The sequence below is a fragment of the Anabrus simplex genome, chromosome 1, assembly GCF_040414725.1.
Source record: "Anabrus simplex isolate iqAnaSimp1 chromosome 1, ASM4041472v1, whole genome shotgun sequence".
Lineage (NCBI taxonomy): Eukaryota > Metazoa > Arthropoda > Insecta > Orthoptera > Tettigoniidae > Anabrus > Anabrus simplex.
This window is the reverse complement of record NC_090265.1, coordinates 1,269,052,832-1,269,124,920: the sequence shown is the minus strand read 5'-3', so window position 1 is coordinate 1,269,124,920 and position 72,089 is coordinate 1,269,052,832.

The window sequence follows — 72,089 nt, the reverse complement described above, 5'->3', positions numbered from 1 at the left end:
GGTTGGAACCCACTCTCTCCCGCATGCAAACTCACAGCAGTGTGCCCGTAACCGCACGTACAACTCGCCCGGTGGGCTGCAAGTGTACACTTCAGGTACATTACTAGAGACTTCATTAGGAAGACCTTTATCATACTAATAAAGCTCAATAGGCTTTTGCAATCGCTACCCTTATTCAAATAAGTAAGCCACATACAAAGACGGATCGACAGATCCAGAACGTTACAAGAGCCGAAGACCATAGTTCACGGCCCAGAAAACGTAAAAATATACGGTTAATGGAAAAGCCGAGAACAAAATAAAAGGGAGGCTGAACCCATTCAAGTACCGCCAGGATATGACATGTCAAAATAGATAGAGAGAGGTAAGGTGCGGTGAGAAAGGGGATAAGCCATACTACTTGGTGACCAAGATAATAAAAGTATAAGTCCGAAAAACAAGGTACCAAAAATTTAGAGCTAAAAACTTAGTCACTGGAAAACAAAGTTAATAATGGAAACGAGGGTACACACTCGTGCGTCCTTACATTTTTGCATAGTCCCCGTGGGTTTTACATATGTCCGTATACTGCTTAGAAAAATCTACATTTAATATCCTAACAGGAAGAAGGAAGCGCTACATTAACATTTTTAAGGAAAACGCAGTGTGACCCAACAGTTACATGCTAAAGGAAACGTTGTAATCTCCCCTTTGACAAACGTGGAAAAAGTAAATAGCTCTGTCTTATATTACACTGCCATTACTATGCCGTAGCAAGCTCCAGCTCCATAATCAGGGCCCTGATGGAGACCTCAGTCAGTGTTGCTCGCTCAAAGTCACTATCAGAATTGACACGTAAGGCTAAAACTCACAACTATACACAGGGACAAGTTGGGTACAGAATAAGACACTGACGTAATAAGACTTTTGATTGGAGGAATATGACATCATAAGCAGGAGAGATGGTTGGTTGACCATTACGTATTAGGCAATAGTGACAACACAGACACAGCTGAAGGTAATCCAGGTTAGCTCACCTCAAAACAGCAATTCCCGACCAAGTGACCAAGTTAATTACAGTTTTATACACTATGTGACATTTAGAATCAACAGTGGTGACAGGTTGTGAATATACATAACCATTAATTTTTGTAAATCTCGTTAATAATCTTTAATTTCCTTAAATTACCGTTATAACCGTTGATACGTTTGAATACAGCAGTCATCGTTAGCTTACACTGCTGACACTTCATGAAGTGGGAATTCAAGATCACACTTCTCACATTGAATATAATAATAATAGTAATAATGAAAAAATAATAAAAGAAAATTCGCTATTCGATACAACAGCTAATGTGACGGCGAAAGACGAAAATGTAAGGTTCGAAGACAAATCTACATTAAAAACCAAGCCCATTATCTCGAAGGATATGAGGAAACAAAGATCAGGATGAATGAAGCTGGGCACCTCGAAAAGAACAACACACAATGAAATGATTGATTCAACGTACCCCAAACAGGGTGAAATGAAAGAAATAATAATAATAATAATAATAATAATAATAATAATAATAATAATAATAAATCTAGAGGGAACATTCTCATCATCATCATCATCAAAGTTATCACGTCACATATCTTGGACATAAAAGCTATCATAGGCCATTCTTTATAATTGGTCCGAGTTTTTATTCTTGCCTCTGTTGCGCATTTAACACATTCGAGTGTCTGCACTAAGCTTCAGAAACAAAACTGACGTCATAATTTGGTTAAATTGATGTTGTCGATCACCCAATCAGTATTAATTGACTTCACTATTTCAGAGGTGACAGCACATTCATGTACACTGCAGTTTATTACTTCTTAAATCTCCACCCAATGATTTACAAATTTCACATCGGTACAGATGCCACAATTACAGTGGTTATCCGATTGAAACGTCGTAAGCATGCTGATGTGATTACTATTTTGTCCATTAGCATGAGGTAACAACATCTTGTCTCATTTTGCTGTTTAAAATTTTACTTTACTTCGCAGATACAGATAGGTCTTATGGCGACGATGGAATAGGAAAGGGATTGGGGTGAGAAGGAAGCTACCATGGTCTCAATTAGAGTACAGCCCAATCATTTGCCTGTTGTGAAAATGGAAATTCACGGAAAACCGTCTTCGGAGTTACCGACATTGAGGTTCGAACCCCCTGTCTCTCGAGTGCAAGCTGATAGCTTGCAGCCACCTACTCAGTTTAATTTGATTCTTTTGTACTTGTTTGTGTAATATATATTAAATTTTCTACCATGAGTTTTGTTCTGTTTGATATAATTTATTTTGCAGTAGATTTTTTCTTTTTTAACTTTGAACACTTGGCGTGCTCACATTCTGCTGTTCCGGAATTAGAAGGCTTCACAGTAACCTACCTGTTGCAACGACTGAACATTCCCCACTGCCTTTAGGCAGGACATTTTTGTGAATAGCATCAGAGAAAATTTCAAATGGCCACTAATATTACGAAGTTTTTCCATAGTAGGAATTAGTTTCGTGAAATTTCGCCTTTCTGCACAGCCTTCGAGAACAGATATCCAGTCCGTTTGCTGTTATGAAGCATTCCATTGGAATTGGATTAGTTTTCTATCGATTATGTTTTTTATTTATTGCTGAGATGCTTTGCTTTATTTCATTATTTATGATGATTTTAAAGGTAGAAATATCCCTCGTATATGTTACATGCGAATGCCTTACAGGCTGGTGCAAGTATACTCATTGCTATATGTTATAATTTGACATTAAAATATATACACCTTACTGAAAAGTCGCTTGTGTATCAGTATACGTATTGTACCGGGAACAATAAGGCATGAGGTTTATCAAAGGGGTTTCGGGTTATTTGGAGGGTACAGAGACGGTTTGCGAAATGGCAGTGTATTATTCTTTAATAACATTTATTCTTTCATTGAACTCGAAAGGAAGATTCCTTATCATATTATGTGATGACGATATATATACAGAAACCGGCTAGCTTTAGTTGAAGCTATTGAAAGTACATTTATCCTGCACATAGGCTTGTCAAAATGATATCGTCTCTGTTCAGAATAAGTTCATTTAGTGAACGGAAATTAAAAAAATATATCACTCGTGACATAAATTCTGATTTTATGTTTATAGCACTCGAGACTCAAATTTATGCTTTATTTTACGTAAATTTAAAACTGAGATTCGCAAAATTATGAAACTGAAAAATAAAGTGCGTCCTGTAAAGTTTAATCTTGGTCGTTAAATAATTGCGATAGACCCAAATGAATCTAGTTCATAATGTTCGTTGAGCTACCCACCCCAAAATAACTGATTTTACTGTTCCACTAATGAAAAGTTAGTATGGTGGAACTCCAAGGTTTGTAAAGCAGTTATATCACCTGTATTACTGAAACACTGGACTGGATTGAAGAACATGTAGTTGAGCTCCCTGTTGTGGAAAGTCGTGATGTCCACCATGGTACCACGCTAGAATCCCTCGTCGATTCACGATATTCTTTTCCCTCGTCGACAGGTGTAGATAAGCATCATAGGCACTCGTGAGGATTTATCGTATTCAGAATATACTGGTAGAACAGGAAAAAGTCTAACAGACTATCTTTAACTTCGGAAGTATCCCATTTTAATATAACACAGTTCTAATAAGGTGCACACGGATGGAGTTTCTTTTCACTGGTAGCATATTTCGAGATTTTTGCACTAGAAATCATAGTCTGTAATACATCTGGGTCTATCATCCGTAATCAGTACCACTCAGATCTCACAATCTAGCACAGTTCAATGGTTCCTAAATTGTGTCACTCGAAAATTGTAGTCTATTGAAAGCATAATTCACTAAGAATAATTAGGAATATCCTTACTTCAAATCAAATTTAAGAGTAGTGTCCCATGGAATAGAGTTTGTTAACGAAATTACATTCCAGTAATGTCGTTGCAAAAATCAAATTTCACTTCACGCAATTTTATAAGTGACTATACGCGATGATAGAGTCTATTCATGAAGAATGTAAGTCTCGTAATATTTAAGAGTATTAAAACTTGAAAACATGGTGCTTTCATGACTACAGTGGTCTATAAAATTCAGATTTCGAATGTGGAAGGAAAAAAAAGAATGTAATTCAATATTGCACACTTGCCATGAATGTGTTATCATGCCATAGTCTTTGAACGTACACGTCAAAGTATGATTATTAACAGTCTATTTTAGTGAGCTCAATAGTCTATAAAATCATAAGAATAGTTCTTAATTCACACGCAATAATTAGTATTGGAAAGCTCAAAGTAATTTCTTGTCACTGGCGTGTTAAACTGTAGTTAGAAACACGAAATTGGTAACTACCACCATCATAAATCACTGTGTTGTCCAAACGTTTCTACGTGTTGTAGCACTCGCCAAATTTACAAGTGCGTACGCGAGCGAACATTTTGTAAGTGTCACATCATTCACTGAATTCACAAGTCTGTTTCGACAATCCTTCGCATACCGTACTAAGTTCGAATACCGAGTATAGATTCATTCTCACCAGCCTGAATACGCTACAGCTGTGAGTAAGCTGGAATTACTCTGAACTTGTCAACGCGGCTCTCCTTTTATATCCACGAGCCGGGCGATCGTCGAGCCTCGTGGAAAACTGCATTTCTTTCTCCTCGAATATCTCCCAATTCTACGGATCGATTTTCGCCAAATTTGCATATGTTTACGTTTAAACCATGGGCTATAAGTTGGTGTAGCTTTCAAATAAAAACTTTAATAGGTTTGGAAACTTCCACATTGTCACGTCTTGTTCACGAGTTGTTGCGTCATCGGTGACGTGGAACAGATGATGTGGACTGCAAGCTGAGTGCCGGGCCGTTGAGAACCTAAATCTAGCCGTCCCGTAACAAACCTCGGACTTTATATTTCATGTTTCCGGTGACCAACGGTTCCTGGTACAGTATTATACCTGTGCGTATGATGCCTAATCCCATCCGTTTAAGGGTAGAGACACACTAATAAAATCCTCCGCGTGGTTCTCATTTTCACACCGGGCTAATACTGGTACCTTAATTAAGGCTAAGGTCGTTCCTTCCCGATCATAGCCCTTTCCTCTCCCATCGTGACCATAGGATCTATCTGTGTCGGTGCGATTTAAAGCAAATCGAACAAAAATTCCATCTCCACACCGGCCATGAAGGCCCTTGGAAAGGAAAGACTTCCACTTTTCGTAACCTAAACACGAAGTGGTATAGAAGAGTTAACTTAGTTAACTGTATGCCCGGCCGCCTTTGGTGTCAAGAATTAGCTTGGCACAAAACTTTTGTGCAGGATGAGTGTACCTCAGGATGATATACTGCTCCAGAACTGGACATCTAGTTTCTCAAATGTTCAACTTCCTGACGGGGAATCTGTGTTCTTCCGAGTGAATCGAGCATGGCTTAGACACCCCAAGCGTCCCATTAACTGTAAAGAAAAAGCAACGACAGGCGCAAAACAAACACTATTCTTTGGTAAGACGTATCCGCCTATCGAACAGTGGAATCTGATTCTGCCTCTCAGTATAGTGTTACTCCACCCCGAGCAGTGATGCAGTATCGGAGCTGTCGTGACATGCTGTCTACAAGGCAGTTGAGGCCGTCCTGGTCGTTCTTGTACTCTTCGCTAGCAGCCGAACACTGTCTAGTAATATATCATGTTTATAGTTGTCTCACTGCTACTAACCCGCTCTCTATCAAACAAGTCCATTTTCTAAATTACTAGGAAATGTTCCCATTATTGTAAATTATTTTTTTCCTGTTATCGGTTAACCTCCCTTCCCCCCCCCCCGCAAACCCCGTGGCGCAACAGCCTCGAAGGGCCATGGTTTACTAGGCGACCGCTGCTCAGCCCAAAGGCTTGCAGATTACGGGATGTCGTGTGGTCAGCACGACGGATCCTCTCGGACATTTTTCTCGGCTTTCTAGACCGGGGCTGCAATCTCACAATCTGATAGCTCCTCAATTGTAACCATGTAGGCTGAGTGTACCTCGAACCAGTCCTGAGATACAGGTAAAATTCCCTGGCCTGGCCAGGAATTGAACCCGGGGTCTCCAGATAAGAGGCAGGTACGTTACTCCTACACCGCGGGGCCGGCTGCGTTATCGGTTAACACCTATTTCGAAAATTTGACAAAAGTTCTATAAAGAACATAGTGCCTGTTCTTTATTTGCGGTGTCTATTTAATTAATTATACCTACATTTTGAGCTGATAAACTTCCTGCATATGGTAATTTCCTTCTTCATGATGTCAGCTCCGATAACTATACATTTAACTGACACTCAATCATGCTTTGAATAGCCGAGGTCCATGTAGGTGTTATCGGCCGAGCAGATCACGCACGTACACTTCGCCAAAACTGGGGAAGCCACAGCCCATCGCCGGCCGTGTTTGTAATCAGAGTACAACTTCTGTGAACCTAATTCAATTACAGATTAATCAGCACACCCTAGAAACCTTTCATGCGTACCACTACCTGATTTATCTCTTGAAGTGGTGTAATTTCTGCAGCTTTTAATTGAAAGGAATCACGATAATATGTTATCCCGATCTAGTTTGTGGCCAAACATTTACATTCAGGTATATGATGGGAGTGATTATGGGCTGAAAGTGAAATAGGAGCTACTTTTTATTCTTTAAATTTCCTTATTTCTGTTGATTATTCGGGTGTGCCAATTCACCCTCGTTATCTAAATATAATATATACCATTTGATAGAATAGTTCCAGTTCCCGATCGTCGGGAGCGTTATGGACATAGAAGAAGAAGAGCTTCTGGGAAGACATAACTTGACCTGCTAAAATATTTGGGATTTCAGTTTGAATTCCATGAAGGGCAATGCAAGACAAGAAAGAGCCATCCCAGGTCTTAGCTATCCTACAATATCGTGATCGGACGAGGATTAAGTGTGTGTGTGGGGGGGGAGGGGGGATGAGCATGGTGAGAGTATAATAAATGTGACTTGACTATTTTTTTCTTATTTTTTTTTTTTGCTAGTTGCTTTACGTCGCACCGACACAGATAGGTCTTATGGTGACGATGGGACAAGGAAGGGCTAGGAGTAGGAAGGAAGCGGCCGTGGCCTTAATTAAGGTACAGCCCCAGCATTTGCCTGGTGTGAAAATGGGAAACCACGGAAAACCATTTTCAGAGCTGCCGACAGTGGGATTCGAACCTACTATCTCCCGAATACTGGATACTGACCGCACTTAAGCGACTGCAGCTATCGAGCTCGGTGACTTGACTATTGAATTGAAACAATACCAGACTCGATAAGGATCTCCCGTCCCCAATCTTCTCAGTTATGGTTCGTAAGTTATTATTATTATTATTATTATTATTATTATTATTATTATTATTATTATCTTGCCGTGTATGTCATCATCTGAGGAAAAACCCTTCTCTAAGATGTTGTAATAATAATATATTCTAGATGAATGTATTAAAATCACCAAATGTTTCTGAATTATAACCTGTTGGTGCCTTATGGAGTTCAAAAAAGAACTTACTTCCTTTTGTTCCGCTAATCACTGCGATAATCCTCACCTTTGTCTATCGCCGGGCTGAGTGGCTCAGACGGTTGAGGCGCTGGCCTTCTAAATCCAACCTGGCAGGTTCGATCCTGGTCCAGTCCGGTGGTATTAGAAGATACTCAATTACGTCAGCCTCGTGTCGGTAGATTTACTGACATTTAAACGAACTACTGAGGGTCTAAATTCCGGCACATAGGTGTCCCAGAAAACCGTAAAGTAGTTAGTGGGACGTAAAGCCAATATTATTATTATTATTATTATTATTATTATTATTATTATTATTATTATTATTATTATTATTATTATTACATTGTCTATCGTTTGTCTATCACCATGGTTCCCTACTTTCTTTATCCTCCAATTCAATGAATCCTCTTACAGATTTTCTTATATTTTCTTGACAGGGACACACCAGCTATGCTAATTCTTGCTGAAAGTTTGGTATTCGACTCCAGCTTCATCACAATGGCCTTTATTAAAAGAAATAACCGACTCCTTGAAGTTTGGAAGTTATCCATTACTAAGACATAAGATTTTCACATACTGATATTAGGAAACCTCCCACAGCACTTCTTAGGCCACGTTGTATTATAAGGAATGACATTTCACACTTGTAAATATGTTTTTGAAATACATTCATCGTCCTCTCCTCTCTTTACCCACTCGCGTACTTTCATAGCAGTCCATAGTGATAAATTCTCTGTAGATGTTTTAAGAAATTCATGGTTGAATAATTGCGTTAGTTAGAGTGACAACTATGCGATTATACTTAACGTGCTTTCTTCGAAATTTATTTCACTGTGTACATTGTTAAATGTTGGTTGAATACCAATAACCTGCAGTACTTCTCAATTCAAACTCTAAACACTTTAGATTACCACACTTATTCAGATACTAAAAGTTACCATACCATACCATGTACCATATAACAGTTAATACATCGTCTTGATGATCGTATTAAGTACAGGCAGGTGTTGACTATAATATCAATACGTTTTCAAAGAAAAAACTTACTCTTATTCACTCAAAATAACTGAGTTATTAATTCAGTCACTCCGTATCATTAGTCATTTTGTTGTTCAGTAATATGATATGATCCGGTACCGAGCCGCAAGGTCTGAGGTTATTTCTGACCAAATCTTTGACCATCCATAATGGATTAAGTAGATTATGTAGAGGATGGATGTTATAATTGCTACATTTATCTTACAAATGTCGTTGTAAAATTGGTAAGTGGTCATTTCAATGCATTCAAATAAAATATTAAACCGGGAGAGTTGACCGTGCGGTTAGGAACGCGCAGCTCTGAACTCGCGTCCGGGAGATAATGGGTTCGAACCCCATTGTTGGCAGCCCTAAAGATGGTTTTCCGTGGTTTCCCAGGCCACGGCCGTTTCCTTCCCATTCCTAGGTCTTTCCTGTCCCGTCGTCGCCGTAACAAGTATCTGTTTCGGCGCGACGTAAAGCAACTGGCAAAATTAGATAACCATCAGAAATTTTCAGCAAGATTTCCAAATTTCTTCTATTCGGTATATGCTCTAGATACAGCATGATGTGTATTGTCCAAAAATCCACGTGTTAATGTAAACTGCTTACGCATTATTTCTATAACTATAAAAGAGGTTGAAATTGCGATGAAGAAACTTAAACCGAAGTCATACGCGGGGCCAGATCAGAAGGAACCGTATGTAATTAAATGTTACGTGGACCATTTTAAGTACCAAATTTTTTCAATTACAATTTAAATTTTAAAACTTTTCAATTTCCAGCCTTACGGAAAATATCGGGAGTGTACCCGATATTTAAATCTGGAAACTTTACGCTAATTAATAATTATGGGCCGGTATCCATATATTCAACAATGGCAAAGATATTCGAATTTTTAAACGAACTATCATATCAGAAAATCAGCATGTATTTCTTTCTAAACGGTCTTCAGTTACAAATTTGAATAACTTCGCGCAGTCGGTATCAACAGCACTAGACAGTGGTGATAACATGGATGTTAAATTCACAGATTTTGAGAAAGATTTCGACAAAATAAATCGTGATTTACTTTTAAATAAATTAAATGGGTGACGGTTCTCTTCTTCAATGTTATGTTTCTACTATTCCTATCTGAGTGCAAGTAAACATTATGTGTCGTATGGAATATATATTTCTGTCCGACTCGTTGGCTGAATGGTCAGCGTACTGGCCTTCGGTTCAGAGGGTCCCGGGTTCGATTCCCGGCCGGGTCGGGGATTTTAAACGCTTCTGATTAATTCTTCTGACTCGGGGACTGGGTGTCTGTGTCCGTCCCAACACTCTCCTCTTCAATTTCAGACACCATACCACACTACAAACCACCACAAAAACACGCAATAGTGATTACATCCCTTCATATATGGTTGGCGACAGGAAGGGCATCCGGCCGTAAAACAGGGCCAAATCCACATGTGCGACCCAGTTCGCACCCGCGACCCCACAGGTGTGGGAAAAAGCGGTAGGAAAAGAAAGAAAGATGGAATATATATTTCTAACGAATACGCGGTAAAATCAGGAGTACTTCAATGGTCTAATTTGGGTCCGTTAATCTTTGTCGTATTTATCAAAAATGTACCTGATCGAGTGAATTAATCTGATTGCCTACTATATGCTGATGACTTCAAAGTATTCAAAGCCATTTTAATCTTAAGCGACTATTAATATCTTCAATTAGATCTGAATAACATAACGGGCTGGAGGATAGAAAATAAATTATACCTAAACATTCCAAAGTGCGTGTCCATACCATTCACCGTAAGTAAAGCCAGAACCCTCTTCACTTACAAGTTAGGTTGTGATGACCTGAGGGATTTAATACACAGGAAAGATCTCAGACTATTATTACAGCAGAGCTGACCTTCACACCTTAGGTACTTGAGGTAGTTGCTGAAACGTGTAGAACTTTAGAATTTTTGATAAGAAATATGAAGATATTAAAATCATAAAATAGTGTATCAAGTTGTACAACACCGTGCCAGGCTAAAACTGGATACTCGAGCATGGTGTCAAGACCTACGTGTAAAATGCATGTGTGTCAACCTGAAAGGGTGCAAAGGAGTACTTGAAATATTTACGTTCTAAAACAACATGTCAGCTTCCACAAATGGTTTCGTACAACGGGGTTTTATTAAATTTAGAAGCTCGATGGAAGAAAGATGTGGTTTTATTTAGTCTATGGTTAGTACGCACTTTTCATAACAACAAATACATAATTCAAATATATACATATTTGCAATAGAGAAACAATGAGCTGAGAAATGTTTCATATGCTCCACAACTGAACGACCAGTCCCTCAATCTACAGCACAACCTATGGAGTTGCCAGGAGGAAATCCTCTTCACTACAATGATAGGCCTATATCATGCAGAAGCTGGTTATGTGGAGAATGGTTTGGCATGGAGCTCCGTTGTCACAGTCTGGAATTGTTACATTTGTGTAGTGCATTTTTGCACCTGACATGGCCGGTCCTCATTCTGTTTAGGGCGGTCAAGTTCTTGCGCGATATATGAAATTCACTTGCAAGTTTAGCTCCCGAGAAGACGTTATGCAGGTGTACGTCTGCTGCTTCTTCCCATCGATCTTTACACTCTTGAAGAGGTTTAAAACCCTTGGCAATCATATCAGCAGCAACACGCAAGGTTGGAATACGTGATTGTACCCTCTTTAACTTAAAAGTGGCAGATCACTGTGTACGGGTAGATTAGGATTCTCGGAGACCTTGTGGAATTTTCTGATAAGGACAGATACGGTGGCATTATACCCATCATAAATGGAAGACGGTTAACTGGAGTAGATTTGATTTCATGAGATGTAATGCACTTGGTAGTTTTCAGTTGGGTGTGAACAAGCCTTGTATGATGACTGTTCATCCAAATAGGTGTACATTATTCCTCACCTAATTACACCAAGCCCAAGGCCGAAGATCGCGGAGATTCCCAGGTAGTCCCACATAATTTATGCAGAATGTTGTTACGAGTCCTCAGTTTATGAGCTAAGTTCATAAGGTGTTGCTTGAAGGACAGTGTTCGGTCCAATATGACACCAAGATATTATGGGTCCCAATTATGATGAAGAACTCTGCCGTTGAAACTGATGTTCAGTTTCGCGATCGCCAGTTTATTATTTAAATGAAAGCAAGACTCCTCTGTTTTGTTCAGAATGGATTGAAGTCACATATTTTGAAGTAAGTCTCCAGCATAGACAAGTGTTTGATCAGCATCTCTTCTGTCTTTCTAGTTCCATGCGTTGTAAGGCTAGAGCTAGATCGTCAGTAGATGAGAATTTGGTGGATGCTGTGTCAGGAAGATCAGATATGTACAAGTTGAACAGCAATGGTGAAAGACCTGATACTTGGGGCAACCCATTGTCAATCTTCCTATTGTTGCTTATCTTGGTACCAATGATAACGTGGAACTTCCGATCGCTGAGCTTGTTAAAAAGTCGTGCCATTGTTATGCGTTGTATCATTATTTTTTATTTTTTATTCCTGACTTACATTTGTATCCAAGTTAGGGCTCACGGCCCTCTCTTACACTTAACCACTTTAAATGATACAATTTAAAAAAGTAAAAAGAAGTAAGATACAGTAATTCTACAAAGAAATAATACTACGGACAGACAAACTAACATTAGGTTACAAATCAGTACGACAATTAGTGTGAGAATAGTAATAAGAGAAACATAATAATAATAATAATAATAATAATAATAATAATAATAATAATAATAATATTTGAAGTACAAAATAGAGAAAACCCATTCACACAACAACATACACACAATGACTCACACAATTGAGTTACATGTTCCCTGGAAACATTTTCAGGAGGCAGATTTGAAGTTTTGAGTGGAAGCAACTTGCCGAATGTCCATTGAGAGTGTATTCCAGAGTCTCGATGCAGTAATAAAAAAAGGATGGTTTTAGGAATTCGTTTGATTCAGTGGTATTTCAAGTAGGGAACGAGACCAGTACTAATTTCATAGAATGAGGAAATGAAACGAAAATTAGAAGATAGGTAAGTAGGAGTGTTCGTCGAGAGTGCTTGGGAACAAGTGTCATTAGGTGAAAACTCCTTCGTTGATTTATGCGTAGCTATTCAAATATTTAGAAATATGGTGTAACATGGGTGTCATATCACAGTGGGAATGCATATCGTATGAATGAGATTAGTAGATGTTTGTAGATTAGGTCTTCCATCCAAACAGTAACGCAGCAGTAAAGTCAACAAACGTCATAGCTGTTTCCAACTTCAATTGGTACCCTGCCTCTATGAAAGATGTAAGAGATAACACTTGGTCACTGCAGAAATGTCCCGGTTTGAAACCTGCCTGATAAACTGAAATTTGCGCCAGGGTAGTGCTACGTTTGATGTCATAGACCAGCCTTCCAAAGGGCTTGTAGCAGCAGCTACGAAGAGCTATGGGGCGATAGCTTTCTAACTTGTTACTTGATTTGCCAGGTTTCAAAATTGACATGATTTTCACCTTCTTAAACTCCAATGGGTGGTGGCCAGTCACCAGGATGTTGGTGAATAATTCTGTCAGTCATTTCGTAGATTTTCCTCCTACATGAATCAGAAATTCCGGATGAATCCATCGAAATCCGCAACTTTAAAAGTTTGAGGTCTTTCAGTGCAGTGTCAATGTCTCAAACTATAAAGGACGTGCATAATAATATGAGGGAAATGCTGTCGTTTTGAGGACTTGAATCAGGCGTCTACTATATCTGATATGTTTCTTGATGTACCGGAGTAATGATGTGAGTAGCAATTTGGTTGGTTATGACTTCAGAATGTTTTCTGCATACTGCTGTGCTTCTTCTAAATTTTCTAAGAAGACTATAAGCATTTCTGCTCGAGTAGGTAGAGTCCACATTTTCGACTGTTTCTGTCCATTTTTAGTAAGAAAAGAATTCTCGCGTGATGTTCTTGTGATAGCCACTTTCATTGCAGCTAGTAAAAAGTAAGTTATGATTTGAAACCTTTCTCCAAGCAGTAGACCTGAAAGTACCTCGATATTTGGGATTAAAAATTAGATCAAGATTGTTCTCCTCAGTCCATTCTACAAGCATTTTTCCCCTTGCATCTTTGTCGAAGTACGTCGAATATATGGTATTCATGGTGACTTTATAAGCCGCCAACGTAAATTGCAAGATGTTCTGACATAATTGGGACACAATGTCTTGGGTGGTTTGTAAACATTTGTAAGAGTGTTGCCATGCAATTTTGTGACAGCTGTATTGACATCTGCATCGACATTTTCAGAAATCAATTTTGGTCGCTTCAGACTTACGTAACAACGTCGTGATGTGTTACTCGAAGTGCGGAATACCTAGAAATTCGATCTCTACTTTGGAACTGTTCTTCTCTGAAAGCATGCGTTTCCTGAATGGCGACAAGGTGAATATATTTGTCCAGCAAGAATTTTGACAGAATTTTGCCTTGTAAATACTTTAGATATTTAGTTAGAGGAGTCGAATTGTTGGCCCAATGTGTCTGATTGAAGGGGTCGGTAAAGAGCTGTTTTTACTGCAGGGATGTGTCACAGTGTGCGATTTCAATGAGATTCTATTGACAGTCTTGCTGCCTGTATTACTGTCGTTCATTTAGCACCACCTAGCAGGCACATCAAGCTTAAGGAATGCTACGGAACAATTCTACATCCCAAAGATGCGACAAAGTTCATTCATAAATAATAATTTTGCAAACGGATAATCCTGAGTTCCTCTCCCTCTTGAATATCTATGTCCGCGCCCAAAATTCAAGATTTAATTCAACATTTTCAAATAAAATATTTAGAACAAAATTCACCACTTTACAGGCATCTCGGAAAAATAATGCTCTTGGTTTTAGCACACACATGGGAGGATTTTTTAAAGAATTCACGCCTAGCATTAACAGATAACAATTATTATAAAACATTGCATGCAGAGTATATCAAACTAAATTCGATCGATGACTGATAAACCCAAGCCCGTAATAAGAGAATGGATCGGGTTAGATTAATTATATTAGATTAGTTTAGAAGATTAGTTTAGATTGGATTTAATTATGTTGGCCTAGGTAATATTAGGTAATAATTAAAAATGAAAACCTACAACCTGTTTTCCAGTCATTGACCGGGTCAGGGATGTAATGAATGAAACATATATAGGCTGTTTATAATTATAGGCTGTTATTACAATGGGATCACCACTCCCAAGGTGATTTTTATTAATGAGTGATAAATGCGATAAAATGATAATGGAGAGTGTTGCTGGAATGAAATATGACAGGGAAAACCGGAGTACCCGGAGAAAAACCTGCCCCACCTCCGCTTTGTCAAGCACAAATCTCACATGGTGTCACCGGAATTTGAACCACGGTATCGAGCGGTGAGAGGCCGATGCGCTGTCGCCTGAGCCACGTAGGCTCTATTAAGTAATAATTATAATTTGTAAGTTAAATTTAAATCACAAGGCACGCTGCTGTAATGGGGATGTATATTCTATAGCAAGCAATGAATTCAATTAAACAAAATTAAATATGAACTGTCGTATGTCTTTTAGTGCCGGGATATTCCAGAAAGGGTTCGGTTCGCCAGGTGCAGGTCTTTCTAGGCGACCTGCGCGTCGTAATGAGGATAAAATGATGATGAAGACAACACACACACCCAGCCCCCGTGCCATTGGAATTAACCAATTAATTTTAAAATCCCCGACCCGGCCGGGAATCGAACCCGGGACCCTTTGAAACGGAGGCCAGAACGCTGACCGTTCAGCCAACGAGTCGGACAAAATTAAACGCACAATGCATGAACAATATAGTTTCATTTTCAGTCAAGTATAGATCAAGGTATTTGGAACTCCTTACTTCATAGTTAACTGCTAAAAACGAAAGTAGGAGAGGGGTATGAATTAAATATGCAGGCATGGATTGAGGGAAAACTCAGTATATTGACTGTTGACTCGACGAACTTAAAGACCAGAACACTGTGAAAGCCATCGATCCAACATCGGTGGAGCATTAAACAAGACATATCACGAATGATCATCGACTGGGTTCGAATCATTAGATGTCAAGAAGAGTGAGCCGTTGTGAAAAGTTGAATGTGTTTTCATATCCATATTTACAAATCGTTCACACAGGAATGTTTAGATATTTTAATCCCACATCTCGTTTCATTATTTTTCTGGCAGTGGAATGTGATATGCATGGCTCGGAAGCTCACTTTCGAGGAGATTGTATAGGTGATTACTGTTCATTAGGGAAACCGGTGAATAATGAATTCGCTGCCTCTGTGTTGAAGTTCTCATGATTCTGTCATAGAGACTCTGAACATTTTGCATCAACACCTTTTTTCAGTTCCAAAAACCTTCTTTGCCTATGAAGGCAAGGTTTCATGCTGTGATTTGAGGCAGGGTTATACAACTTCTTTGAAAATCATGCTATAGATTTTCTAAATCCTATCTTCTCATACATTGTTATGCATTTTACTTTAGTTGCAATAACAGTCAATCTGAAACAGAAAATAACGTTACGGTTTTAAACATAATGTTGCGCCCATCCTGTAGATTTGTTAGTCAAACGTCAGAGGCAAATAACGGGGAAGGAATTAGAAAATTAACAGAGTTAATAGAAGCCTGAGAGGGAAGCGGACATGATTCAACAGGCAAATACATTGACATATTAAAACTACGATAGAAATTCAGTAAAGTAGTGTAGATTGTCTGTCAGTCTTGTGGAACTTGATAATGACAGACATAAAGTAAAACAAACCCCTACCTATGGCACTACGGCCCTTGAAGGACCTTGGCCTACCAAGCGACCGCTACTCAGCCCGAAGGCCTGCAGATTACAAGGTGTCGTGTGGTCAGCACGATGAATCCTCTCCGCCGTTATTCTTGGCTTTCTAGACCGGAGCCGCTATCTCACCGTCAGATAGCTCCTCAATTCTAATCACGTAGGCTGAGTGAACCTCGAACAAGCCCTCAGGTCCAGGTAAAAGTCCCTGACCTGGCCGAGAATAAAGTAAAACAGGTGACGCAAATTGCGGTCATCTTAATGACCCTTTTGCAGCCAAAATTTGTGATTACTCCAACCTGGCTGCACTCAGTTACCTAATACTGATTTATATTCCATTGCAACGTAAGTAGCAAACACAAGACAAAGAAGCTATGTACATTAAATTTATTGTGATTCGACACCTAGTCCTCTCCCATTCTTGCGTCCCCAAAAACCGTTCAATTTGTTAGTGCGACGTTAAACTGTATCCACCAAATTCTTTATTGCTTTCCGTTAATTTTATTTACTAAATTGCTTAATTTGTGTGGCGCTATATCTCCCAAATATTTTCCAGGAAAGAAGGGGCCCAGGATCCAATGAGATGGGGCCCCTGTCAGCTTGTAAGTTCTCGAACAATTACATAACGTCCTGTCACCTAGATTCTAGAATAGCTGAGAAGGAAACTCGACTTGATTACATCTTATTGATTGTTTATAAAAAATGAAATTAGGAGATCAAAGGACCTAACTCTTTTACCTGTATAGAAATATAGATATATACCTTATCATTACCTTTAATTGAGTCTAGTATGTTCTTACGTATTTTTTTATTTTCAAAGGACACCTCACGATTATATTCCAAAATAATAGCATAGACAACGTTCCAAAGTTATGAAAATAACTTTGATGAAACGTAAGATCGATACTGAAGGTATTTTATGAAATTCGACAGGTATATACATATAAAGTAAAAATGCATGGTATTTGATGAGGAATTCTGAACTTTTCATGCGTAATAAAATGTGATATCGGCATTCCTGGAGCACTCAGCAGAGGTCATATACTAGCCAGGGTCTAACAGAGAGCAATCTCAAAACCCGTCGTCCCTTTCAAAGTATTGGTCGGTCAGGGAGTTCCTTTGTAATTCTTATCCTGACCATTATTGTTCCACGCTGTTGTTTTCTCTCCTGTTGAGGTGGTGTTTAGAGCTCCTGTGCTCTGTACAGTTGCCATGCGTGTGAGTTAATCAAAGTTAAATGTATTTCTTAAAATATAATATGTTAAAACACAAGAGTTAAATTAATAAAATTATAATTATACTTTGTTCCATTAAATAATATTTGTAACTGTGGATTAGAAAGTGCTCTCCAAAGACAGACATTAGATATCATTTACGCATTGTTTAGAAGAGAATGTGTCAAAATCAATTAATAAATTGAATACATCATTCAAACACTCATCACTGATCTGCACTTAGGACTGTTGCCCAGGTGACAGATTGCCTATCATTTGTTTACCTAGTAATTTTTAAATGATATCTAACTAGGAATTTTCCGAGCATTTCCCTTTCCTTTTCCTAAAAATGAATATTTGTCACAATTTACCTTCTTGAATTCAAATGTTACCATACTATGATCTTTCTCACCTTTAATAACTACAACTCAAGCTTATTTATATTCCATTGCGACCTAAATAGCTTACACAGACAAAGAAGGTATTACAGCTCGGAACAAACAGCTTAGTCGAGCATCTTGCCTCCTTACTCCCTTACGCACAAAGTTTGAAATATTTTGGAGGAAGTCACTCAGAATAAGCAGTGTTGTTTTCTTTGGAATTTGTTCCAGTTATGGTATTAAGTAGTCCTGGTGTCGGTCCTATACACAGGAAAACCAAACCAAACCCCATGGCACTGCAGCCCTTGAAGGGCCATGGCCTGCCAAGCGACCGCTGCTCAGCCCGAAGGCGTGCAGATTACGAGGTGTCGTGTGGTCAGCACGACGAATCCTCTTGGCCGTTATTCTTGGTTTTCTAGACCGGGGCCGCTATCTCACCGTCAGATAGTTCCTCAATTCTAATCACGAAGGCTGAGTGGACCTCGAACCAGCCCTCAGGTCCAGGTAAAAATCCCTGACCTGGCCGGGAATCGAACCCGGGGCCTCCGGGTAAGAGGCAGGCACGCTACCCCTACACCACGGGGCCAGCTATACACAGGAACCCTACTCTAATTGGAGTCTTACCAGAGACTTACATCCTTACTATAAACCGTAAATACATTCATGACCATATGACGAGATGTGTAACCTTTATTGTGATTACTGCAATGGGGACTTTTCCCTATGTTAAAATCTTTGTACTGATATTACTCCCATTGGGTACTTTACCCCATAAGGACTCTTGGTGAAGCATACAACCGGACTTTTCTTCGAATTTACAAACATACCATTGTCTGTTTCCAACTCACATTATTGTCCGACTCGTTGGCTGAATGGTCAGCGTACTGGCCTTCGGTTCAGAGGGTCCCGGGTTCGATTCCCGGCCGGGTCGGGGATTTTAGCCTTCATTGGTTTTGTATGTATGGATGGATGTTCTGTCCCCAACATCCCTGCAACTCACACACCACACATAATACTATCCTCCACCACAATAACACGCAGTTAGCTACATATGGCAGATGCCTCCCACCCTCATCGGAGGGTCTGCCTTACAATAGCCACATGAAATTATTATTATCTCACATTATTGTCTACGTCTCCTTGCCGTACCTCACAAACCTGTAACTTATTTACTACTGTATAATACTACCCTGATGGACGCCCCCTTAAGCGTTACAAGGTCAAATAATGCTTCACCTACTCCAATTCTCAGATTTCTATTTTCAAGGAATTTAGCTACCCATTCAACCACTTTTTTGTCTGGTGCAATAGCCCTCATTCTGGTCAGAAGTCTCCAACGATCTACCCTATCAACAGCTTTGGATATATCGTAAATGTGGAACAGTCCTAAACCCTAAATGCCTCCAATCAGACCACTTTGTATTTCCACTAACGCGTTTGATATTATCAGAAAGAATGCTTTCCCAGAGCTTATACGCAGCCATGTCAAGCTGACTGGCCTGTATTATCTGCTTTATGTTTATCTTGTACACCACGGCTGCTATAACAACTCGCTATTGACATGGTATAGTAATCAAGTAACTATTTAAACAAATATCCCGACCCATTGACTTTAGCATATCTCCAGAATTATTAACATCATTTGCGATGTCACTGACATCGTCGTCGACATGTAATTTTTACGAGCAAACTTCGAACACTTTGGTAACCTCTCTGAATTAGCAGGACGTACCAAGAAATGCATCTGAACAGTGCTCGGCTGGCGGGTGCTCTAGAACGCGCGATTTGACACATTAAAGCTGAATTTCAATGCATAATATCAATGATAACGGAGAGAATTCCAAAGACACTAACAGAGCTCGAGAAATGGGTGAAAATGAATCTCCTTGAACTGAACCTTAATAAGACAGTTCAGATGACTTTTAGGAAACAATGAAAGACACTTTATACTTGAATGGACAACCACTAGAAACGGTCAATAAATTTAGGTATCTAGGAATAACCCTGCAAACCACAGTGAAATCTTTCCGACATTATGTACAAGAGAGAACAGTTGCCACCATAAGAACAATTTATAATATCAAGAATGTAACGGACCTGACCATAGCAACGACCCTTTTCTAGACAACCATATCCCCAATAGCTACTTACGGCTTAGAGGTAGTTTGGGAACACTTGTCGATTAAGGACCTAGCAATAATTGAGAGTGTAAAAAGTAGATTTTGAGAGCATGTATGAAAGTGGGGAAATTTGCACCGACAAGGCTGGTTTATGAATTACCTAAAGAATCCTTCTATGTAGAAGATCTGAGGTTGCAACTATCACTGCCATCCACAATAAGCTATACCGAGCATATAGAGGGAAGAATAGCCAAGTGGAGAGAAATCAATATAAATTTCTACACCACAGACGCCATTCTCGACAGGAACTGGACCAAATAAAAACCAAGAGCAAATACATATTATAACACGACTTGCCATTCATGGCTTCCACCATAACATTTGTGTGAACAAAATCAATCACGATCCTAAGGAAAGTTTTGTATGTATTCTGTGCAGTAATACGTGTGATAGATATCATATAACAAGGTGCCGAGCGAGAACAAAGTCGTTGAGTGACTATCGTAAAACCTAGTTTATAATCTAATGTCCATTCGGGCGAACCTTTCTTCTTAATAATTTCAAAGATTTCAAGTAAGAAAGATTTCTATGTGGAATGCTGGTACGTTTTGTTCCTGTGTGTGTCGTATGATTAATGTGCTGTGTAGAGTTTTAGAAAGCGAGTTCTAACATCGATATAAAATGTTTCCGGACCATGTGTATGCAATATATTTCCTTCTACGTGTGATGAATGTGTCCTGAAAGGTTTCCGTACTTTGTTGTTACAATTTGTACATTTACGCCTTATCAAACATGGCCACCTGGTGGACTAATAATACATATAAAGTATGCTGATGTAATGCTTAAATGGTTTGAGGGGAATATCGAATATTTTGATTGTAACTACCGGTATCTCTTGGCATGCTTGAATAAATTATTTCCCTGTCAACTCCACCACTATTCCAATGGCCTTACTCCGTGTGCGAGAAGGAATGTAGGCATGTAATGAATTAGACATTGGTGGAATATTTAATGAGGAGAATTTAATGAAAATAGGGGACGTGCAATCCGCGAGAATTTTATACGAAACAGATAGAATTGTACTGTTATTCCAACAAATGTTCAGGATTTTTTTTTTATCGTATTGCCGTCTTAATATTATAGTGAACTCATAATTATTGTGCCTGTATAGGCCTATATGTACTTTTAACAACATGCTGTCCGACTCGTTGGCTGAATGGTCAGCGTACTGGCCTTTGGTTCAGAGGGGCCCGGGTTCGATTCCCCGCCGGGTCGCGGATATTAAGCTTCATCGCTTAATTCTAATGGCCCGGGGCTGGGTGTTTGTGCTGTCCCCAACATCCCTGCAACGCACACAACACACATAACACTATCCTCCACCGCATTAACACGCAGTTACTTACACATGGCAGATGCCACTCATCCTCATCGGAGAGTCTGTTTTGCAAGGACTGCACTCGGCTAGAAATAGCCACACGAAATTATTATAACAACATGTTCCATTACAGAAATAAATGATACATGCTTATATATACACGCCAATACAAATTAATGTATTAAGAGTATGAATGAATGAATGAATGAATGAATGAATGAATGAATGAATGAATGAATGAATGAATATTGATTACTCAGTCCGAAGGCTGGTTGGATCCACAATGGATCCATCATCAGTTGTCATAGATGGCTTTGGCATCACTGGAGAGACATAACTAGGGAAATGAAGAGTGAGGCAGTTTCGTATTGCTTTCCTCACTGAGCCAGAAGTTGTAGTTCCGTATCAGTTTTTCAAGCCCTCTGAAATATACATACAACTGACCCTATGAGCGACATTTTAACACCATTCATAACAAGACTGGCTGCGTAAGGAATCACAGTACTAACATACTAACTCATATCTTAGTCACATTCTTACTGTCAGTGCTGAGGATGAGACAGAAACAGGTTAATTGATAAAGAAAATTAGTTCTTACCCATATAAGAATATATATTGTACTGTAAACACCATGTCTCCCCAGTAAACTTATCATAAATTATGTAATAATAGTGATTACCTGCCTTCTTGTAATGTTCTGTCGTGCTTTGGAATGCGCGTTCAGTCTGTTCATACAGCGGTCTATTTGAAGGTCTAGAAAACGTGCAAGTACATTCGTTTTCGACACAGTGTCCTATTACATGTTCGTGCGATGGCTTTCCACTGAAATAATATTAATATAAATAATATTATTTGGCCTCTATTAGACTAAGCTAATGATGGCGACACATGGCTAATACATCTGTGCCTCAGAACGTCCTGTGACACTACGTCTATGGATTAGGGTAACTGGTGGTGCCACCAAAAACAGGTGGCTTGATGGTGGACTGCCCCATAATTATTTTTGACGTCACTAGAAGCCTCGTAATTGTTTTGTATGTACTTTATTATACTATGCCACCAGTGATTCCATACAGTCACACATAATTTCTAGACGAATTACAAAGATGTTACTATTTAAGGGCACGTAATTATTCATTCATTTTTCATGTAATACCGCATAATAAGTTTTAAACACAACGAAACTGAACCTGTTACATAAATAAAGTAGTTTATAATTTTAAAATTTGATGAAAGTATTTTAGAAATCAGTGAGTATGTTCTTTCTTCAAGAAGTGTTTATATTCTTGCACATTACTCAAGAGATGTTTCACGTTTTCACGCTTTACTCCATTCTGCATCCCTTATTTTGGGCATCATCCTATCCTTTATGCAGACAGTATCCCGTGCTGGTACTATCAACTGAGATAAAATATGTAGCGCACTGTAGATATCGACACTATTCCAGGAAACTCCTACTGTAAGTATGAATTTATTCTAGAGCATCATATAATTGTCTACTTGTAAATTTACTAAATATCTAGTACTGTTATGTATTTCAATGACTTTGAAGTACATTGGAATACAGAGTGTTCTTAAATTCAATATTCCAAATTCTACGGTTGATAGCAGAGACTGGAGGGAACACATCTTGGTAAACAGCCATAGCTCTGAAACGAATTTATTGAGGAAAAATTCGGGACTGTACTATAAGAGTGTACTTTATTCTGTACACATAGTAACTGAAATGTGTTCAGTGCCTAAAGGCAACAAATAAAACTTCTACTACTACAAGTAAAAGTGTATAAATTAATTGCGAATCTTAAACCTGTGTTACATATTGAATCATCCTGTTCATTGGGACAATTGTATTAATTTTAGTATTGGATATTGGAATCACACGAGGCCACCCACGAAGCCAGTGTCTTACAGTATATGTCATAAAGGAGTCCAGAAGAAGCGTTCTTGTGTGAAGTGAGCGCGAGCGTCATTATGAGAAATCTCCAGAAACCCATAAAAAGGAGTTATGTCCCAAGCCAAGCCTCTTGATGAAGATTGGGGACGCTTCCCAGATCCCGGCAAAACTTATATTAGGAGGGAAGAAAGAATTGAATTAATATCTTTGGTTACGGAAGAGTTGCATTGGATTTGAGACAAGAATTGCAACCTGTATAATTTCTGCTTTATTTTTATATGCATTAGGGCTGCATTCATTAATGCATTCGTTAATTAGAGCTCATGATATACTTAGTGCGGGAAAAAGTTCGCGGGCGCGCGCGGATTGCACGCGACCAAGCGGCTTGATGACGCTAGACGGGATTATAAAATAAGGCCGCCTGGCATATTAGGCTCATTCTTGGACAAGAAGACTGCTTGAACGAGTCGTCATACTGGGTGTTGGTACTGAGAACAACGCTTTGTCTTCGAGCTGCCCAGACGACGAGTACAGCTAGATCTGCGAGGAAGTAAGTAATCAACTTGAATATTCAGCTGAATTTAAGATTTTACCTGTGAGAATATGCTATGGGGAGATGAGGTACTGCTTATAAGAGACTAATGAACTAGTAACTTCATATTTCTGTGAGGTCAAGTTATAACTGACGAACTGCTAGAATTAATATTGGCTCAGGATAGGAATTCGAAACGGCATGTTGTCCGAGTAAAAGGAACGACATAACAGGGACCTAATCTAGTGATGAAACTGTGTACCAGGTTAAAACTCTGAACGAGACTTGGTCAATGTGACGTGTGAGACACGATAGTAGTGGAGACAGGCATCGAGTTGGGACAGTCTGTAATATATGAATTTATTTTCAGTTACCCCAGCATCAAGTCAGAACGAGTGTTTGACATCATCATTTCAAGGAAGCCACAACCAGGAGCTGAAGCCAACACGACAACGGGCATCGATCCAGGAAAGTTGGGAGCCCCTGATCAGCGCGACATCGAGGGGGACACCTTCCAACTACAGAGGGAGCTGTACGAAGACGCCACACAAGAAAGAATGTCTCCAAGTGGTCAACAGTATCTGATGCCAGCGCCGCAGTCTATCATGATGTGGTAGATTCAGTGGTCCACAGGGAGGGCCGCTCCGTAATGTCATCGATAACATAAGGTCAGAGCTTTCCAATTCTGTTTCAAGCATGTCATTTAAATTTAGATAGGAATATGGGGGCCGTCAGTCAACAGATTAGTTATGGTAGGAAAATTTTTCCTTGTAATTTAGAGCTAGGCCTCAAGCTCGAACCCCGTACAGTAAGGTAGATGTTATTTGTAGAGTCCTTGTTAGCGTGTTCGTATTTCATTTTGATTGTGTTATTGTAACGTACGTGTGATTTTTTAGGGTCTGATCGAACTCCTTTGGTCATAGGAGGTTAGTCTTACAGACAGGTACTTTTTATTGTATCGCATTTAGGCATTTGTTTCTGCAGACGTAGATGTGTATTGTTGTGACCAAGACGTAACCCGTGAATCCACCCAGCTTCACTGATAGAGCGAGCGAGTCAGAATATTTAAGAGATTTGAGCCCATGAAAGGCAGAATTAAGATTTGCGATTGATATGAGAGAGCCCAGCACAATTGAGAGTATAGTGGATATATGTGGAGATGCCTAGTATGGCCATGTGACTATCGCTTAATGATTAGTGTTTTTGTAGCACCAAGATTTCGCCCATGAGAGGCGTATGTAAGAATTGCGATACTGCTGGTGATATGGAGACGAGGGCAGATAGCCCAGGTGTATTATTAAAAGAGGGCTTTAGCAGCAGATTACGTGAGGTTTCTTTTGAAAGGCGAGATTTTAGCCTGCCGCCACAGATGAGCTCATAAATTAGGGGGACTGCCGCGAGTGAAGTGGCGAGGGTGGAGGTCATTGAGCTTGACGTCACCGGCTTGAGAATTGGTTATTGTCGTCTGCAGTTTGTCAAGTGTGCCAGGGGGAAGAAACGACCTTCATGTTGTGAATGCAGGGAGAGATCCTTTTTATGTCCTACGTTCTACGTTAATTTTTAACACTGACCCTTTTGATATTGACACCCGTGTTTATGTTGGGTGTGTCCTTTTATATTGTTTGCTTAGGTATCTTTGACGCCTTACTCGTCATGGGACTAGGGTTCGTGACCGAGTCAGGTCATTGTACATTTTGTCGTGATATTTGTTAGCACCGGGGTTCGACGGCGCGAGGCATTGTAAATTTTATGGGAATCACTGTTTATGAGTATTTTAGCCGATATCCATCTTTCTAAACTTCGTTTCTTACACTATTGTAACATGCTTGTTGCAGCACAGCTGTTTTCGTGAAGGCGGTGAACTGGTTGTCATCGGCTCAGCGTTATTTTACCCTATCATAATGAAAAGCTCTATCCTTTGTAAATACTTCAATTTTTATGTAATAAATCCCTATTTGTTAAACTTTGAATGCAGCGATGTTTTCTGTTAGATATTTTATTTTATTTTAATTTAGCCGAATCTTACCTGATTTGTCACATATCCTCGTGTTTATCTTTTGTTGCCCCGTTATACCCATGTTATCCCTGAGAAGAATGCTTATCTGGCTGAGTGAAGAGGATTATGTTCAGGTAAGACTATGTGCACCAGCTCACGTCTGTGAGAGTTCTTTCACTACCGTACACCGGGTTCGAGACCGGCTTTCCCCTGGCCGGAACTTCAGAGTCCAGTAGGGCACAATATCCTTTTATACTTGCCATGACCTCAGAATGCAATGTACATGCCGTAACAACATTTCATTTGTTTACTTTAGAGCAGAGCCAGTGAATGAACGTGACTTATTTGAATCTGAATAAAAACTCGATGTTCCGGTACTTGCAGCTGCGTAATTTCTACAGCACATGCCTGGTGTCTTTGAATGTGTACGAAAGGCAATGGGCCTAGAGTCTTTGAATGTGTACGACAGGCAATGGGCCTAGAGTCTTTGAATGTGTACGACAGGCAACGGGACTAGAGTCTTTGAATGTGTACGACAGGCAACGGGACTAGAGTCTTTGAATGTGTACGACAGGCAACGGGACTAGAGTCTTTGAATGTGTACGACAGGCAACGGGACTAGAGTCTTTGAATGTGTACGACAGGCAACGGGACTAGAGTCTTTGAATGTGTACGACAGGCAACGGGACTAGAGTCTTTGAATGTGTACGACAGGCAACGGGACTAGAGTCTTTGAATGTGTACGACAGGCAACGGGACTAGAGTCTTTGAATGTGTACGACAGGCAACGGGACTAGAGTCTTTGAATGTGTACGACAGGCAACGGGACTAGAGTCTTTGAATGTGTACGACAGGCAACGGGACTAGAGTCTTTGAATGTGTACGACAGGCAACGGGACTAGAGTCTTTGAATGTGTACGACAGGCAACGGGACTAGAGTCTTTGAATGTGTACGACAGGCAACGGGACTAGAGTCTTTGAATGTGTACGACAGGCAACGGGACTAGAGTCTTTGAATGTGTACGACAGGCAACGGGACTAGAGTCTTTGAATGTGTACGACAGGCAACGGGACTAGAGTCTTTGAATGTGTACGACAGGCAACGGGACTAGAGTCTTTGAATGTGTACGACAGGCAACAGGACTAGAGTCTTTGAATGAGTACGACAGGCAACAGGACTAGAGTCTTTGAATGTGTACGACAGGCAACAGGACTAGAGTCTTTGAATGTGTACGACAGGCAACGGGACTAGAGTCTTTGAATGTGTACGACAGGCAACGGGACTAGAGTCTTTGAATGTGTACGACAGGCAACAGGACTAGAGTCTTTGAATGAGTACGACAGGCAACGGGACTAGAGTCTTTGAATGTGTACGACAGGCAACGGGACTAGAGTCTTTGAATGAGTACGACAGGCAACGAGACTAGAGTCTTTGAATGTGTACGACAGGCAACAGGACTAGAGTCTTTGAATGAGTACGACAGGCAACGGGACTAGAGTCTTTGAATGAGTACGACAGGCAACGGGACTAGAGTCTTTGAATGTGTACGACAGGCAACGAGACTAGAGTCTTTGAATGAGTACGACAGGCAACGGGACTAGAGTCTTTGAATGTGTACGACAGGCAACGAGACTAGAGTCTTTGAATGAGTACGACAGGCAACGGGACTAGAGTCTTTGAATGAGTACGACAGGCAATGGCACGTCACTGTAGAAGCCAAACGCATTTTCTACATTTTTGTAAAATATTACAATGTAATGGACAATGTGCCCATTATCGTTAAGGAGTCAAGTCTAAATAGTCTGAGACCGTGGTTAGCCGGTTCGAGTTTCGTTTCTCGGAAATATTTTCCCTTTCAGAATTTTGCCCGCCTGGGTAGGAGATGTGGTGGTATAAAGTTCCTTACTAATTGTTTTATGGCCTACGTCACATTGACACAGATAGGTCCTATGGTGACGATGGGATAGGAGAGGGCTAAGAGTGGGAAGAAAGCGGCCATGGCCTTATCTCATTGACAACATATCATTATTCAAAATTGGGTAGGATGTGAGAGAAAGTTGTTCCTCTAAGCGCTGATATAATCAGTATGATAGCAAAGGGTAAATGTATTTCAGATGGATCTGTTTTGAATAGAGGTTTACGCCGGGGCGGTGCCATTGTGCCAAATACTTTTCAAAATTTACTTAACATCTGCACTAATGAATTGGAGGCGTTATTGTAGAAATATGAGGTTTAGATTGACGGTGACAAAATATTTATCCTGCGTACAGCTGCTGTTCAAAATAAACATGCCGGAAGATAAAGATGATATGTACAATATGATTTGCAAGTTAATCCTAGAACATGCCAAGAGGAATTTAACAATTAATACAGAAAAAAGAGAATATGTTGTGGCAGGTGGTATAGATAGAGATCTACAGTTGAAAAAAGCATCGTGAAAGAGGTAGATATGCTAGGTGGAGTTGTCATCCGTAGTAATGGCACCAGTAAGGCAGAATCCATTGATGAAGGCAAACTGAATACCGTGCAATTGAATTCTATTCTATATAGCATGAAAGTAAGACTAGAAACTAGGATTAGAATGCATAAAAACGAAAACGTATTGTTTCATACGGATCAGAAATGTGCGAAACAAAAGAATCATTAAGCAGGCAAATAAATGCAAACTAGTGTGGACATTAAAGTCATTGTTGTACACTTACTCTGCGAGGCAAGGTAATAAATGAAGATATAGGCAAATGGATCAGTATTTTAACCAACTTAAATGACACCAAAGGGGCCATGAGGCTCAGTTGGTATAGTCATGTGCAACGTAGGAACGAATATTACTGGCCTAAGATAGCTAAGAAGCAGAAGAAAACCTAGGAGAATTTGGGAAGGTAGCGTCTGGGAAGACATGGACGGGAGAAATCTTCACTAATAGTATGATCAATGGCTACATTTGTCAGCTGTAAAAAAGTGGATTCGGTAAATGACTCTAATTTTCTCTAAAAGCCGTAGATAATGCTATTTAAAAATTAATAATACAGTTACTGGCGTACTTTACTGTATAGCAGCCTGCGGCTTCATGCTGGGGAGACGTTGATATATGTGAGTATAAGTGTTAACCCCTGCCACAGAATGTTGTCACGCCTTTCATCTCAGCGGTCAGGACACCGGACCCTTGCCTCGGTCTTGTGGCGGCAGCCCTTATCCCGGTAACAGCTTCCAAACAATGTCGCACCTCCTGTGAGGCTGCATTCTAATCTCCCATTATCCTGGGCTCACTAATGAGGGAGTAATGATGCCCTAAACATGGTTAAGCCTGTGAAGCACAATGGTGGCTGGGCAGACGATACGGCCCGTTTGGTCTTGTCACACAACTTTGCTCCCACTGCCTTGACGCATGACCATGCTTTACCAGGGCACTTTCAAAGTGATGTTTCACGAATATCTAACACTGACGTAGAAATGGAATCTTATACGAAGGTAATATGTAGATTATTGAATAGTGTCAGTCTATTACTTTTGTGCTAACTTTCTGTGAGTAATCGTAGGGTACTTCATAATCTTGTGTGTTTCAAGCGAAGATCAATTTAATGGTCTGCCAGGTTCTGTTATTTCCCTTGCCGACAGTATACGACATTTTGTCATGCTTGGATTTAATTAGTAAACTTTGATCTCACGTCGCTTTCCACAACGATGCCGCTAATAGAAGTATTTCCGCTACTAGACCAGGAACTGCCAGAAAAAAACTGTCGATACAACCCAGACAGTGTCTTATCGCACATGGGCCCTGTTTATACTTATACGAGGGATTGTATAAACGAAAAAATGGGCCACAATGGAAGAATATGTATTTGGAACATTTCGAACAGAAAGCCTTAGCCATACCAACCCTGAAACCAAAATGCTTTCTTCACTACTTGGAAGACACATCCGCCATCTGACCTTACGGTAGTAACAATATTCAATTATTTCTGAAAAATCTTAACTCCATTCCTGGGAATATTCAAATCACTATGGGAATCAAGGTGCAGTTTTTGGATGTCTTAGTAAAATGTAACCATGAGCCATCCAGTACATACCATAGGAAATCCCCATACACAGATTATTATCGCTTGTCACAACCATCCACCAGAAAAAAAAAGTACTGTAGTTCCAAGCCGACTAATTAATAGGCCCATAGCGATATCTGAGACAGAACATCTCGAAGATGGAAAAAAGGCCTCACTGGAATCCTAAGGAGAAATAGGTAATTGTTACACGACTTAGAGTAATGTAAAGGAAAAGCCATCGTGGTAGAGAACGCAAGAACGAAAAAACATCGTTCGAAGACAGCAATACAGCAGTAACACGGTAGACAATATCAGACCAATTCTAAGCGGGTACGACATCAAGACCATTTACAAGCCATATAGGAATTCAGTTCGTTATCTGTAACCAGCTAAAGGTCCCCACAATTAATATATCGGAGGTATTCGCTGCCTAGAACAGACGAAGCAACTACCCTGTACCTGAATTTAAGTATTCGTCACACCAAGGACCAAGAAAATGCGAATTTCAGCTGCAATTAAGCATTTCTGGCAAATACATCACAAAATTTCATTTGACACAACCAAGATTTTAGCAGCTTCCCCTTATTCACGAAAGAAAAATCTGAGAGTTTATATATATTAGGAAACACTCAAACGATATAAATTCTCAGGAAGGTTACAAAATAAACTATTCTTGGATGCTTATTATACAAAAGCTACTTATGGAGGACAGATCATGAATACACATGGCAAACCCTTAAGTTATCTGTAGGTCCCAGGTGACCGTCAAGCGAGTGGTACCTTCCAAGATGCCATTTCCCCGAAGCAGGCGAAAAATTGGGGGTCAGGAGAGTCTATATAAGGGAAGGCACAGTGACTGACTTCGTAGTTTTAGCTGCCAATTTAACAGATCGTGGAAGCTACACGTCTAAAATACCCATCCGTGTGAGTGTGTACTGATTACGTCATTTTCGATTCAAATGGTTCAATAAAACACTTGTTTAACATTATAAATATTTTATACTAGAGATTTTCATTTCAGAAAGCAAATGGGCACTTCTTGACTGGTTTCCTCTCTAAAATTCACCTTCCCTTGTTTACACGTGGTCAGCGAATCACACTGGTGGACATGACTGGAAATTTAGGACGACTATCTTTCCTGTCATCACTCAACGAACCAAGAGAAAATACCAACCACCAATATTCCAATCCGGAACAGGCGATTTAGTTATCTGCGTTAATGCAGAATTAGAATTATTATTGAAAATTAACATAATTGAAATAATAATAAATGTATAAAAATTAATTGTAACCTATGTTAATTTCAAATGCATTTTTCTTTTCGTTCCATTTTCGATGGAATAGTGCTCGCCTTACTCGCATTTTAACTGTATGTGAATCTGCCCTGGTTTATAACAATTATCCTGTATCTGGAATTAATAAATGTACTTAGCATTAAAACGAGGCATCACTCAATCACGATAATTAGTTAACCGAAAATAATGAATTCAGATATGGATCTAAACCGTTCAACATTATTTTGTTTAAACGCACATCTAATGTTATTGGAACTAATGTTGGAAGCAAAATGCAGTAAATTTGCTACTCTGTAATCCAATGAATGGATAATCAAGAGAGCACCCTAATCTTTAATCCATGTTCCGTAACAAATCTTAACGAGCCCTTTCCGTGAGGCAGAATAACAGAGCCTTTCGTGACAGAGCTAAGTGTTAACAGTCCTTAATTGACGGCGTTAGGCTGCAGCCGTGCAGACATCGCATCGCCCCCTAGTCTTGGGATAGTTCATTAATTCTTGTGACTATCCCCGTGACGTGTGACGATAAGCGACATGATGAATACTAAGTACTTTTCAGTGTAAAGGGAGAACTTCCGCAGACTCATATTTCTTGCCGTTCTTCCCACACCCCATTGTTGCGGTAACACGCTAGTGCCGCTAGCACTAGTCACCCAAATTAGTTAATAAGCCGCCGGAACCTTTGTTGTTCATCGCAACTTCTATTCTCCCTCCTCCCATATTAGTGGGTAAAGTTTCAAAGCAGGCAGTCCTGCGTATTCTTGAATAACTTTCCCTCTTATGAACCAAATTGAGAGTGTAATTAATTCCTGTTGGGGTTGGGGTACATTTCACCCCTATATTTTATGTTTTATTGCTTCCGGCCAGAGATGATAAGAAAAAATTGTGTGGTGTTGAAGTAATTTCTTAAGTTATGGTTAGAATAGTCGCTACCAATAATAATGTTTTCAGCTTTAAGTAGGCTACATATTTTAAACTTTAGAATGAATATTCGTGCTTGTACTTTACCTCTTAGCTATGCGTACCCGTCGCTGACAGGTTGTTTTGGGTTGTCAGCAGTGGTTTAGTTGGACCAGAATGGGCCGGAACGCCATTCCGGAAAATATTTTCCCGCTTTACAATGACGTAAGATTTTTACATTCAGTAATAAAATCTTACAATCGATACATAGCACTGAAACGTCATTGGTGTACTCTAGCGGACTGATATCGAAACTTACGGTTTCATGTTCATATGATACGGTCGATTTTACACTCCTGAGTGGTTTTCTGGTTCTCTAATGTTGGCTACACTGCTGTTGGATTCGGAGAGCGGGAAGTGAGCACAACAACCTTGTTCTACTTGTTATGTTTGTGTGAATCCAAGTGAATCCAAAATATTTACAATAGGATGGGTAGCATCGAGACAGAGAACTGTAAAAGCTGTCTGGAAAAACTATAGTGCACTAGTAAAACATTTAATGAGCCCAAAAATGACCAGCAGAGAGATTCCTACAAAAGGGCAAAATTCCAAGGCCTAGAAAATATGTTAATATATGTAGAATTCCTAGAAAATATAGCAATTTTGTATGATGCTCTTGTTGAGTTAGCTGATATGTCATTAGAGTTGCAGTAAAGAGAGACAAGTCTGACAGGGGCTCAAATGCAATCACGCACGCTATAAAAGTGTTTGAATCTATGTGTAACTCAGCTCCTGGAGAATACTACAGAACAGTTCTTAAAGGAGCAGAAAACAAAATGTTTAGAGACATAGGATTACATGATTCAAAAAAAAATGTAAAAATTGACAGAAAGCAGTTTTTCGTCTTGTGAACAATTTAAACAACAGGCTTATGGAAAATGTGTCCACATCATCTCATCTTGGTTCCAACTCTAGTCAGCAGAGACATGAGAGAATGACAGAAGGTACCAGTGATTCAAAGGTACTATACAAAAATAACTGGCCTTCCACTTCTACTTTGGATATCTACTATGGTGATGAGAGTGTTGGCAACCTTTGTGACTTTTTCCACGTCTCAGACAAGACGAGGTACATTAATGCTTTTAGAAAGCATGTCGAGACCAAGGAAATTCCAGTGGAGCTGATGCCTTTAATCAAGACTGTACAGACCATTCCCATCTCTTCAACAGAAGCTGAAGGAGCTTTCAGTACCATGAATGAGATCCTCACCGAAAAGAGAAATAGGCTGCTGGATGCAAGATCAAGCGGACTTATTTTCATAAGCAGCGTTGGACCTCTTCTGAATATATTTAACCCACATCCATATGTCAAGTCACGGCTACGAAAGGGGAGTCATTCAGCTGATGAAACAACAAAAGTGAGGCCGCTGATTTTGACTCCCAACACGAGTCCATTTGTAAATTGCTAAGGTGAGTTCCTGTAAATATTTCGTTCAAACTAAATCACTGGTTGTTAATGAATCTGGTTTTAGTAGTACTTGTATTTGACTACGTGACAGTAATCAGTACATATATTTGTTTAAGTGACGGCTTTTTTAATTAACTGGGATGTATAACGTACACCATGCATACTTGTTCTAAGTGCTCTTTCTGAAAACATGCTCAAAAGGAAAGGGTAGGTAAAATTCTCAAACTACCTACAAAATGTTTGCAAAATATCTACGAAACGTCGCTGAAGGACTCCTTCGCCCTCACACACGTCCATTGCAAAAAATGAACTTGTCACATATATGGATATTTTAAATGTGAAAAGTGTTAAATCAGTAATAATGATGTATTTACAGAGGGAAAATTCTAGTGGATGCGGTGAAACTACCATGGCACGAGCATTCAGATACAGAGACATAAACGGCAAAGTGACCTGTTTCAATCAGAGAGTGAACAAGCCATTCGACAAACTCGCCCCTGAACGTATTGCTCGCGTGACGAAAGCGTTGGCCTCATGGATCAGTAATACAGTACGTAAACTTTATGAAGGAACGTGACGTAAAACATCGATTGTTTGAGAAACATCGTGCTACGAAAAATCTGACTACGAACCAAAGGCTGTCGAGTACCACTATGCAACTGATCAGAAACGGTAAAGTACGTTAGGCCTACACTTGAATGGTGAAATTGCAAAACAACTTAAGTCCCTATGTCTTTGAGTTAAGAGTATGGTGATGACTCAGTATCCAAGACGCACCTTTGGTAGCAAAATAACATTAGTCCACAGCTTTTGTACACTGTTTCTTGTTAGTAGAATATTTGCTTCAGGGAAAAACAACTTTATTCCTGGACTTATGTTGTTTTCAACTTTATTCCTGGACTTACGTTGTTTTGCCTGTCAAGGATGATTTTCCATGCTAAAGGAAAGGGAAAGGTTTCCGACAGCAAAGTTTGAGCCACCAGTGTTGTTGATATATTAGATATTCATAATATAAATCAGAGAAAAGGAGGCGTGAAAAGGGCTGCAAAATATAAAAGAGCAATCGTTAAACATGCGAAAGTGAAAGGTTTGGAACATAAAAACTATCTTAATAAGCTGATACCAGCTACACACACTGGTCCACAAAGTGGGTAAGTAAATAAGATTTTTTGTCTTATTTTCAGTTAATATTGTGGCATTGTAGCAATCTTATTGTCAATATTATTAAAGCGCCAATGTATTTAATTATATTGGATACTTAGTGTTGTAGTATGGACAACTGTTTACGTGTTTATTCGCTGAATATTAATTTAAATAATTTATGTAGTCTATAGAAATGGTTCTTTCTCTCTTTTACAGATCCAAGAAAAAGTGTTTCCAGTTCATTAGTGATAATGTATTATTGGAAACAGTCAACTACATGAATCATTTAGAGATCAATAATAAACAGGACATATATTTTACAGGGACAAATTTCAAGTAAACATGTGCAGAGACGAAGAGGTAGGAAGGAGGAGCCTGGTAGTACTTCGTAAGCTTGGACGGCCAGAATATTGAGCAAATGATGATTGTAGTCAATTTCGTATAATGAATCCGGCGGCCCTCAACAAAATGTCACAGTAATCTAAATGTGGCTGCATAAGTGCTTCGACCATTTTTCGTTTTAAGTTTTTTCCGAAAATAAAGCGTTTTAGCCTGTTAAGAGTGTGAAGTGACAAAAATGCCCACTTATTTTATTTTTGAAATCAGAGAAGTTAAAGACAGATTCTTAATAATCCGTCCCTTTTTCATCCTCTTACTACTGTTAAATTCAAATATAATCATTTTTCAAATAGTTTAATTTACTTTCTTAACAATTGAAGTTTAGTAAGTTAAAATTAATTGAGATATTCACTAATTAATTTACATTACTTTAACTAGTATTTTACACTGCTTTTAAACATGTAAAACACAATATTTATATTTGCTAAGAGACCAATATTTCAGTTAACATATCATCTTAATTGCCAAATATTTAGATATATGTGTATGTATATGCCTTTGCTAGTGGGATGTAGTGTTTACGGTGCACTATGTCTTCTGGTATGGGCTAGAATAAATTTGTTACTTTCATTGACCTGTCTCAGTCTTACGCTTTCTTTGACAATATGAAAGTGACCGAGGTATGAGCGATTCTAGTAAATGCCGTTCCTTATGCAGCCAGTCTCTGTTATGAATGGTGTGAAAATATCGCTCATAGGGTCGGTTGGTGCAATACATTTCAGTGGGATTGGCAGACTGATATGTAATAGCAACTTCTGGCTCAGTGAGGAAGGCAACGGGGAACTACCTCACACCTAATTTCCCTCGTATGCCTCTCCAGTGACACCTAGGCCATCTATGACAGCTGGTGATGGAGCTGTAGAGGATCAAAGCAGTCTTCGGGCTAAAGACCCAACATACATGTGTATATAAATATTACATTTCATATATAGTTGTAAACGACTTACTGTAAACAGTGTATTAGCCTGATTATATGAAAGATAAGGTCACTTGGCCGTAATATTTCCCGAATAAATAAATCATTAATCAACCAATTATCCAGCCAACCAATCAGTAAACCAATCAAATCAATCAATGTATTGAGGTATGCATAAACATTCTGCCACATAAGCAAGAAACTTTCTCAGAGGAAAATCTATGATGAAGTCATTTACTATACAATAGATGGTCCATTTCTCGTGCTTAGTTTTGTTTAGTAACTGCCCAAACCTTTCCAGTTCTCCTTACGTTGAGTATTTAGGAGAAATAATTTGTAATTTCAATATGTTCAATACTTTTACCTAATACGAAGTTAATAATAACACGTTGTCATATCAGCTCAGAACAGAACATGCCTTTCAGAGTCCAGTCTGCTAGCCTCTCTGAATTTATTAAACGCCGCCAGAACTCTATACTTTTAACTGGTTCCTTGGCCTCGTTTAATAGCTAAAATCCAAGAAGGTATGAGAGGGGGAGGTCACGTTTCACCATACTTGTTCAACATGATTATTGAGGAAAGGATTGATATTTTGAACGAAAAGACTAAAGAAACAAAAGAAAACGGAGAACCAATACACGGCATCATATGATATTGCACTGGTGGCAGATTCAATAAATGTTATGAGTAGGTTGTCTGAAGTGCTTGCACCTGCATTCAGTCACACCAATGATCAATGCTCGGTAAACAAAGATTCTGATAGTTAACAGGAATACTCCGAGAATTACTGCATATACAAATCAAGGGACATAAATAATGAACGAGTAGAACACTTCTGTTAGCTGGGAAAACAATGGATGTGATTACAACATAAATAAACGGATAGCACTATCTAAACAAGTTTTCCGAAACAAGAATGACATTTTAAGTACGATATAACAGGCACATAAGCACTGACACAACAAAGTCCTTTGATGAAACTGAATTGTTGTATGGGCGTTAAAGCTGGATAGTTAGGAAAAGGTAGAAAGCTCGGCTCAAGACAGTAGAGATGTGGATATGGATGAGGATCACCAGAAAAGCTGAATTGATAAGAAATCAAAACTTCAAGTTTTGAAAGGATAGACGGAAACGTGACCCTCATTAAAAAGATGGAAAGAAGGAAAACAAAACTTTTAGGCTGTCTCATGGTCACGATTAATTCCTCACAAACATTTTTGTAGCAAACGTGCTGGGAAAGGGAAACAGGGGAAGACTCAGAAACGGATACTTCGAAGAAATGAAGAACATGATGAAGTAAATAATAATAATAATAATAATAATAATAATAATAATGTTATTTGTTTTACGTCCCACTAACTACTTTTTGGTCTTCGGGGACGTCATGATGAAGTACAGGAACTACAAGAAATTGAAGAGAACAACAGAGGAGAGAGAAGAAAGGTGGCACCGTCAAGTTCATGATGATGAACCTTTATTCCAAAATGGAATAGTCAGACGAAACGTTTTAATTTCGTCATGAAGTAAATCTAACTTGAAAAATATATTAGGCCTTAAATGGTATATAAAGAAAAAAAGGAAATGTGACTCTGAAATTGAAGGTCCAAAACGAATTTCATATTCATTGTGAATGCTCCCATCAAAAGGTATGGATTTTCGCGGAAACGACAGTATTTATTACACTGCCTTACAAAACTTAAAGCGGATGTCAATGTAACTTCGTACACATACGCACAGTCTGCGCGTATGTAAGTGGTTATAGTTGTATTTCTCATTGACAAGTAGAATGGCCTCCAGATTGCATTAGGTTTGTTCTTGTAGGGTGTATAAGTGGAATAGGCAGCGTCAGAAGTTCATTGATGACTGTGAAGGACCCGGAGACGCCAGGTACTGGTGTGGAACAGCGTTATCAACACCTAACCGAGTTTGAAATGGGCCTAATTGTGTGTGCCTACTTTGCTGTCTGGTAGAATCGTGAAATACCCAGATTTATAGGGTATTCAGATGTGACAGTGGCCCGATGCTGGACTACATGGGAACGTGAGGGCTGGCATACTCGTTGTCAAGGTTCCGGTCGACCACGTCAGACCACAACAACGGAGGATCACCGCATTGCGCACCAACTACACCTTAGCCCCTGCACATCTGCGCCTGCCATCCGAGAACAAAACACATTCTTTGTCTTCCCGCGCCATTGGTCAGAAACTAGCATTACCATTACCATACCTTGCGTAGGCTACCGTTAAGACCACAACACAACCTGTTGCGTTTGGAGAGGTGCCGTGGCCTGGAAGGATGGACTGCTTATGAATGGCATCGCATTGTGTTCAGGGATGAATCGCGGTTCTGCACTACCCTGAATGACCATCGTCTACGAGCATAGCGGCGACCTGCGGAGAGGTCTCATCTCATTCTTCCAATATTTTGGACAGGCAAAGCCCTGTTACTCCTGACCTCATGGTGTGGGGAGCCATCGCTTATGACTTGAGGTCATGGCTGGTAGTGATTGAGAGAACTAAAACGGCACAATGGTACGTCACGGACATCCTGCGCTCTCATGTCTTACCTCTCATGAGACAGAATCGTGGTGCCATTTTTCAACAGGAAAATGCTCGTCCACACACGGCACGTGTCTCTATGAATACTATGAATAGTATATGTGTGGGACCAGCTCGGACGTCAACTCCGTCCCAGTACCTATAACCAGAATATCAATGAGCAGTTCCAACAGTTGAGGGCCAGCTCTCCTCAGGAGAGGATACAACGGCTTTATGACGGCCTTCCCAACCGAATAATTGCATGCATCGATGCCAGAGGGGGTGTAATGTCATACTGATAAGTGGGTTCGTACTGCCAAATTCTTTGTAAATTGGACTCGATTTTGTAATCATTAAAATAACATCACATACCCTCTCAACACGTGGAATTTCACTTCGTTTCTTCCTAACCTTCTGGGGGTTCATTTTCTTTTTTTGGTCAGGCAGTGCATAATACAACGATTAAGCCTACGACTTTCTCACGTCAGCGAAGAAACATGGTAGATGCCTGTCGAGTCACAACCCAGCATATCTGTTAATTTTCCTTAGCAACTGCAACGTTTACGACCTAATGAATCAACTCCCAATAATATGTGGATTGAGCATAAAGATATCTAACTAAACAAGCTTTCTTAGGAAGTGGATAGGTTCTATTACAGTCGATTTCATGACGCTCAGAAACGAAACGGAAGTAATTAGATCCGACTGTGGAAGTTAATTCTTTTGCACTTCGGTATGGAAAAGAACTTTCATTCTACCAATGGCATTATAATTAGAAGTCTTATATTAAACTCTCACAGACGATATTGAATCTATTGAACTAGAGAATGCGAGAAGATTAATCTCTTTTATTACCAGAATTTACTTGATTCCAGTAGAATAAAGAAAATGAATACTTTATAATAAAACAATTAACTTTCTGGTAAGGTACTTTATGACTGAAATGTTACTCCTTCCTTCCGTGATGTCCGTGAATAACAGTACACTTGTGTATCTACAGTTAGAGTAGTAATAACGTACCATTTCTTTTATTTTAAATCTCGAGCTTCATTCGGCTGTTCACCTGAAGTTCTATCATTCCTAGGAAGACCTATTTCCATATACGCCATGAACATCATTGAAATAGTGGAATGGTGAAAAGTACGAGAATTGAAAATTAAAATCGTCCATGGTCATCAAACCAGGTGATTTCCAACATAGCATCAGCATGCGAAGCTCATGCAATTGTAGGAAATGTACTGGTTATTGGAAGAAATTTTAAGTAGTGGGCCTACAGGTGTCTAACAACTAGCTCAAACATCTACTGTGGACCTTTCAACTGATATAAAAAGACAATTATTGTCACGTGTTAATTATACTCTACGCTTGGTCCTTCTGTACAACTTGACGCATGATACGCGTGGCTGGTTTAGTAGTCTTACGTATGTCAGATACATTTTGAAATCCTTGAAGATCATTCCCTGTAAGAACCTTGCAACACTACTGAACAACATGCTATGCAATAGAGCGTTCGAAATACATTTAAACGGCAATAAGAGTAAGCCCTATATACTAAAGGATGGTTTATCCCAAGGATCAGTTCTTCCTCCTCTACTGTTCCGCATCTATACTGCAGATCTTCCAGAAACTACTTCCAGGAAATTCATATATGCAGATGACATAGCTCTGGCTGCCCAATTGAGTGACTTCAAAACAGCAGAAACTATACTCACAAAGGATCTCCATAACCTGAACAAATATTTCAGTACATGGCTACTCAAACCTAACTTGAAGAAAACTGAAGTAAGCTGCTTCCACCTAGACAACCAAAAAGCCAACTATGTACCTCAAGTCTAATTCAAGGGCCAAAACTTAAGTATAACCCATATTAAAAGTATCTGGGCGTCACAATGGATCGCACACCTTCATACAAGCAACACCACTCTAACACTACAGCCAAGATAAAAGCAAGGAGCAACATATTTCACAAGCTCAGTGGAACAGGATGGGGAGCAAATGCGACAGTACTACGGACATCAGCTCTTGCCTTGATCTATCCAGTTGCAGAATACTGCTGCCCTGTGTGGCTTAAGAGTGTATATACTTCAAAAGTTGATACACAACTGAATGATACCATGAGGACAATATCAGGCACCATCAAATCGACACCCCTAAAATTTTATCCAACATCCAACATCCACTCCCTCACCCTCCTCACATACGAAGAGAACTGGCTCTTGTAAGAGAATGGCAGAAATGTCGCAGTAATCCTCAACTGCCCTTACATTAGGACTGCAACTATCAGAAACCGAAGAGATTAAACTCCAGAAACCCATCATGGAAGTTAGGCGAGAAGCTACTGAAAACACACTTTGATGCTGATGAGATCTGGCATGAATAATGGACCTCCTCAAATCCTGACCACCTGGGTTTAATCCACCATCCTTGTAAAGCTCCTCCTGGTTTCAATTTACCGAGAAGGGAATGGACATCTCTAAACAGAATCAGGACAAACCATGGAAGGTGTAAATTCTGGCTTCACAAGTGGGGAAAATCTGAAGACCCATTCTGCGACTGTGATAATGTGCCTCAGACCATCCAGCACGTTGTTATGGACTGCACAAAAAGACGATTCAATGGATCTGTTCAAGAATTACATAGTGCCTCTACAGAAGCAGTGGACTGGCTGAAAAGTCTGGACATAAAGTTTTGAATGCTGGCCTGTAAATTACATACTTATTTAAGAAATATGTATTTATATGTATTTATAATGTATCCTTGTTTTGCCATACGAAATAATAATAATAATAATAATAATAATAATAATAATAATAATAATAATAATAATAATAATAATAATAATAATAATAATAATTTTACAAAACAAAATCGAGTAAGATTTTCTACCCGAGAAATGTCTTAAAAGTTTAATTCCATTGATAGTTAAATATCTAAACACAAATCACTAGGCAACATTGTATTGATGTTTGAGCAGAGGTAATCAACAACAATGACGGAAAACCATCTGGTGTAAGAAGAGGTGTCTAAGTCATGGCACCGCCCTGTACAATCAGTAACTGCTTTTTGAAGAACTGCGAAATGGCCATACAATGTTATTGTTTCATATAGAAGTAAGAAGGCAGCCCGGGATTAAATTATCGAATGAACTTTGATCATAAATCTATTCCATTTTTGTTGACTACTCGTTTCGTCTCTCTGATAAATAGTATTTGGTCGCAGCATTAGGAATTAACGCAGAGTATTCTGTCAAGCCGTGGGAAAGTGCATTTATATTCACAAAATAATTCCCATGGCCCTACAACTCTAATGAGCCTTGGCTTACCAAACAATTATTCATCCAAAAGGATTACGAGGTGACGCCTGGTCAACGTAACGAATGACCTCGGCCACTACTCTTGGCTTTCTAGATCGGGGCCGCTACGTTACCGTCGGTTATCTCCTCAATAATTGCTCTCTTGTAGACTAAGTGGACATCGAACCAGCACTCACATCCTGTTAATATACCATGTCCTATTCGGGAATGGAACCAGGGACCTCTAGGTAAGAGGAAGGGTCGCTACCGTTAGATCGCAAGGTCAGCCTTCTCATTATTCACCGCCAGGGACAAAATTACGTAATTTCAGCGCAATAATGAATTATGATAGAAATTTACACTAAGGAATAAAAAATAAATGCAATACAATTATTTTTGGTACAGAAACATGCTTCTATAATGCTCTACGTAGGCCACCCTAGATATGCAGGCTGTGCTCCTGCTTCTGTGGTCACAACGGAAGATTGTCTCGCTGCCAGCTGGTGCGTTACCTAGTCTCGCTCCGATTACTATTTTTCTTTCCTAGATGTGATTATAAATACTTTACTTCCCTTCAGCATTAAATGTATTGTACCAGGAAAAATCAAAGGAGAAGGGGCATAAGACTTAACTAAGGGGTGTTCAGTTCTTAGGAGCAGGTACAGAGAGTGGTACTCGCAGTGCCAAGTAATAGATGGTACCTTAAAATTTAAAGTTTATTCAGCTTGTAAATAGAAAGAATAATTCTTCTATTATTTCGAATTTGAAAATAGAAAATCAAAGTTAAACATCTTCTGTTGAATTTAATGATGCCCGACTCCAGCAATATCATAAATAAATTTTCAATGAACGGTTGTAATAAATGAAATTCAAAATGAATTCATCAACGCAAAATATTATGTGAAAATAAATATCACTTCACTTCGAGAATGAATAATCCTATAGTCTCTCTAAAATATTATCATTTCAAAATTCCTACAATCTCTTTATAAAGTTATTACTTCAAAATTCCTACAGTCTCTTTATAGAGGTAACAATTGAGAATGAAAAAGAACGTAAAGTAAATCTTTTTGCAAAGTCTAGTGTTGTATTCTATTTTATATGTACTGTCCAACACTTGGAAATATTGCATGAATTTTGTGACTCCCAATCGGCAATGATAGTTCGACCTAAATGAAGAAATCACTGTCTTAAAGTTCAATTATTGAGAAAAAGTTGATTCTGTTGTAAGATTGTTGGTAAAGGTACTTATAACACCTGATTAGTCTTGAAACTGGAACTGGAAAATGCGGTTCAGCGAACAGCATTTGGAACTACTTTGCAACCGATGTCTTGATATCCATCATAGTACTCCGTACCATCTCCAGCGATGTACCACGTTAAGTCCCACGTCGATTTGAACATCAGATTGATGCGGTTAAAAAGGCACTCTGTCAGAGTTTCTGTTGTCACAAATTAATTTCGCGAACACGAGAATGTTCAATTAACGGTGTGGGTTACGAGTGTCAAATTGGCACGATTTTACCAAGTGCAATTTTAAAATGTTAAGTCATTAGCAGAAAGTAATTATTGTTTGACTAATTGGAAGCACAGATCGAAACACAGTTGATCGTACACAGGTTATACTATTTACACACGTAATTTGTAGTTTTTTCAATGTATAACAAATGTAGAATTCGTTCACTTTGTAACTGTTCCCTCTCGTCAAGACACTTGGGGAGATGAAAGTTATTATCTTGGGACACATGAATATCAAATAAACTATTTGTGGCTTGCCCGCAAATTGCCACGCAAATAGAAACAATTAACATTCCATGGTTTCCCATTTCTCTATGTGATGTTTGGGCGCCAGGATTAAAAACTTATATTTACTAGCATAGAGACTTATACTAAAATCACAGGGGTAGGATTTTAAATAATTAACCACTAAGTATCGCTTAAGAAAGATAATTAACGCAATATAAAATACAAATGAATTTATTGTACAAAAAATTAGATGAATCGGAAAAGTTCCCTTAAAGCGTGGAGGAATTTATAATTTACTTTACTGAATTTAATATTGCTTGCTTTATCTAATTGAAGCTCACCAATTGCAGCTTCCGTTGAAGTCATCTGGTTTCCGTGGTTACTCGTTCTCTTCTTCTCGATGTAGAATTTGCTCCATGGACATCCTTCCTTCCTTCTCTGATATGGTACGGGCTATATGGACTAACACTCCCTACTTGCCTAGTCTTTAAATTAGACACTGGCCCTATACTTGTAAAAACTGATCAGCGTTGATCGTATGAGGAGAAAATTCAGAGATGTGAAATTTTCCATATTAGTAGAAATCTCAATCCAACTGATCTATACTATTTATAAGGTACAGACTTGTACCAAATTCCGTAGAATTGAACTAAACATAGATCTTCGTCCAGAATATTTACTGAAAATAACACAAGCCGTAAGCTTGTTTCGTCTCACGCAGATCCGGTAAAATTACCGCACCTAAGTACTGTATCGAAGCGACAACACATTGTACAAAAGTAACTATGTCGCGGAGCGACCACACACTGTTTCAAAAATCAAATAACGTCGTTCAAAGTAGATGTTCACAGTTGAAGTAGTAGTGATGGAGTATCCGTCAGTATATCGCTCCGCACTTAATAATATCACCGGGCTCCCCCACTCTTGGTAACAGCTTAATCTCAGATCTCTATATAACGAAACATCTGATTCGTAGATCGGATTATCATCTCCCCTTCTCTTCTCTCTTGTCGAGTCCAGTAGGCGGGGCGATGATGTACTCTGCTGGTATGAAAGCCTCGCGCGCGGGTCGCTGTTTACTGCCTTCGCCAAACCCATGAGTCACGCAAAATCCCCAGCTTCAAAAATAACCCTCCGTATACACAAATATGAAATGAAATGAAAACAAGTATGTCTCAACATATTGACCGTATTTACAACATAATGAATTCCTATCCTACATAATATAATAATTTAAATAATAAAACGATGTTATCATATATACAATATGATTCCAAAAGGCCTTGATTACATATGATTGACGTTGAATAAATATGTTATTGCGAATAACTGCCGATGGCGGATAAACTTGATATAAAATGATAACGCGTAAAATGATATTATATTAAATTAGTAGGGCTGGAGAAGTCTGGACGGTTACAACTTTCCAGCACAAAAAATACTAAGTTTGTGAATCACAGAAATATAAATTATTAAATAGCACCGTAAAATATTTAAGTTCGTCTCGAAGCACTGGAAATTTTCTAAGTTCCAAAATACTATACAACTTTTACAAGTACGAAGAAGATTGCATCGAAGATATTGCATGACAAGATTACCGGGTTCGACTCTTGCAGACCCGTACACGGAGACCAGCATGACGGTCTTACAGCTATGAGTTGCAAGTTGTAACCGAATATTCATTACCGGACCCTGTCCTTTTATACGGATTATCGAGGTCAGATGGTTCTCCTCGTGAAAAAAAAGCAGTTTCTTTGTGGCTGAATAACCTTAAAATCCTTCGACCGATTTTCATGAAATTATGTCATGTTAACAATCCGATAATGGGATACAAGGTGATGTATGTCATTTTTCAACATCTCAATGATATAAGAAGTTAGTAAAATCCTTCTGGAATATTCTAGAGAGTCAGGTGGAGTTCACGTGTTAGTTGCGTCATCCGCATACTTGCAGCTGGTGACGTATTTCGCTCGTTGCTTGCAGCTCCGTGCCGTACCGTTACCTGGTGCACTCTACACATACGTCCGAGTCGTCCTGTTGCAAATATTCATGTAACCAAAACTATGATCGAATCCATAGGTATTTCCTAGTATATTATACGCAAGGAAGTTAAAAATAATCAATCTTAAGATTTCAGAAGAATATTTACTAAAAATGCAAGATAAAAAACACAACAAACTCCCATCTCAGTTTACTCCATATTAGCAAGCTTGTACAATTTTCTCTCTTTTCTGGCTTTCTTGCCTTCATCAACTAACGTTTGCTGTATGAACTTACTGTACTCGTTAGTATAACATCACAAAACGTAAGTATACACCATTTTAAAAACATTCTTATATCCTTGTCACACGACTGATAAAAATAAATACATATAACTGCCAAGGACATTTTCACATCACTGAAACTAGTACTGGTGGCTGATATTTACAGATAAAGATTAAATTTTCACACCTTTCATCAATAGGAAGTATTCAAACACATTCAAAACCAGTAGCAAAAGTAAATATCAAAATATCTTATGGATATTTCAGACTGCCCACTTCTATGATTAAAAAAACAGGAAATACAAAATAAGACATATATTCCTTACATTTAACTTGAGCAATATATATATATATATATATATATATATATATATATATATGGCATATATGCATAATCCTGATAGTATAAATTTCATTTATTTGTAGATTATCGAGTTTAGACATATCAGCAATTTCGTCGCAGTCAATATCGTCTTCGTTTACATTAAAAATCTATCATTTCTACGTCAGAATATTCAGCAGAGAATACTTTAATAGTTCTAATGGTTTTGAGCATTCTTCTCTCACACCGATCACTTGCGCAACTGAAATATTATAAAAAACTCCGTTTATACTGTATAAGCCTTGCCTCTAAATCATTTCTGGAATTTATCTGGCAACACGATTTGAAATTTAACACAGTTAATAAATACTCAAATACGAGTATTTCCTGTTCAATACTAACAGTGAGAGTCAAGGCTAACTAAATATCCTATGTGAGTTTAACGTTCTTTGTCCTCATCTTTTGGCCTCCTCCTCGAACAACAACATAATTCCATTCCTATAGCCATAAAAAATGTTTCTAAAAATAAATAATTCGCACCCTTCGCATATGTCAACACTCATTGTTTTCTATCTTTTAGTTTTAACTTCTGAAAAACAAATAGCACTTTGCAGTCTAGCTGACATTGTTTGAGCGCAGACAATTTTTTTATTAAAAACTGGCAAATACACAAGCACACATAAGTGTTTTTACCACGACATCTGTTGCAATAGTTTTATTTTCAGAATTGTTTTGCATCATGTAAAATGAACAACAGAAAATATGAACAATAAGAATACATCAAAACAAATCATCCTTTTGGGGGAGAATATTGGTGTAACAAAATTAAATGGTGAAATTCAAACCTCATAAATATTTTGAAAAGTACATTTTGGATAAATCAAGGAGGTGTTAATTTTCTGACCATGGCAACTAGCATCTCGTTTTATAGCCTTTTGCTTGCATCACAGCATCAGATCTCGCAGGCATGGAAGCAATAATATATCTAATTGGATACTAAGGAATATTTGCCCTTTGAGATTTCAATCTGATAAATAACTCCACTTTACTGGTACTGTATGTGATGCCGTCCTCAAACATGTGCCCAGTAGCTCCCGCATGTGTTCAATTGGATTGAAATTCGGACTTTGGCTTGACCGGGTGTGTGTGTTTGTATTGCCATTGTTTAGAGGTTAAACATACTATGTCAAAAGACTTCTAATACTACTGTAACATTACATTCTATCTTTCTAAGGAAGTTAAGAACAACACATTTTTTCATTTTCTTATTTAAAAAAATCGGAAACGCTGGCATTAAGCTTGGAATTATGATTAATAAAATCTGGGGAAAATTGTTTGTTAAAAATCGTATTTAACTACTTATTTATAATACATTTATAATAAATGTTCATCTGCATTTTATGTCTTCCTTACTTCTGCTATGGTTAGGTAATTTACTACCCAAGTAAATATATCAATCTAATTATTAGACTTCATTTCCTGCATCACCTCATTTCGTTCTTCTGTACACTATTAATATTTATTTTATTTCTTAAGATCTTCTGCCGACTCAGATAAAATAACAATATCATGGGCAAAAATCAGGGTATTGATTTAATTTCCTTGGATTGTGATTACCTTTTCAAATAAATTCGTCCTTTCCCGCGTGTTTTATATAAACATTGAAAAGGAGAGGGGAAAACCTGAAGCCTAGCCTCACTCCTTTCTGGATTGATGCTCCTTTTTCAAAGCCCTTGATTGCAGACTGATTTTTGTACAGATCGTAGACAGCGGTAATCATTATTTCTCGTTATCTGATCCCGATCACCTTCAGAATCTCAAACAACTTGGTCCAATCACATTTATCGAATGCCTTTTATAGATCTACGAACGCCATGTATGTAGTATTGTCCTTCTTAATTCAGTCCTCTAAGGTCCGGCGTCGTGTTAGGATTGTTTGAAGCTTTCATACACTCCTTCTGATGCCGAATTGATCTTCTCCCAACTCAGTTTCAACTTGTCTTTCCATTATTCTGTAAATACTACCCGTTACAATTTTGCAGGCGTGAGTTACTAAACTAATTGTGTGGTAGTTTTCACACTTGTTAGCATCGGCTTTCTTGGGAATTGGTATAAAAACATTCTGCCAAATTCGTATAGCATTTCTCCTGCACCACACATCTTACAAAATGAATGGAATAACCTTGCCATGCTAGTTTCTCGTAAGGCAGTCAGTAATTCTGAGTCTATGTCATCAATTCCAGGTGCCTTGTTCTTAGTTAGGTCTCTAAATCTCTGTCGAATTCTGATCTAGAAATTGGGTCTCCCATTTCATCAGCATCAACAGCCTCATCTTGTTCCTGAACCACATAATCTAGTTCTTTTCCATGATACAACTGTTGGATATGTTCCTGCAGACTTTATACCCTGTCTTCTTTCCGTTCAGATGGTTTTCCATTTTAGCTCCTAATATGCATGCACCTATGTTTCCTTCCTCCAAGGGTTTCTTTGATTTTACTGTAAGCAGCATCTACCTTTCTTAGGACCATAAAAACATTTAACATCCATGTACTTCTCTTTCAGCCATTATTCGTTAGTTGCTGTGCACTTTCTATTCACTTTATTCTTTAACTTCCCGTATTCCTTACTGCCTTCCTCATTTTTTCATCTTGTACTCTCGTCGTTCATCATTCATTTTTAGTATCTCCTGATTTATCCATTGACTCTTGGTTAATCTTTCCTTTCTTCATTTTCTTCAGGAGCAATGCTGACGACTTTCCATTCTTTCTCTATTGTATTTCACTCAGCGTGTTCATTTAGACCTTGTGCACCATGTTCCTTGAAACATTCCCTCACATTCTTTTCATTCAAGTTGTCTAGATCACTTCTCGTTGCATTCCTATATTTCTTCAATTTCTTCAATTTCAGGTGAAGTTTCGTGTCCAACAAGTTGTGGTCAGAGTCCAAGTCTGCGCCTGGGAATGTCTTTCAATCCATCACCCGGTTTCTGAACCTCTGCCTAATGGCAATGACGTCTATTTTATACCATGCTGTGTCTCCAGGTCTTGTCCACGTATACAGCCGTCGTTTGTGGTGTTTCAACACCTATTAGCAAGGAATAAATTATGATCGGTGCAGAATTCAGCCAGCCGACTTCCTCTGTCATTCCTTTGTCCCAGTCCGAACTCTCCTACTGTATTGCGTTCTCTTCCTTGGTCTACCACTGCATTCCAATCTACCATCACAATTAGATTCTTGTCACCTTTACATAATGTATTAAATATTATTTCCCTTCATATATTCTCTCCATTTCTTCATTATGTGCTGAACTAATAGCCATATAGCCCTGCTATACTATGGTGGGCATTCGCTTGGTGTCCTTCTTGACAACAATAATCCTTTCACTGTGCTAGTCGTAGTGGCTTACCCGGAGATCCTAATGGGAGAGTATTTTAACTCCAGAATATCTTACACGGGAGGAAGCCCTCACTAGTACCAAATGCATACTGAGAGAGCTTCATGTCCTCGGGTGTTAGTTACGACTGAAGTTTCCCGTTGTTTTGAGCACTACCAGCACAGCTAATCCATGCTAACTGTTATTACAAGACCATATCAGTCAATCATCCAGACTGCCGCACCTGCAACTACCGAAAGTCTGCTGTCACCCTTTCCATGAACCATCCGTTATTGTTGCATCTGCAGCTCTGCTATCTGCCTCACTGGGACGAGTAAGCCTACCAACCTCAGCAAGGGCACGTGGCATTTTTATATTTTATTTCCTACACAAATGTACTGTTGGCCATCTCTTCCAAGAGATTGACTTGTACTGCTGTATATGCCCGGTTTCCTGAAAATATGTCGAAATTATCTCTAACTGGCGGACAGTTTATTTCAACTCATCTGCTCTTTCTTCTCAGTGTTACGAATGATAGCGTATGTTCTTCCATTTTTCATTCAAAATTATTACTTTTGTCTCCAGGACATTTGGAGATGAACCGTCACCTCGATTTACACGTGATTTTTCCGAATGTTTTGGACATTTTACCAAAAAAAAATACTTTTGACAGAACGTCCAAGAGGTTTTCATGGATTAGATTTGCCAATTTATTTCTAACGCCAATTTTCAGATTATTTTATGTACAGTTTACCTATCATCGAGTAAAAACCCTCTTAAAATTTTATAAATGTTACAGCTATGTCTTTGGAGACCAATAATCCTTGACAGGTTGAATTTCGGTTCTGAACAAGACCTACCCTTTCTAATTCCACTTTGATATTCACCCCAAATGACTGTCATGAATTGGTTCTGCCCTGTTCAATAATATAGTCAAAATAACTTAAAAGCCACTGGCAAATTTCCTATAGTTGTCGGCATCTTGCTTGTTACTTTTCTTATGTAGGGGATGTATAAGAGCCACTTTCTATTCTTCCGGAATCTTCTCCGTTATCCATATTCTTCAACTATGATTTGAATACCATCTGCGGTTTTTGTTGAGATAAATTTAGTATAATTTCAGCTGTAATAGAGTCTTCTCCACTAGCTTTGTTGTCCTTCAGTGTTTTAATTGCTTTCTCATTTTCTTCAACAGTAGATGCAGTATCTTCTATGTTTTCACGATTCTCTGGAAATTCTAACTTGTGGCTCGGTTCTTCGCAGTTCTGAAGTATTTAAAAATGCTAGTATTTTACAATCATCGGTACTGGATAGTACCATTCTTCTATTCTCATCTCTGAAGCAAATACTTGAAACGTTTGATATAAATTCCGTGAGTTATTTTTTGCAAAGTTATTCTGTATGTCAACCAATTGTGATTTCCCCATTATTAGCGTTTCTTTTTGTTTGCTGCTTAATTGTTCATTGCGTTCTTTCTTTCCAGATCATTTCCGTTTTCACGTAATTTTGCTCTTTCTGTTAGCGCTTGTTCACGTGTTTCATTCCACCGAACTGACTTTTTAAATTTTGCTGACTCGAACACGTTCTTCGCTGCACTGTTGGTTTGTTTGGATAATTCTTCCCAGTTATCATTTTGAGTTGTTTCAATTTCTTCATTAAAATGTTTTATTTGTTTCAAGTGTGATGTCAAGTCTGTCTGTGTTATTTCTCATTATTTTTTGTCTTCCTTGATTTTTACGAGGGGGAAATCTGAGTTTATCCATTAAGAAGTAGTTTTCAGAGTCAAATACTTTATGTCTTGTTATTTTTACATTTCTATAATATTACTTTTCGAAATAGCCAAAAGTCTCAAATGTAATTCCCCTAACACTGGATTAGGATATATCCATATTTTACATCTGAAGAAGGTGGTCATTAATTTCAAGTGAAAGGTTTTACAGGGATTAATTAGCCTCGTTCCATTTCTGTCCGTTCTTTACAGACTGGATATTCCCCTACCGTTTTACTTAAAGAATTTCCTTGCCCTAATTGTGCATACAATTCTCCTAGTAGTATCACAACATTTAATTTTGAGATTTTGGATATTTTCAGAAGTTGCCAGAATTCTTCTACTTTACTCGGGTATTTCTTCTTATCTTCATTTATTGGTGATTGACAATTAACAATGGTATATTATTTATTTTTGCATTTTGATTGTGAGATGAGATATTCTTTCAGAACTATATTTGAATTCTGAAATGTTACCTATTACACTTTTATGAACGTAAAAACAGTACCTAGTAGTGGTATTACTTTCATAATTTTGATCGCTGGTTTAAATTTAAAAATCTGTGGTTCTTGTTTTCTGTTTATTATATTATCATATTTCATGTTTATCTAAAAGTATTTTCAGTTCTTTCCGTCTACGAGTTCTTCAATGAGGAATTTACATTCAAAGTACCTGCAAATAACTTCTTCTTAAAACTTGAGTCTGTAAGGGTAAAAAATGCTCCGACTTATCCTTATCGCAGATGCTGGCACTCGTCAGGACGCTAGGTCCCGATGTATTGCGAAACGCAGTAGTGGATTCCTCTTCCAAGCTACCACGTTGGGTGGTGCTTCCATTCAGCGGACTTTCTATTCTGCAATTTTTCTGCAGTAAGAAGTAAATTCCAATACAAAATAGGATTTTTAACCCGAAATTAGATTCACTTCTTCGTGGTTTACTGCACTAGGTTATTCCGTTCCCTCCAACTTCGCAAATCTCAGATTCCTGTTCTGCTTTTAAGACCGTTGACCGGGTTTTACCTGTAACCCTAGGCAGGGGTCCTTATAAGGTGCTGCTATCCAGAACCAGATGGGCTAAGGTTGTTTAACGAAGAGTTAATCCTCCTCCACCTCCTTCCTCACCAAGGTGCTGTTATCCGGAACCAGATGGGCTCAGGTTCTTTTACGAGTAGTTAATCCTCCTCCACCTCCTTCCTCACCAAGGTGCTGCTATCCGGAACCAGATGGGCTCAGGTTGTTTAACGAAGAGTTAATCCTCCTCCACCTCCTTCCTCACCTTTTTTTAGATTAGGCCCCTTGCTTGGGACCGGCAGTGGCGGAGAGATTATTATTTATTGTTTATTATATTATCATTATTATTAGTAATATTTTATGAGTACTTCAATTATCATTAAATCATCTTACCAAAAGAGGAAGTAAATGTATCTGGTTAGTGCACTGAATATAAAAATCAAATTACAGGACGTAGTCAAATAGTAATTTGTTGACGGTTAACAAGCGGGCAGTTTCGTTAAGCTGTGTCATTGTATGATGATCAATAGCAGCATGCATTCTATTCTCTATAGTTTCATGTAGGGTAGGATTAAATTCGTAAATTATATTAGCTGCCATCAAAGTAACCGGATTGCATGTCATGAGTAAGTAATGAGGGCACATTAATAATCATGTTCACATTTCATCGCAATTCCCGTAACATTATCTCTGCATAACAAAGAGAACAGGTGCTGGTAGAAATATCTGTTGTCGTAGCCCGTGGATCCACAACAATGACATCAATTATTTAGATCAGAAGATAAATGTTGAAATTTTGTTGCAAGGAAATATTTAGGAATCCTTCAAAAAACTAAAAAAAAAAAGGAAATTCTATCAATAGTTACAGTATACTCAGTCTTAAGTTCACAGTCCCGTTCCGGTTTAGTGGAAACATCACGCACGGGCTACAAGCTTATTATACAATTATATCATTTATGAAGCCACAGCTTTGTCGGCCATTGTTTCCGCTTACTTGTGTCGCATTCCTCTGCTTCATGTTTCCCGTTTAACTTTGCTATTGTCCTTTTTGAAATCCGGTGGTTCAAAATTTGTATTACGGCCCGAAGACTGTGACTAGTATTATAAAGAACGTAGCTGATGGGTTGAAAAATACGGAGAAAACAAAGGGAACACTAAACAAGACTACAAATGTCCTCCTTCGTAAGGCATTGGACGATCTTGGACTAAACTAGAGTTCGTGTGGGTCATGGAAAGGATTCATACAAACTCTGAACCGACTGCAGTGCAATTTTAAAGCAGAATATTTGTTTTCTGAGGACCTATTTGTGCATACAGCAGTTGCCGTCAAAAACACTGTCAAGTATAATTTTAGAGTGTGAGAACAGGAGCATATATATTATACGTTTCGTCCACATGTTGTTGCTTGAGTCATCAGTCCATAGACTGGTTTGATGCAGCTCTCCATGCCACCCTACCCTGTGCTAAACTTTTCCTTTCTACGTAACTATTGCATCCTACATCTGCTCTAATCCGCTTGTCATATTCATACCTTGGTCCACCCCTACCGTACTTACCACCTACACTTCCTTCAAAAACCAACTGAAAAAGTCCTGGGTGTCTTAAGATGTGTCCTATCATTCTATATCTTCTTCACGTCAAATTTAGCCAAATCGATCTCCTCTCACCAGTTCGATTCAGTATTTCTTCATTCGTGATTCGATCTATCCATCTCACCTTCAGCATTCTTCTGTAACACCACATTTCAAAAGCTTCTATTCTCTTTCTTTCTGAGCTAGTTATCGTCGATGATTCACTTCCATACAATGCCACGCTCCACACGAAAGTCTTCAAAAACATCTTTCTAATTCCTATATCAATGTTTGAAGTGAGCGAATTTCTTTTCTTAAGAAAGCTCTTCCTTGCTTGTGCTAATCTGCATTTTATGTCCTCCTTACTTCTGCCATCCTTAGTTATTTTACTACCCAAGTAACAATATTCATCTACTTCCTTTAAGACTTCATTTCCTAATCTAATATTTCCTACATCACCTGCCTTCGTTCGACTGCACTCCATTACTTTTGTTTTGGACTTATTTATTTTCATCTTGTACTCCTTATCCAAGACTTCATCCATACCATTCAGCAACTTCTCGAGATCTTCTGCAGTCTCAGATAAAATAACAATATCATCGGCAAATCTCAAGGTTTTGATTTCCTCTTCTTGGACTGTGATTCCCTTTCCAAATTTCTCTTTGATTTCCTTTACTTCCTGTTCTATGTAAACATTGAAAAGGAGAGGGGACAAACTGCAGCCTTGCCTCTCTCCTTTCTGGATTGCTGCTTCTTTTTCAAAGCCCTTGATTCTTATCACTGCAGACTGATTTTTATACAGATTGTAGATAAATCTTCGTTCTCGGTATCTGATCCCTATCATCTTCAGAATCATAAATAGCTTGGTCCAATCAACATTATCGAATGCCTTTTCTAGATCTACGAATGACATGTACGTGGGCTTGTCCTTCTTGATTCGATCCTCTAAGATCAGACGTAAAGTCAAGATTGCCAAATTGCCAAATTGATCTTCTCCCAACTCAGCTTCAACTTGTTTTTCCATTCTTCTGTAAATAATACGTGTTAACATTTTGCAGGCATGAGATACTAAACTAATGGTGCGGTAGTTTTCACACCTGTCAGCACCGGCTTTCTTGGGAATAGGTATAAAAACACTCTTCCGAAAATCGGATGGGACTTCTCCTGTCTCATACATCTTGCACACTAAATGAAATAACCTTGCCATGCTGGTTTCCCCTAAGGCAGTAAGTAATTTGGAGGGAATGTCATCAATTCCAGGTGCCTTGTTCCTATTGAGGTCACTCACAGCTCTGTCAAACTCTGACCTCAAAATTGGGTCTCCCATTTCATCAGTATCAACAGCCTCTTCATGTTCCAGAACCAAATTATCTACATCTGTACCTTGATACAATTGTTGGATATGCTCCTGCCATCTTTCTGCTTTGTCTTCTTTCCCTAGAAGTGGCTTTCCATCTGAGCTCTTAATATTCATACACCTAGATTTCCTTTCTCTAAAGGTTTCCTTGGTTTTCCTGTATGCAGCATTTACCTTTTCCAGGAGCATACAGCCTTCGACATCCTTGCACTTCTCCTTCAGCCATTCTTCCTTAGCTACCTTGCACTTTCTATCCACTTGATTCTTTAATCGCCTGTATTTTTTCTGCCCTCTTCATTTCTAGCATTCTTGTATTTTCGTCGTTCATCAATCAGGTCTAGTATCTCCTGAGTTACCCACTGATTCTTAGTTGATCTTTTCATCCTTCCTAACATTTCTTCAGCAGCCCTACTGACTTCATTTTTCATGACTCTTCACTCCTCCTCTATAGTGTTTCCTTCAGTCTTTTCATTTAGTCCTTGTGCAACATGTTCCTTGAAACAATCCCTCACACTCTTTTCTTGCAACTTGTCTAGATCCCATCTTTTTGCATTCTTTCCTTTCTTCAATTTCTTCAACTTCAGATGGCATTTCATGACCAAAAAATTGTGGTCAGAGTCCACGTCTGCTCCTAGGAAAGTTTTGCAATCCAACACCTGGTTTCTGAATCTCTGCCTAATCATAATGAAATCTATTTGATACCTTCCAGTGTCTCCATGTCTCGTCCACGTGTACGGCCGTCGTTTGTGGTGTTTGAACCAAGTATTGGCAAGGACTAAATCAGTGCAGAATTCAACCTGCCGACTTCCTCTTTCGTTCCTTTGTCCCAATCCAAATTCTCCTACTGTATTATCTTCTTTTCCTTGGCCTACCACTGCATTCCAGCCTCCCATCACAATTATATTCTCGTCACCTTTTACATATTGAATTAAATCTTCTATCTCCTCATATATTCTTTCAATTTCTTCATCATCCGCTGAACTAGTAGGCATATAGACCCGCACTATTGTGGTGGGATTGGTTTGGTGTCTATCTTGATAACAATAATTCTTTCACTATGCTGGTCGTAGTAGGTTATCCGCTACCCTATTTTCTTATTATTAAACCAACTCCTGCATTTCCCCTGTTTGATTTCGTGTTGATAATTCGGTAGTCGCCTGACCAAAAATCCTGTTCTTCCTGCCAACGTACTTCAGTTATACCAACTACATCTAACTTTAGCCTATCCATCTCTCTTTTCAGATTATCTAACCTACCACAACGATTCAAACTTCTAACATTCCACACTCCGACTCGCAGAATGTCAGTATCCTTCTTCCTGATGATCGCCCCCTCTCGTGCAGTCCCCACCCGGAGATCCGAATGGGGGACTAGTTTACCTCCGGAATATTTTACCCGGGAGGAAGCCATCATCAGTACATCATTCATACAGAGAGAGCTGCATGTCCTCGGGAGTTAGTTACGGCTGTAGTTTCCCGTTGCTTTCAGCCGTGTAGCAGTATCAACACAGCTAAGCCATGCTGAGTATTATTACAAGGCCGTATCAGTCAATCATCTAGACTGCCGCCCTTGCAACTACCGAAAGGCCGCTACTCCCCTTTCGATGAACCATTCGTTAGTCTGGTCTCTCAACAGATACCCATCCGATATGGTTACACCTGCGGCTCGGCTATCTGCTTCATTGGGACACGCAAGCCTACCCACCGCGGCAAGGTCACATGGTTCGCAGAGGAGGTTCGTTCACATATTCGTGCATTTTAAACGCTGTTAGGGAAGCATAAAGATGACCTATTATACTAATACTAGTAGTAATAATTATAGACGCACGCTGCAAATAGGCATATAAAATACACTGACGGGAAATAAAACCATGCAACATTCTCAAGGACTGTGTTCAGTGGCACCAGCGTATAATATGTGCATACTGAGGGATTGTTGTGTTAGTGATTCATTTCCGAAGGACATCGGCGATCAGATTTTGCTCAGGTGGCCAGTCCGTACGCACTCTGTTTTGACTATGCAGGCAGTAATTGTGCTGAGATCAGAGGTGAAGTGTGTTTGCAAAATTAATTCTAGTGTACAACAATGCCTCACCGATGAGTAGGTGTCGTTTTGAACAACGGCAGCCATTTGAACGGGGTTGCACTGCGGGGCTGCGGGATGCTGGATGGACGTATCGACAGATTGCTGAACATGTTGGGCACAATGCATTGTTGGTGTGTCGCTGCTTTCAGCAGTGGTCTGTGGAAAATTTCCACACCCGTAGACCTGACTCCGGACCTACGCGTAGTACAGACGCACGTCCTGATCGACGCATTGTGAGATCAGCGGTGGCCTACCAAATATCATTCAGCATTCAGCATTCAGCATGTTGCACCTGCTGTGTAACCAAGGACCATTGAAAACCGTTTGCTTTCAGCAGGATTACGATCACGTGTGTCTCTGTCCAGGCTACTCTGGTGTGGTGAAAGAGTCGACTGAGGAGGGGAATGCTGCTCTGTGCACGGTTTCTTGTCTGGCAGATCAACTGCCACCAACATAGTTTACACAGGACATTTTTAACATCCTTCACGATAATGTAAATCTTGATGTATACCTCACTGGCTTCCCAAGAGAATTTGATAAAATCCACCACAATATCATATTAAGAACATTTTCAGTCTTTGGACTCTAGGCACCAATGCTGGGAATAATTAATTGCATCCTATCTCAGTGATAGAAGACAAGATGTGTCATAACATAACTGTAAATAAATCACACATTTACTCCGTCCATTCAGGGGCTCCCAAGGTTCTAATATTGGCCATTTGTTCTTAATAATATATGATATCAACTAGCATATGTACCTATTCTTTGCACTGGAATTGGTAATCAATTTCACGATTCATTAATGAATTTATGCAAAGATTCATGCGTGTATTCAAACATTTAATACTGCATGTTAAACTGATATTCTTCTACGAACGCACGTGGCATTAACGTGAAGTGTGATAAAGCTGAATAAAGTGGAGCCAGAATGGGATAGATCACAGAGTTTATTAAACGATACAGTTCCTGGTCCGAAGTTGTCCGCAATTCTCCTTATTTCTAGGTTACATATTGTTGTTCATCTGACACCGAGAGTGGCAGTATGGCTGAAGACTCATGAAACCAATCGTTGACGATAACCTACCTTATTATCTGTTCTATCGAAAAGAGTAAAATAGATTTTTAGTTAAAACATTTAACCCAACTTGAAATAACATGACAGCCTGTAAAACAGCCCATTAAAGATATCTCCATTGTTATCCTCCTATCGAAAAGGTGAACATGAGAAGAAACATGTTAGAAATTGATTGTCATTAAGGCTGGTAGTTTTCAATTAAATTTCGTCATATATGTTTTTTCAGAGGGTAAAATCACTGATTCGAATTCTTATAAACCCCCAAAGCAATCCGAGATTTAGAAATTATGTTGACCCTAATAACTATCCAAGGCCAGATATAAAGTTTGATAGATAGATAGATAGATAGATAGATAGATAGATAGATAGATAGATAGATAGATAGATAAAAGCCTTTATTTTCTGTGGCGATGTTAGGGCCTTTGGCCCTTTCTTACACTTCACACTCATATTATTATTTGTTAATACAATGACACTGATTAACTTAAAATACTAAGAACTACAAATAACACTAATTCTTATCACAAAAATATGAATATATACACCAAAGGAATAAAGAAAAGAAAAATGAACTGTCTACGTAATACAGATATGAAAAACTACTCATTTCAATATATATATCGAAAGAAATACGAACGTAAAAATACTAGTAAATGTAATATAAATATTAAATGAAATTCAACTAATTCTATCATTTATCTAAGTTAAATTCAGTTACTACTAGCTATGTTTAGGCTACTTCTAATTTGTAAATAAGGTAAGGATGTTTTATTTTAATTTAAATGATCATATTAACCCAATATTTTAATATACAATAATCTCATATCGTTTTCACACACAATCACTCGTTCCACTCATACAGGTACCTTGCTGAAAGCACTTAATGATTAACTGCTGGTAAGAGGTTTTAAATATACTTTTTGATGCAACATCCTTAATGTATTTGGGAAGAGCATTCCACCATCCCAAAGCGGTGATAGTAAATGATCGATGGTATGTGGTTATTCGGTGGACAGGTATTTCTAGGAGGGACACTGAGCGAGTGTCATGGAGATGTAAAGAACCAAGGTGACGAAAATTGCTGGAGAGATGAGTAGGGATGTCATCCGAAAGTACCTGATACACAAGAGTATTTGAATGTAGTTTACGCCTGTCGTCTAGTCATAGAGTGGTTTCCCAGTTATAAGAACTCAACAGACGGGCGAACAGACAAATCGACAAAAAGGCTAAAAGTAATATTGGCGTGAAGTTACACATACTGTACATCTAGTGGCTTTGAAGTTATAAGAACGCAAACAAACAAACAAACAAACAAACAAACAAACAAACAAACAAACAAACAAACAAACAAACAAACAAGCAAACAAACAAACAAACAAACAGACCAAACCAAACCCCACGGCACTTAACGCCCTTGAAAGGGCTTTGGCCTGCCCAGCGACCGCTGCTCAGCCCGAAGGCCAGCAGATTATGAGGGGCCGTGTAGTCAGCACGACGCATACTATCGGCCGTTATTCTGGACTTTTGGGACCGGGACCGTCATCTCACCGTCAGATAGCTCATCACTTCTAATCACGTAGGCTGAGTGGACCTCGAACCAACCCTCAGGTCGAGAGAAAAATCCCGGACATGGCCGGGAATCGAACCCGGGGCCTCCGGCGAGAAGCAGGCACGCTCTGTTCACTGGACTTGGCCTGTAAAACTGTCCGTTAATGATATCTCCCTTATTAATCATCCTATCGAAAAAGTGCACATCAGGAAAATGTTTTAGAAATGGATTTCCATCAAGGTTCGCTGATTGCCAGTCAGGCCGGTCTTTTGTATATTGCGGGAGAATAAAATCAATGTTTCTGTTCCCTATAAACACCCAGTCCATTCCGGGAATTTTACATGGTGTGGACCTAAAAACTTACCTTTGGACAGGTGGATGCTAAATGTGATGTTTGGTTGAATTATCCCCAGTAGTTTTCAAGTTATAAGAAATAGGCTTTACACGCACCCGCTCTTGATTTAAGTCCGGTGGGACTTGAACCGGAAAACGGTCCATTAATTATATCTCGCTTATTAATCCTCGTATTGAAATGAAGGTTTAGAAATTGATTTCCATTGAAGCATATATATTTCCATTAAGTTTAGTTGTGTAAATTTTGTGGGAGTTTCGTATAAACCCCCAGTCAGTTCAAATATTTAGAAACAACATTGGCCCTAAAATCTACCCATGGACAGGTGGATTCTAAATATGAAGTTTAGTAGAATTATACCCAGTAGTTTTCACGTTATAGCAAACAGACAAACAGACAAATAGACAGACAAACAGAGAAACGGACACCAAAGCTTTAAAATATGCTGATTGTCATTATTACACTTGAAACATTTACGTGTATGGAAATTTCACCAAAATAGTCAATGTACAGACACACGGTCGTTACGATTTTTTAATGTAGATCACATGCCTTCTGTAGGTAAATATTCCAATTGCTTTTTATATGAAGATATGAATTATACAGAGTTTAGTTTCAGAATATCGTATTCAGTTGGTGTAAAATAAATTTGAAGAAAAGTGTTGTTTCTTATGAATCACACATAGCAGTTCTCACACTGACTATACTTCAAAATAAATATTGATGCACTTAACCGTTTTAAATCTGTGAATGATCTGGGATTACGCATAACGCGCAGTGTATCTTTTAAGGAGCACATTCACTTTACGGCCAATGGAGCTTACACGAAACATCGTTTCTTAATAAAAGGCACGACAGGTTTTAGTAATATCACAATTCTTAGAGTATTTATAATACATCTGAAAGGTCAAAAATTGAATATGCCTCGGTAACATGACCACCTATTTCTAGTCGTACCTGAATCAGACGGAGAAAGTTCAGAAACGTTTCCTAACTAATGTATATTACAAACGATATGAGAGATATGGCCCAGAAACAACATCCATTTCTTTGAATTTCTTAATGAGTTTAACTACAAATCTTTACTAAACAGACGAGAGGTGATTCAGAAAATATTTGTATATACATGTGAGTAAGTCAGTAAACACCTCCTGTTTCCTTCAAAAAATGTACTTCAATACCAGAAAAGGAAAATTATTATTCAGGAAGCTCTTTATAATCCCAAATTCTAAAACAGTATATTTTAGATATACACCGCTAGTTAGGCTATGTGAAAAGTACAATCACTTACTTCATACGTTTGATAACTATGATTCTGACTTCGCTCATGGTCTTAAGAGTTATATCAAATTACTAACGGAAGTATACTGGGAAGTAATTACTATATATTAAGCGGACAGCCTCGCAATGGAATATAAATATACTCTATGCCATATGATCATTTGCTTTTTAGTTAATAAGCTTGTTAGTTTCCTTGTGGAAATAGTCTACAGAATATTTTAAAACATGTTTTTGTAACTGTTTAAATTTTATTTTGTTCCTATATATTATTATTGTTTCTTTTTATAAAATGCTTGTAAATTGCATTTTGTTTAAGCCACCTATTATTGGAATCATACTCTTCTGGTGGTGTAAATAAATCTGTACAAATAATTAAAATTGAAGTGCCTGTTTGTAATATCAAAATTAATAGCATTTTACTAAGTTTATGTTCAACTATATTGAGTCCGTATAACTAAAAAAGCATTTTTACAACTTTTGTCTGTCTGTCGGTTTGTTCCGACTGATCTCCGAAACTTTTAGACTGATTTTGACGTGACTTTTCAAGGCAGATAGCTGATGGTATAAGGAGTAACTTAGGCTACTTTTAAATTTTCTGTCGGTCTGTTTGTTTCGGCTAATCTCCGAAACGTTGGACCGATTTTGATGGGACTTTCATAACGGATAGCTGATGGTATAAGGAGTTACATATGCTGCTTTTAAATTTTCCAAATACTTATAGGGGCGACAGGGGAGGATATAAAATAATAGGTGAAATATAGAGTTTTGTCGTACAGGGACAAACCAAATATCATTTTAAGCCCCTTGACGCAAAGAACAAAACTCAGTAAGCCCTATGGGCATGGAAACCATGTTCTAATGCCCTAAAACCAACCATTATGGAGATATTGGCACCACACTACCCCTGCTCTAGGAATCCGACAAAGAAACGACCAGCCGTAACCATGGCAACATCACCTCAAGAATTCTACAGCAGCGAGATTTGCCACCCAAAATTGGGACACATGTGAATTACTATCTGGAAAAATTATACTGTGCGGAACAGTATATATAAAAATGTATGTATGTATGTATGTATGTATGTAAGTATGTATGTATGTATGTATGTATGTATGTATGTATGTATGTATGTATGTATGTATGTATGTATGTATGTATGTATGTATGTATGTATGTAAATGACACATTTCCTTACACACACTGAGTTCTGAAAATTGTAGCTGCGTGTCTGGGGGTGGGATGCTGATGTAGAGAGAGGATGAAGACCAATGTTGGTATATCGGCCTAGTTTACTCATATCGAATGACATCAAGTGGTCAGCTCAAGGCTTGACAAGCGTCATATGCCCTCAGTCCACATGAATACTGTGCAGAGATTTGGAAATGAATTCAGGATTTTGGCACGCAGTATAGTTATTATAAATTGTATACCACTAACTCTCCTAACTTGATGGCCAAAATTCCGATGTCGAATTTATTACACCAGCTGGATTCCAACCACCTAACCACGGCGAGGTTTAGGAATTCCAAATCTATTCCGGACGTTCCGATGTGAAAATTTTTCGAACAGATTTTGTGAAATAATTCGGAATGTTCGCTGAGCTGTGCTGTTTTACTATGGTAGTGTGATGGTATTTGTCCACAATACTACACATTGTTCGATAATAATAATAATAATAATAATAATAATAATAATAATAATAATAATAATAATAATAAATTCCGGCCACTATCCTTCTTAACTTTCGATTCTGTGTGTACACCATCATGGCTTTAGATAATATTGGGTGTCGTAAATGGAATAAACCGACGGTCAGTTTTAAAGATTCTCTGGCAAAAATTCACAAGCTCTTAGTCCCCTTGAAGAGTTTTAGAAATCTATCATTCCGCTGCACGTACGGCTGAACTGTCGCACACAAAATAGTGTACTGCACTGGCGTACGGCATAGAATAAATACGATGGCGAATCGAAAAGTAAGTTACACTAGGTCGCCAAGAGATCATGCTGTGTGTCGTGACCGTGGTGAAATGCGGAGCATGCTCAGTAACTACTGACACGTGCGATATGTATGTTGGTGTTGTATCCCGTCGTGCTGTGTGTGCAGAGCGGGCTAGGCTCAATGGCGCATCAACTGGATGTACACTCGAAACTGGAGCTGTGCGCAAAGATCAGATTTCTATGGGTTAACTGGTTCAATAGCACAGACATTCATCGTGAAATCACTCTCGTATATGGTGAACGTACAATTTCTCGCCCAGGTATTGTAATGTGGTGTAAGTAATTTGTCGCCGGACGCACGGATTTCAACGACGAATATCGCTCGTCGCGAAGACAGGCCAGCAACGTCCAGTACCATTGCAAACGTTGCCAGAATGCTGAACATTTCGTATGGCAGAGTGTTCTTCATTGTTCATCAGCACCTTGGATTTCGTACACTGAGTCAATGACGGTCCCACCTCTTCTGACCCATGTTCACAAGGTACAACGTATCCAATCGTTACTAGCTTTTTTGCAACGGTATTCTGCGGAGGGCAACGAGTTTCTGCGGCGAATCATCACAGGGGATGAAACGAGGGTCCACCACTTCACCCACGAAACAAGGAGAACATCGATGGAATGGATGCATACCACACCGCCACGAAAGAAGGCCGAGGTGCAACCTTCAGCAGGAAACGTAAAGGCGACAGTGTTATTTGACATGGAGGGTATGGTGCACGTGGAATTTATGCCGAAAGGCACGACAATCAACTCGGCTTTGTATTGTCAAACGTTAAACTGGTTGCGTATGGCAATTAAAGAAGAGCCCCGGAGAAAATTGTGCGCCTGTGTGTTTTTGTTGCACTATGACGCAACACATCACACGGCCCGCAAACTTCTGAACTGCTTCAGCGATTCAAGTGCGAGATGTGGCAACATCCTCCACACAGTCCAGACTTGGCGCCATGCGATTATCATGTGTGAGATAAGCTGAAAAAGCATCTCCATGGACGTCGATTCCTAAACGATGAAGGCGTGAAAGCAGCTGTCTCCAGGTGGTTGCATAGTACTGGATGTAATTTCTATGCTTCCGGAATCGAAAAGATGTTTGACCGTACCGATAAATGTTTATAGTCTCTTGCGGACTATGTGGGAAATTGAACTTACATTGTATGTTGCCATAGCCGTGCTACCTACGTGGTGGTGGTTTCATAAATGACAATAACTTGGAAGTGTAACATACTTTTTGATTCTCCCTCGTACAACTACTAGTAAAAGGCAATCTCAATCAAATTTCATTCAGAAGTATCGCAGAAAGGAATATTATTATACCTTTATCAGATGTTTGCAATTTGTACGATGTTCCATGTTTTGGTAAATATTTTTATAAGAGATAATTACTTTCATTACTAACTACGTGTACGGTCTTCTGTATAACAATGGTATACCGATTTGGACCAGATAGTAAATAAATGAATAAATCAATGCAAAAATAAATAAATAAAATTAAATAAAACACATATATGTAATTTACAAGTTGCTTTACGTCGAACCGAAAATGATAGGTCTTACGGCAACGATGGGATAGGAATTAGCTAGGAGTGGGAAGAAATTGACCGTGGCCTTTATTAAGGTACATCCCCATCATTTTCCAGGTGTAAAATAAATAAAGTATGGCTCATGAAATGAAGGAGAGATTTATATTCGTTTATGGTAAGAAGAAAGGGGCATTGGAATAATATACCAAGATAGATTTCGATGTATTTCTCACTTCTTTCAATTCATTTAAGAGAATATTAAGAAAGTAAATAATCAGGCATATGCTACCTGGATGACAGTACTAAAAATGCAGATTATTGGTTACTTATGTATGATTAGTAGTAGAAAGAACAATATTAGAACTCAGTGGACAAGAACTAGACCGTTATGTTGCAAGAAATGTGGTAGAAATGTGGAGTAAATTAGAAATAAACAATATGCGTTCCGACCTGGCTGCATCCACATTAGAGTAAATGATTCAGTTCTATTCATTCCTAACAATTTTCCACTGAGGATAATCAGCCCTTTTTGTAGCGTCTACATTGACACGAGGTACCTTAATTTCAACATCCAGTGAAAGAGAAACTGAAACTAGAAACTAAATGCATACTAATTGCAAAATCCTGTTCAATTTAAGTGAATTCTAAACAAAAACGAAATAGATTTTTTGTGATCTAAGCGAATTTACTATATTCGATATATCTGAACTACATAGACTGATTTACACCTGGTTAATTTCAAATATTACAACATTTATTGAGATTCACATATTTTAACTTGTTTGCAAAAAAAAAAAAAACATCTATCGATGAGATAACGGGGGAAGTTGTTTGACTTGTTATATATTGCAAAAGTAAATAATCTATTTCCAAGGAAAAAACACTTCAAAGAATTTGAGAAACGTAGCATTAAAAACGATTTCATTCATTTACTTGATAGATGGAAAAGCACTTAGAATGTTCAGTATATACATAATAAGAATTGTTGAATTCTTTCAGGAACTAGATTGTTAAGTCTTCGATCGCAATGGAACACCATTAACAATTTTAAGTAGTCAGAATTTGTTTGCTAAGAACAGATCCTGGCTCTTAAGGGATAACATATTTGAAACTTACATTTTTACCGTCACGTTGGACTAGAATCGATCGTACAACATGGATTTTGGTGGACAATTCTTGAATTAACACGTTAACGACCTTGATTAATTATACATAGGAATGGAATGTGGACACAATGATATATACATACTCTTATATCTATGAATATCTACAAAATGATTTCACAACACTGGTAAACAATTGGCATTTACAACTGATCCGCATTTTAGGGCTGGCGCTCAGCTGGTAGACTGCCCATTGGTTATTTACCTATACTTTCTTATATAATTTCAAATTTGGAAATATATCGATCACCTGCCTTGCTAAATTATTCCAATCCCTAATTTATCTTCCTATGAACTAATAATTGCCGTAAGTAGTCCTTTCGTATTCCAATTGGGCCTTCATATCACGATATTTCCTACATTAAAAAATTGACGTGAGTGTATTCATATACTAAAGTAACTCTGCATCATCTCTCTACTGACAGCATGGGACATACTGCTTAGTCGAGCCTCGCGTAACTTAAAGTTTTTTTTTGAAAACCAGACCAAATTTACTACCTATAATCATATTCACTACATAAGCAGGCAGAGAATGAGATCACTACACGGTTACAGAATCTACTCAGTGGCTAACATTTGATTTGGATGGCGCTGTATTCTGTTTGAATACAACGCCATGGCAGTTGAACTCAGTAAAAATTCAAGAGGTAAGAGTTACGCTCCATTTACGGAACCGAGCGAGAAATCTTTTTTATAAATCACAATTAACGTAGACACTGCCTATTTGCGCTGCTCTGGATACCTTTTATGATCTACGGACCGTGTCTTTTCATTCAAATTTCTACGTGTATGAGTAACTTATTTTCGTTAAGAGGGTAGCAGCTTTCAAGCGATAAAACAACTTGTCAGGATTCATCACGAAACAAATGAATTATATTGTAATATATCGCCATGAAATGTAACCAGAATATCACTCAAGTAATTCACCAGCTGCGGCACTTTCACAAGCTGGCTCTAGAAATTGATCATTCCCATGTAAGCGCACTCGTTATGATACTTTTTGTCATGCAGCTTTGAAAGTTAAGAACGTGTTTCTATTTTTTAAATAAGGAAAATCGTAAGACTTGTTATTTTATTTCATTGTCAGTAAGTCAAAGGACCTTGAGTTTTAAGTAGAAATCAGAACAACACAGACGAGTTATCTGATTTCTAACATTTTACACAAATTGATCATCCTTAACCTGAACTAAAACACATTTTTATTAATATTTGTCTCACAAGATCTGACCAAAGACGATAACATGTCTCTTTCATGTAATTAGAATATCGAGTACGATCTCTGTTCATCAGTAAGAGGAAGATACTGCATGCTATTCATTTTAATATTAAACCTAAACACAAATAACAATTCTACCATCCTGGGCCCAATGTATAGGGGTTCATGTTCTGCCTGTCACAAGACAGGAGAAATGGCAAATTATATAGTAGTAATGTCTCCTAAAATACTTCTGGTCTACCTGGACCGGCTGATAGCACATTGTTAGACCCTCTTGTCGGGGTTACAGGTGAAAGTTGTGAATGGATTTGAAGGCATAAGAGGACCCCATACCAAATGGTGGATAAAGCGGAGGAGCTATCTTCAATATCCGGGGTTTACAACGTTGATTATATTACCAGGAAGGAATAATCCAGCACACATTTGTATGAACAACGAATCATCATGTGCCAGTACTGGATAGCATGCCAAAAGCCTGGATTAAATACCAAACCTCTCCGCAGTATTCATAAGGAATGAGGGCATATGAGGCTGTTGATTGTGATTCGCCCGTCGGATGGAGGCGTTAATTAAGCCTTGAGCAGTATTCCTCTTTGTGCTATTCGATAGGAGTAGCCTATGTGACGACACCGGGTCTCACCCTCTACTTTCCTAATATAATATATCACGTAATTATTTTCATCACATTAACTCCTCTGGCAAGGTTGAAGCAAAGAAGGACATCCGGTCGTAAAAACTCGTTACGAAGATTCATCTCACTTGATTCCCGATCCCGTGGAGAAACGAGAAAATGTTTGAATATTCACACATACATAAATACACACTTCTTGTGTCAGTGGGGGAGTCTTCACTAACAAGAAAGTAATAATTTATTTCATGCTCATAATACTAAAATCACAAATATTCGTTTGTTTGTATATCATAGCGTAAAATGGCGAAATATTAATGAATTTAAACCCACTTTTGAATGTGCGTTTCAATGTGAAGCATAAACTACGGCTGTTAAGGTTAGTCGTAGAATCTTTACTTCTTAATATACCTCATATTTATGTCGGGTATACAATAATATATGTTACATTGTTTAGTTCGACTTGGAGTGAATTCATTCTAAATGGCATCATATTATTCAAGCTGACATCAAATTATATCACCAACAAATAAACTGCAAGGATGTGCTCAAGGCAAATAATGTAATAAAAGGGTGTGTCCTAAGATGGAGCTCAATACATACCAAGAATATAAGAGAGTGATTAGGATTAGAATCCTTAAAGCACACGTTTTGCTTCCAAAGACTGGATTCTGAAACGCTTAAAACCACAAGAGAACTTCTAAATTAATTTTATAATGTGAATTAATGGTAGACATAAGAGGATGAAAGATTTGATAGCACGAAACAATGTAAAGTATGATCGCGTATAGTCCGCTCTCAATTTGGTGGTACCGAGCTCGATAGCTACAGTCGCTTAAGTGCGGCCAGTATCCAGTATTCGGGAGATAGTAGGTTCGAACCTCACTGTTGGCAGCCCTGAAAATGGTTTTCCGTGGTTTGCCATTTTCAATTTGGGGCCGATGACCTTCGATGTTAGCCCCCTTAAAACAACAAGCATCATCATCATCAACCATTTTCAACCAGGCAAATGCTGGGGCTGTACCTTAATTAAGGCCAAGGCCGCTTCCTTCCCACACCCAGCCATTCCTGTCCCATCGTCGCACAAGACCTATCTGTGTCGGTGCGACGTAAAGCAACTAGCAAATAGCAATTTGATGGTGGTTGATGAGAAGATGAAGGTAAATGACTAGCTTATTGACTGTAAACTGCGGTTCGCAATATCAGTGATCCCTTAGATTAGCTGGATTTAGAAGATAGTGATGGACAAAAAAGTAAGGGAAAGATCGAGTTGTTCACACTTTAAGGGCCGGGCAGCTGTAAACTCCACAATCGGCAACCTTAAAAATGAATTTTCGTGAAAATTTACACCAGACAAATTCTGAAGCTGTACCTTAATTGAGATCATGGTCAGATTTTTCCCAATCCTAGTCATTTTCTCTCCCATCCTCGCGAATACCTGTCCGAGTTAGTCTGACGTTAAACCACAAACAAATCTAGGAAGGACCGGGTAAGCTGGCCGTGCGGTTAGGGCCGCACAGCTGTGAGGTTGCATCCGGGAGATAGTAGGTTCGAACCCCAAAGTTGGCATACCTGAAGATGGTTTTCCGTGGTTTCCCATTATCAAACCAGTTAAATGCTGGGACTGTAGCTTACTTAAGGCCACGGATGCTTCTTTACCACTCCTAGGCCTTTCCCATCCCGTCGTCGCCATAAGACCTATTTGTGTTGTTGCGACGTAAAGCGAATTCTAAAAATAGAAAGGAATTAAAGTGACGGAATGCATAAATGAAATTGCAAATAGAGAGATCATAAAAAAAGATTCACCATCATAATATCCAGCAAATGAACAGAACAGCGTTCATAACCACTGTCCTCTAACAAGAATGAGATATATTCAAACAACAGCAACGTATATTAGGTGAATTCCGCTCATGTGCCTATATGAGTAAGCGCGTTCAAAATTATAAACAGCGTTGGAAATCTGTGAAATATGTCTTTGTATCAACTCTTCAAACTCTGGATTGGAGCATCGTAACTTAATGCATTTTTTCCAGATATATCATGATGTTTACCATTATTTGGATGGTGTTATGCATTACTTGATAAAGCGCCAAAATTGACTTTTTTTTAAAATCTTGTTCCACCTGGTAGCTAAAGGTGTAAACTGTATATAGTTTATTGTTCCGACCTTTGTTCTCAAGGTGGTTCCGCGGGAAATGAATTTTGACCAACCGCCAAACCATCAATCACTAAATTAAAGTTTTGCGTCAACTGACTAGGCGCCATTTCTGAGTCTGAATTGCGCATTATTTATTATGTAGAATATTGTTTTGGAAAATTTTATGTGAACAATGTAAGATGTAATTATAATGTTTAAAAGTTTTGTTCTTCTTAGTCTAAAATTTCAGGGATTCATAAAAGTGATCTCTGGACAAATATGATCAATATAACGCACGTTATAGTATCTGACAGAATAAAATCCTGTACTTAAATGAGCAATGAAATTTGTCAGATGTACCCTATCTAAATTGCACTGAATTTCTTAAAATCGAATCGAATAACTACATGATAATTTTGTTGGTTAGTCAAAGGATGCAAAATAAAATAAAAACTTAAGGAACCGCAATATAAAGCATAAAATAACCAAGCGCCATTATCTTAGATTAGGGAAATATGTACTAACATATCACAAATTTTGATACATTAAAAATAAAATACATGTTTTAATTTCCATGTCGGTGTGTTATTCTTTACATGTAACAAATTTTACATTATACAAATGATTTTCCGTGTGGGTGAATAACTCGAAATCTAAGTACCGTACGGTACTTGGCCAAGTGATGCATAAAATTCACTTTTTGCCACAAAATTTTCAAGTTCAGTTCCAGACTAAAGTCGAGTCAGTTCCTATTCATAAGCCACAGCTTCATCCTTCCATATCCTTACCAAATTTCATTCACGACCATTCAATTCATCCTCATTACCTCCTCAACTGATGTTAGTTACAGGAAGGGCATATGAACGTAAAATCACGCCACATACTTTAATCTCCACTCATCCCCGACCCGGTCTCAGATAAAGAGTCTTTAGGCTAGACATGCAATTCCCTCGCGGTTTCTTGAATTCTTAGTAGATGTTTAAAATCTTCCATTTGTTATCCACTGGTGGTTCGAGGTGGGAGTTAATGTAGTCACGGCCTAATTTGTGAGCCATGGGAAACGTTTGAGCGGCCTAATAATTGGTCCTGAAAGCCAGGATACCAGCAGCTATGGCTCAAGTGTGGACATCTCGGAGATATTCTTAGTCGTGGCCCTCATGGTGTTCATCCGGCTTGGACTACACAATCACCAATGGTCGCTAAACCGTTAAAGGAGAAATTCTCACTGGGACAATGGGTAAGCATGATGGCATTCTACTTCACAGAAACTTAACAAGCTCACTCATAACGTTCTTGTAAGCTTCGAACATGGGCGTGACAGTGTCCCACTTCTATTTGACAGGTCTCATATTCATTGGGAGTAACTTGGGGCATAAAAAATGAATTCGAAGAGGTGCTATCAGTATAAATGAGGCTCACGGAAGGAAGAAAGTAGAAATGGCGGAGTCATCCAAGAGGATGCATCCGGATGTGTTACGTGTTAATGGTGGTCGGGTAAGAGAGATAACGATGACAAGGTAGAAAGTAATAACGTCTTTTTAACAGGTGGTAAGAAGGGGAAAGCAGAGTGTTCTTCAGGAACACCGTAGCGTGCAATGTAGCTTAAATGCACTATAACATACCGGTAAAAAATGGCAATTATAAGTGGAATGGCATGTTTTATTCTACAAGAACGTAAGATTATATCAAATCGCCTTTAAACCAATCACATATATTATGTGCATTCCTTTTTACATTGCATAACCTTATCAGCTACTGAAAATTGATGATAATGAAACAAGAGAGACAGTTCATGAATGTGGTAGTCAGTTG